Source organism: Sapajus apella, unplaced genomic scaffold (genome assembly GCF_009761245.1).
Source record: "Sapajus apella isolate SASKATOON/1434 unplaced genomic scaffold, GSC_monkey_1.0 scaffold4, whole genome shotgun sequence".
Lineage (NCBI taxonomy): Eukaryota > Metazoa > Chordata > Mammalia > Primates > Cebidae > Sapajus > Sapajus apella.
The window spans coordinates 8,845,901-8,897,773 of record NW_022436944.1 but is presented as its reverse complement, the minus strand read 5'-3'; the positions used below and the strand labels follow the sequence as shown (position 1 = coordinate 8,897,773).

Below are 51,873 nucleotides of genomic sequence, written 5' to 3'. Positions count from 1 at the left end.
AGGAAAGAAAGAAAGAAAGAAAGAAAGAAAGAAAGAAAGAAGGAAAGGAAGAGAAAGGAAGGAAGGAAGGAAGGAAGGAAGGAAGGAAGGAAGGAAGGAAGGAAGGAGGGAAGGAAGGAAGGAAAGAAAAAGAGAAAGAAAGAGAGAGAGAGGGAGGGAGGGAGGGAGGGAGGGAAGGAAGGAAGGAAGAAGGAAAAAGCAAGAAAGAAAGAAAAAAAGAAATAAAAAATGTTATTAAGAAAATCATATGGAGGCAAAGTTCAGTGGCTCACACCTGCAATCCCAGTACTTTGGGAGGCTGAGGTGAGTGAATCTCTTGAACCCAGGGGTTCTATAAAAAAAAGAAAAATCCACAAGCATGAATTACATGCATGTGCAGTCACAGCAACTCAGGAGGCTGAGGTAGGAGAATAACATGAGCCTGGGGAGGTCGAGGCTGCAGTGAGCCATGACCCCACCACTGCACTTCAGCCTGGACTGTAGACTGAGACTTTGTCTCAAAAAAAAAAAAAAAAAAAAGAATAGAAAAGAAAAAAGAAAATTAAAATAAAATCGTATGAAAGAAAAAATACATTTACAACCCTACACTCTATTTATTGACACGGTAGGTTTACATTGTCTGTATTTAAGGTGAATCATCTGTCTGAAATGGCAGGCAACCATGGCTGCAGACCTCAATGTGTGGTTCATACCAAGCAATTCAACTTTTCTTTGCAGGTCATGTATTTTCTCCACTTCTTGGGAGCACTTCCAGCAACGCTAGTGGCACATTATACGAGTTTCATGGTGTTATTCCAGGTTTACATTACTGCACTAAACACAAAAAATACAGGAGAACTGGGAGAGATCACTTTCTACGGAGAGATCGCTTTCTACTGCAACCCACAATTTACTGGAGAAACGCACTGCTCACCGGGAGATGGTTAGTGTCACAATGGCATTTTAAGCAGCTACTTGCAGCACTCGAGCTCACTGCAATAGCAACGATAGGAGGCTACAAAATTATTATAGTAATACGGTTTTACAGTATTGTTGCAGTTAATTTATGCAGGTATGATTTAATATTGCAGTTTACATTTGTTTACATTTAGCACCATATAAAGTCTGTGTTTGTGTGGGTGATTTTTTTTTTCTTTTGAGACAGGGTCTTGCTCTGTCGCCCAGGCTGGAGTGCAGTGGGGATCATGGCTCGATGCAGACTGGAACACTTGGGCTCAAGCCATCCTCCCACCTCAGCCTCCTGAGTAGCTGGGACTATGCCTGGCTAATTTTTTATGTCTTGTAGAGACAGAGTCTCACTGTGTTGAGTCATAGTCCCATTTTAACTTTTTATAATAGATTTCTGAATTTTTTATGGTAGTAAACGACAGACTAGTGTCTATATATATATTTATGCATTTATGACATACCTTTTTCTTGATTTTAAAAATAATTCTAGGCTACATAGTTTATCTGCAAGTTTTTTTAAATTGTTGCAAATCTCCAAAAAGTTTTCAAATATATTCATTTTTAAAATTTGCATACAGGTGGGCCCTTACAGTTCAAACTCATGTTGTTCGACAGTCAACTATATTTAAAAGTTCTTGGGCCAGACCGGGTGTGCTAACTCACATTTGTAATCTCAGCACTTTGGAAGGTCGAGGCAGGCAGATCATGAGGTCAGGAGTTTGAGACCAACCTGACCAATATGGTAAAACCCCGTCTCTACAAATTAGCCAGGCATGGTGGCATGCGCCTATAATCCCAGCTATTCAGGAGGCTGAGGCAGGAGAATCGCTCCAACCTGGGAGGTGGAGGTCGCTGTGAGCCGAGATCGCACCACTGCACTTCAGCCTGGGCGACAGAGTGAGACTCTGTTTCAAAAAAAAAAAAAAAAGTTCTTGTAGAAATGTATATGGGGTCTTTTACTCATTTCCTTAATTTATCATTTTTGAAGTAGGTAGCACATAATAATATGTTTGTTTAGAATAGTTACTTGTCATGTGTCAAAATGATTTTTAAAGTATAAACTTCTATATAAATATTAGTTTGGCTATTTTCAATAAAGTCATTTTTTCTTTCAATAATTCTGTGGATGCAAAGATTTAAGGCCATAGGCAGCAAAACTCATAGTCAGAAAGGGCTATCGCTCTTCAGGTAGCCTGAAGGACATGCGTATTTTCAGTGCTTAATAATAATATATCTTATCATTAACATTGTCCTTTATCTTGGCCTCTGGAGTTTTATTTGCCTTGTCTAAGAAGCTGTGCCAATTTGTGGAGATAGCTGTGCACAGTACTTGAATGTGGAAGCCATAGATGCTCAGAGTATCTTCACTGAGGACCTTACACAAATGATTGGAGGTTGACCAATTCCGCGATTGGTTAATTCAGTCGCAGGTCTCAAGGACCTAGTCTCTGCTTTCCATTCTGCCATCTTCAGTGTGTCACCATTAACCTCAGGCTGTTTGCGTTTCTAATAACTCCCATCCGAACATGAGAATGTCCAGAAAGAAGGGGTAACTGGCTTAGGTGTTCTTTTTAAATTGCCTTCCATAAGAGAAAACGATTTCACTTTCTTCTCTCCAACCCACACATAGCCCTTCTCAGCACCCTGTCTTCCCAACAGAGTCATATCACAATTCGACTAGAGAGATATTCAGTATTTACATTCTGATAGCAACTTAGACATTATTCAGAAATGAGTCAGAAGCTATACTAGGATTTATATTCCCTTTCCTGTACAACTTTGGGGAGTTTTTTAGAGTTAATAATTACTAATTTTCTTTTTAAATATGTGTTCCATTGTGTCAATCACAAAGTCTCTGTGGATCATCTTAATTCCTCTCAAGGTGTTTAGAAGCATCAGGCATTTATAAAACATAGCCCTGAAGAATTTTCTCTTGGAGACTTCTGACCTCTGATCTGAACTGGCTGCCATTTTTAGGTCTTTCTTTTTTTTTCTTTTTCTTCTTTTCTTTCTTTTCTTTTTTTTTTTTTTTTTTTTTCCAGAGGCAGAGTCTCACTCTGTTGCCCAGGCTGGAGTGCAGTGGCACGATCATAATTCACTGCAGCCTCGACATCCTGGACTCAAGTGATCCTCCCACCTCAGCCTCCTGAGTAGCTAAGGCCACATGCGCAACAATAACTTTTTATTAAACTACTCCTGCCAATTTTTTTATTTTTTGTAGAGATAGGGCTATGTTACCCAGGCTGTTTTTGAACTCCTGGGTTCAAGCCATTCTGTCTCTCACTTCAGCCTCTCAAAGTGGTAGGATTACAGATGTGAGCCACTGCACCTGGCCTCGGGTCTTTCTTTAACATCACTCTAGACATTCTTTTTCCCTGCCTTTTCTTTTAGCTCTTCTTGTTCTTGGTTTACTCCACAGTTTTGTGGACACACCCACCAATAGCCTTCCTGAGAAAGAATGAATCAGAGGTAAATTTACGGTATTTTGAAAATGCCTATCCTCATTTGATTAATAACTTGGTAGACAGAAAACTAAAGCTTGGAAATTATTCTGCTCTATATTTTGAAGACATTTCTTCATTTTCTTTTAGTTTCCAGTTTTGCTGTTGGACAATCCAGAACCATTCTGATTCATGATCCTTTTTTACATAAGTTGTTTTATTTTCTCCCTAGGATTTTATCTATGTCCCCTGTGTTGTGAAATTTTGTGAAAATATGCCTTGATATGAGTCTATTTTCATCTACATTGATGGCCACTTAGTAGACTCTCAATTTTCTTTAGTTCCAGAAAATTTTATCAAATGATTTCATCGATTATTTTGCCTCCATTTTTTTTAGTTCCACATTATAAGTCTTCTTTAAAATTAACAATGTTTGAATTTTCAATTCTCATTTATGATGTTGAATATATTTCCATGTCTTTACTATTTTTATTTCTTATGCTAGTTATCTGTTTGTACTCTGTCTATTGCATTTTCTTCTTGTCCAGTAGGACTATACTTAAACCAACATTGCTAAAAACAGCCTACTTTTAAGTAAAAATTCTTCAGCCATTATTAAAAGTGAAACAAGTAGAAACAAACATAGAAAACAGCTTGTGTAATCCCACTACTCAGCAATATTCAACTACAGTAGATGTTTTGGTGTTTTCTTCTATCCTTTTTTCTATGCACATGATTTTAGATGGTGTTATCCCACAATGTTGTGATCATCTTATTGGTACAATTATATGCCTCAGAATTCTATCTTATTTATTTGTTGATTTATTTATTTATTTATTTGAGATAGAGTCTCCTCTGTCACCCAGGCTGGAGTGCAGTGGGGGGATCTTGGCTCACTGCAACCTCTGCCTCCCAGGTTTCAAGTGATTCTCCTTCCTCAGCCTCCTGAGTAGCTGGGATTACAGGAGCCCCCCACCTCACCTGGCTAATTTATAGTAGAGATGGGGTTTTTCCATGTTGGCCAGGCTGGTCTCCAACTCCTGACCTCAAGTGATTCACCTACTTCAGACTCCCAAAGTGCTGGGATTACAGGCGTGAGCCATGGCTCTTGACCTCTATCTTTGTTTTTAAACCTCTAAAGACATATTTGAATGTGCAAGTCACCCAATTCTTTTTATACATTTTTTACCAAAAAGTTCTCTCCTATGAAATTTTAATTTTCACTATGCCTGCCTAGCACTTGTTCTGAACTCAAAGCTGGGAAAGGGGAGCACCACTGCAGACTGTGTCAGTGGAACATTTAACAATAGTCCTGTGAGCAAAGGCGGTCGATTTCAGATGAGAATTGTAAAGCTCTATGACTCCAGGCTCAGGAATTCCCTGGTCTGCCTGATGACCTCCTGACTACTCTCTCTTTCCCTAGTGAATTGTACCTCTCTCATCTCTGTTTTCTCTATCTGAGACAGGTCCTTGCCTTACCTTTCTTTCTTCACTGCCTATTCTAGATCCTAGTGGTCCAGATGATCTCACTCCTTGACATTCTCCCCCAAGATATCTTCATGACTCACTCCCTCACCTCCTGTCGGTCTTTACTGCTCAGTCGCTCTCTCTCACTCTCTCTCAATCTCACACACACACACACACTGTATACTATTCCCTATCCCCTACTCCTTAGTTTACTTTGTTCCCAAGCACTCGATTTCATTGTATTCATGATGTATTCTGTTTATTGTATATTCCTCATCCCACTTTATCTGTAAACAAAGTTTAGAGATCTTTGTTATGTTCACCGATGTATCCCCAAAATGACTAAGACAATGCCTGGTATACAGTATGTGTTCAATAGCTTTTTGTTGAATGAATAAATGATTGCTCAAACAAGCACCCTAGATGCCTTCACCACCCAAGCTTCCTCCCACTTTATTGTTTCAACTTCTCAAATTGAATTTATCCATCATCATTTTCTCAGTCTCTGATACTGTGACTTCTGCTATTTTCAGGCTGTTTTCAGGCTGGTGAGAGTTACTGTAGAAAATCATAGACATCTGCCAAGAGGATCCACTGTAAATCTGTATTGCTAAACCTCACATATGCCTCAGTCATGCCTGACAAACCTTGTATTTATCTTATGTTACGTCCCCAGCAAACTCCATGCTGTGATGTTCTAAAACACTTCTCCTTTTTGGGTTTGCCTAGAGTGAGATTTTCAACTCACTCATAGCCAATGTTCAGACTCCAGCAATTGTTTTCATTTCTGCAACAGGTTCCTGCTCTTGTTGTCTTCTCTTTTTCTCATCTACTTCTAATTTAGGCAATCTTGCTAAATTTCAAGCCTACTCATGAGCTGCTTTAAATTATTATTCTTTTTAAACAGAGAGGTTATACAATTTTATTTTTTTAATATTCTTAGGTGATTTCTAAAAGCTCTTTGTAAGCTTAATTTTAATGGCTGCCTAATATTCCATTATGTGATCATGTACTTATCCTTCACTAATGTTGGACATATATTTTTCCACTTATTTTGTTTTTACAAAAATCTTGGGACATAGCCGTTATTTTGCATTTCTGCAAATTCCTTAGGGTAGATTCCCAGATTTACTGGAGTTAAAAAGTATAAACATTTTAAGACTCATAGTGATTGTTGTCAAATTTCTTTTCAAAAATGTTGCACTGATTTGTTCCTACTCCTCACAGTGACCATTTCATTATACCTTCACCAGGTCTAGGAATTCTCATTCTATAATTTTTTTCAAACTGGATAGACAAAGAATGGTATTTCATTTTAACTGCATCTCTTTCATCTTTTGTGTATATGACTTTTTAAACATATTCATTAGCTATTTGTATTTTTCTTTTTGTGAATTCCTTCTTAATATTTTTCTATCCATCTACTGAAATGTTCATTTTCCTGGTTATTTTGTCTATGTTCTTAATAAATTTCATGTAGTAATTATGTATAATATTTATGAACAATAATTTTCCAGTTTAATAACTGCCTTTTTGTTCTGTTTTTGCATTTTTATTAATGTATATACACACTATTTTGTTTTACTTATTTTCTTGAGATAGAATTTTGTTCTGCCGTCCAGGCTGGAATGCAGTGGAGTGATCACTTCTCACTGCTGCCAGGACCTCCAGAGCCCACTGAACTTCCCACCTCAGCCTCCCAAGTAGCTGGGACTACAGGAACACACTACCATGCCAGGTTAATTTTTAAAGAGATGAGGTCTTATTATATTGTCCAGGATGACCTCAAACTCCTGGACCCAAGAATCCTCCACCCCAGCCTTCTATGTATCTTTGCTTTTAATCTTAGTCTTCCTTGATCCAAAAATTTGATCATTTATTTTAATTTTAATTTTTATTAAACATTTATAGTAACATTTTTATTAAACATTTATAACATTTTTATTTTATAAACATTTATAATAACATTTTTAATAGTTAAATATTTGTGGCCGAGGTGGGTGGATCACAAGGTCAAGAGATTGAGATTGAAATCCTGTCTCTACTAAAAATACAAAAATTAGCCAGGCATGGTGGCACGCGCCTGTGGTCCCAGCTACTCGGGAGGCTGAGGCGGAAGAATCCCTTGAACCCAGGAGGCGGAGGTTGCAGTGAGCCGAGATTGCACCACTGCACTCTAGCCTGGAGACAGAACAAGACTCCGTCTCAAAAAAAAAAAAATCTGTATACCTTCAATATTGCACGTGTTAGAACATACATTTTTCTCCAGCCAATTATTCCAGTTTTGGAGTTCTAACATGACCAACAAATAACAGTCCTTCCCCTTCATGAGTTAGAAACCAATTAAGAGATATACATATAATGTGGGTAAATGTTTTCTTTTCTTTCTCTTTTTTCTTTTTCTTTTTTTTTTTTTTTTGAGATGGAGTTTCATTCTTGTTGTCCAGACTGGAGTGCAATTGCATGGTCTCAGCTCACTGCAACCTCCACCTCCTGGGTTCAAGAGATTTTCCTGCCTCAGCCTCCCAAGTAGCTGGGATTACAGGAGCCTGCCACCACACCAGGCTAACTTTTTTTGTATGTTTAGTAGAGACGGGGTTTCATCATATTAGCCAGGCTGATCTCGAACTCCTGACCTCAGGTGATCCTCCCACCTCAGATGTTGTTTTCTCTATTCCTGATTAAAGCTGATTAGAAAATGTAATTTTAGATAAGCAGCCAAAATAGTCTGCAACCATACCTTACCCTGAATTAAGCTGCCTCATTCACAAAATCCCAGGCCATGCTTGACCCCTACTGAGTTCCCTAAGGGCAGGGGCAGAAACTACCTCTTTAAGAGCCACTGAGCTGAGGCAGACCAGCTTGAAGCTTCTCCGAAAGCAGACAGATCCTGAAAGAGAGGAGGGGCCTGAGCCACACAATCTGTTTCTTCTAAACTCATCAATCAGATATTTCCTTCTTCCTGACCCAAGAGAGAAAATGAAGACTGGGAGAGAGCCCAGGAGTGCAGCTGTAGCTGGACTACATAGAAACGCACACTCAGGAAAACTGTTTCTCTCCATTTCTTCCTCAGCCCCATGCCTACCCCAACCAATATCTAGCACTATTCATTGGAGAATCCTTCCCTTCCTCCCTGTTTTGTGATGTCTTTCTCATCATCATCATCATCATCATATATATCCTATGGCCTCTTTCTGACCTATCTATTCTGTCCTGCTGAATTATTCTAGCCGGAGAGATAAACTGATAACCTTATGCTATCTTCTGTTGCTTTTTACTTTCTTGGAAAGCTAAACCCTCTCCACCACCCTTTATTTACCCTCAAAATGTATGAGTTACTATTGCCTGTTTGTCCTCCAGATGCACTTTGGAATGATTTTGTAATATTCCAAAAATATTGTGATTTTGAGTAGAGCCATATTAAACTATAAATTAATTTAGTAGAAATTGACAACCTTATAATATTCAGTTCTCCCATCCAAGAACATAATGGCTCTATTTATTGAAGTCTTTTTTATATCTTATAGTAAAATCTTATTATATCTTCATACAAATCTCTCATATTTCTTAAGTTATTTCTAGGTATTTCATCTCTATGGAGATAACTATAACTAACTAGGAATAACCTAACAAGAAACATGCTATATTGGGAATGAAATATTTTTCCATTATGTTTCCTCTCTGGTTATAGTTAGTATCTAGAAAATCTGGTAATTTTTCTTTTTTCTTTTTTTTTTTTAAATTTTTTGTTGTTGTTTGTTTTGATACAGAGTCTTGCCCTGTTGCCAGGCTAGAGTGCAGTGGCATGATCTCGGCTCACTGCAACCTCTGCTTCCTAGGTTCAAGTGATTCTCCTGCCTCAGCCTCCCAGTAGCTGGGACCACAGGTGCACACGACCACGTTCAGCTAGTTTTTGTATTTTTAGTAGAGACCGGGTTTCACCATGTTGGCCTGGATGGTCTTGACCTCTTGACCTCGTAATCCTCCCTCCTTGAACTCCCAAAGTGCTGGGATTACAAGCGTGAGCCACCGTGCCTAGCCTCATGTGTTTTTCTTTATATGTGTGTATCTTTCATATATTAAGTCATTCTTTTTTTTTTTTGAGACAGAGTCTCGCTCTGTCACACAGGATGGAGTGCAGTGGTGCCATCTCAGCTCACCACAACCTCCACCTCCTGGGTTCAAGTGATTCTCCTGCCTTAGCCTCCTGAGTAGCTGGGATTGCAGGCATAGGCCACAATCCCTGGCTAATTTTTGTATTTTTAGTAGAGAATGTGTTTCACCATTTTGGCCAGGCTGGTCTTGAACTCCTGACCTCGTCATCCACCTGCCTCCGCCTCCGAAAGTGCTGGGATTACAGGCATGAGCCACCACACCCAGCCTATTCTGTCATTCTTTTCACTCTTTTATTAGCCAATACTTTCTCGTACAATCCCCTTGGGTTTTCTAGACCAGAGCTCTCCTATGAGTGTGCATGCAGCCTCAGATGTGGCAAGCATGGGGATCCTGGTCTTCTGTGAGATACTGACTGCTCCAGTAGGCAAGGAAAATCTGGGGCCACCACTTGTAGCTGGTCACCTGCAATCATGAACTCCTTGGAGGGCCTGGCTCTGTTGCCCAAGCTGGTGTGCAGTAGCCTGATCACAGCTCACTGCAGCCTCAACCTCCCAGGCTCATTCAATCCCCTGAGGGGAGCCCTAAGCAGAGTATTTCTGACTATGTGTTGTCACCATTAGCAATTGAGCATAGTTCCCCACACCAATTTGCAGCGCTCTCAGCTTCCTGGCCGCACCTAAACACAGCCAAAGAAGCACTCTACAGCCTGGGCAGCTCCTTCTGGCTGGCAGCAGAGCGCGTCTCTGTGCCATGTGGTCTTGGGCCTACAAGCTGCTGGAGGACTCTGGGTTCCAGGTGCCCACCATACTTGGATCACAGCCCAAGGTGCAATAGATTGTGGGATTGGGGCAGATGCTTCACCAGCTGGCAGCTTGGAGTCATTGTCCTGACACTAAGCACATACTGTCATTTATTTTGTGGCTGATGGATTTTCCTAGTGACATTCAAACTACTTGCAAGATGACTGCTCCAATAACACATGCCCTTTCTTCATATGAGTGCTTCCTCACTACTTTGAAATTCATGGTGTAATAAAATTCCTGTTTATACACGGACACATGGGAGGAACGATACACAATGGGGCCTATTGGAGGGTGGAGGGTGGGCAGAGGGAGAGGGTCAGGAAAAATAACTAATGGGTACTAGGCTTAATACCTGGGTGAAAATAATCTGTACAACAAACCCCCATCACACAAGTTTACTTGTATAACAAACCTGCACTTGTACCCCTGAACCTAAAAGTTAAAAAGAGAATCTAAAGGGGAAAAAAAATCTGTTTTAAAAAAAATCTATTTGCTTCTGAAAAAAAAAAAAGGAAAAAATCTGTTTGCATTATCACAACAGATTTCAATAACACATTTTTCTAGAATAATAAAAGAGCTGTTGCATTCTTTTGGCAACTATTGTAAATTTGATAGATAAAAAATAAAATATTTTGTCAGCAACTAATATGAACAAAGTTTCTCATTCATGTTGACTACCAAGAGATGACCATTGAAAAACTGACATCAATAAATATTTATGGCTTTTTTAGGCATATGATCTGATATGAAAGTTTTGTCCACAGAAATAAGCCTAAGTTTCTAGGTAACCAATGTGAGAATATTTTACTTGGATGTTTTATATAAATTTGATATTTAATGTATTCCCTCATACTTTACATTTTATTTTTATTACTGTAATTATAAAAAGAAAATTGCTTCTGAATCTCATATGGTTCACTCCAGTATATCTTACAGATATTATCTTTTTTTTTCACATTCTATAATGTGGAAAGGTCGGGAATTACTGTTTGAGAATAGCAAGCATATTATCTGCAAATAATGATAACCTTAAATATTCTTTGATAATAATTAGACTTTGTTTTTTGAGACAAAGTTTCACTTTTGTTGCCCAGGCTAGAGTGTAATGGTACAGTCTCATCTCACTGCAACCTCCTCCTCCCAGTTCAAGTAGTTCTCCTACCTCAGCCTCCAGAGTAGCTGGGATTACAGGCATGCGCCACCACATCCGGCTAATTTTGTAGAGTTTTAATTTCTGCTTAAACCATTGCATCAGTGAGAACTTCTGCAAATACACACACACACACACACACACACACACACACACACAACAACAACAACAACAACAACAACAAACACCCGTGGGATTGAGCGTCTCTCCTGTCTGCTGCAGGACCATGGGATATCAGCCATGCCTTTCTCTCCTGAACTGTTAACCTCTTCTCTCTACCCTTCCTCCCCTTTAGCTTATTAACAGAATCAAATTCTCCATCTTAAAAAAGAAAGGTATATTTTATCAGATTTGCATTCTCAGGCAAGTCTTACCATCAAACTTTGTCAAAAAGTTTATGTCAACCTCCTCCCTTTCCACTGCTCTTAATTACTTTTCAATTCAAGATAGTTTGGCTCCTACTCTGAAACATGCTACCAAAACAGTCTCAGAGGATCATCTTCACCTTGCAAAGCCCTAGGTTCTCTTTAGAGTCCTCATCATTCCTGACACCTTTGCTAATCTCCTTCCTTCCCGTTTAAAAGTAAGTGCCATCACTGTATTCAGCACTTACTGGGAGTCAGGAATTGTGCTAAGCGCTTAATTTAGATTACCTCATTCAATCTTCATGACATCCTTATTTTTAGACTTATACTACCCATTTTACAGATGAGAAAAGACAAGTAAAATTCTCCAAGGTCACACAATGAGGAAAGAGACACTATTGGGAATTCAGATGTCTTGAAAACTTTTTAATCCTTATTTGTTTTCTATGTCATTTATTTTTTGTGTTGTTCTTATCCTGTATCTCTGTTGCTCATTTTCAAAATTCAGGAAGTTTTCATTCATTATACTTCAAATATTTTTTCTGAAGTTTACTCCTTCTACTCTTTTTCTGGGACTCTGATAATATAAATTTAGAATTTTTGATGTTCCGCAAGAGAGAGAGTGCTTCCGCCCTTCCCACCTCTGCCAAGTCTTCTTTTCTCTTGTTCAGATTGGATAATTTCTACTGATCTTTTTTCAAATGTACTGATTCTTTTGTTATCTTCGTTCTGCTCTTCAGTCTATCTGAAAAAGTTTTTATTTTGGTTATTATATTTTTTAGTTTTAAATTTTCCATCTGGTTCTTTTTATGTTTTCTATTATTTGCTGAGATTTTTATCTTTCTGTTCATTTCAAGACTGTGCTTATTTTGTGGTGCATTTCCATAATATTTAAAGGCTATAATTTCAAAATTGTGTCACCTCAGTGTTGGCATCTGTTGCCTATCTTTTCTCATAGAAGTTGATATTTTCCCTGGTTCATTGTATACTGAGCAGTTTCGGATTGTATTCTTGACATTCTGAATGTTACATTACGAGACTCAGAGTCTTGTTTAAATCCTATGGAGAATTTTGATATTTTTGTTTTAGCAGGCAACTAACCTAGCTGGATTCAGATCAAAAGCCCAAGCAGCTTCTGTGGGTTATAGTTTTAATGATGATTCAGTTTACAAAGCCTTTGCAAGACCAATTGGATCTGTCTCATGTGTGTCACCCAATCTCATAGTTCGCTTCTCATAGTGTCTGATATTCTATCTAGGGTCAGAGGTACACAAGTGCAGGTCAAGGGTGAGTCCTGGGGTTCATAAACAACTCTACAGGGTGGATTTTCTGAGCCTTTCTCTTTCCAAGATCTCCCTGATTCTCTCCAATTCACTATGGCTTCCCTTTTCAGTCTGAGTATTCAGTTACCCCACTCTTCTGTGTGCTTCCCAACATATGTTGTATGCATCCCCAACCACAAAATATGCACTCAATATGAAAGGACCAATTTAAGTGCCTTGTCTATCCCTGGACCAAGAACGGTCAGCAGGGGGATGCCTTGAACTGACTGGCTAGCACCAATTAGGACACTCCTCAGGGGCTCAGGATGGGTTAACCATTTGACAAAATCTGCGCTCTGTGAAGAATAGTGACATGACTGTTGGGTAGACAATGAGTAAGGTCTATGCATGACTCTTTTCCCCCTTTTCTTCCCTAAACCAATAAAGGGCATCATCATTCTCCCATCACTCAGGCTGAAAGCCTGAGTTTCCTTTGTGTCTGTGCATTTCCACACCACTCACACACCTGTAAATATCCAGTCCAATGCTGGGCCTAAAGATACCTCCTGATCAAAGCTGCTCTCTTTGATCCTGGATGTCTAGCCAATGTTTTTACTTATGGCTAGTGTTCCATTATTAGAATGCTAAACCTGTGGGAGTTATTTATATCCTACTGCTCGAAATCATTGCCAAGGTCTGATTTTCACACACAAAAAAATTGCAACCTCCAGCATAAATGGGTTAAAGTCTGCTCTCTAATCCTTGCCCTCAGATTCTCCCTTCTCACAGTCAGCTTCCAAAAGCAGAAGGCAACTGGTTATCAAACAAATGGAAGTCCTTAGCATTATAATCAAGGCTTCCCCATACCTACCCTGCTTTTCCAAAAGTTGGACCTTTCAGCCCCACACAACAACCTCGAGGAAAGAAGAGGTTACTGGAGATCAAGTTCTCTAAAAACTCTTGGACAATAAGATTTGATGAGCTGTACACATGGAGGTCCTGGGAGGGTGCATGACTAGAGAGAGCATGGAAGCTCCATGCCCCACTAAACCTTACCCTATCCATCCCTTCACTTGGAAACATGATGACTACATCTGTATCCTTTGTCATATCCTTTATAATAAACCAGTAAATATAATTAAGCATATCTGCTCAGGCGCGATGGCTTACGCCTATAATCCCAGCACTTTGGGAGGCCAAGGCGGGTGGATCACCTGAGGTCATGGGTTTGAGACCAGCCTGGCCAACATGGTGAAACCTTATCTCTACTAAAAATAAAAAATTAGCCAGGTGTGGTGGCACATGCCTGTAATCCCAGCTACTTGGGAGGCTCAGGCAGGAGAATCACTTGAACCTGGGAGGCGGAGGTTGCCATGAGAGCTGAGATGGTGCCACTGTACTCCAGCCTGCGCAACAGAGCGAGACTCCGTCTAAAAAAAAAAAAAAAAAAATATATATATATATATGTATGTATGTGTGTGTGTGTGTATATATGTGTGTGTGTGTATATGTGTGTGTGTGTGTGTGTGTGTGTATTTCCCTGGGTTCTGTGAGCTGGTCTAGCAAATTATGGAACTTAAGGAGGGGGTGATGGGACTCTCAATTTGTAGCCAGTCAGTTTGAAGTAGGGGTGACTTGGACTTGTGTTTGGCACTTGGAGTGGGGGCAGTCTTATTGAGCTTAGCCCTAGATCTGTAGGATCTAACACTGTCTCCAGGTAGATAGCCTCAGAATTGAATTACAGCATACCTAGCTGGTGTCTGCTGGAGAATTGCTTGGTTTGGGGAGGGGAGTGGGGAGAATCATAAATATGGTCACAGAAGTGTTCTGTGTTGAGTGTGAGAGGAAAAAGGAAACAGTATGTTTTCTTTCCTCTATTGTAAAGTCTTGTAAATAATGTTGCAGTGAACATGCTTGTAAATAACCATTGTCTAAATCTCTGATTAATACCTTAAACTGGAGCCCTAGAAGTGGAATTAGTTGATGAAAATGTATGCTAATTTTACAGAATTTTGATAAAAACTTCAAAATTGCTTTTCAAAAATGTTTTATTAATGTATACACTCCTACCCTCAAGCATCCCTCTCAAAGTATGTACTCTAGAAAAGACCTTGTTAAAAGAATAAAAAGGCAATCCACATTATATTTTAAGAGGGCAGCAAAAATATGCTGGGTTCATATCTCAGCTTTGCTATTTTAGGAAAGTTATTTAACCTTGCTAATGTCCAGTTTCCTTGTCTATAATACAGGGGTAGTAATAATATACAGCTCACAGAGTTCCTATGAGAATTTAATAAAACAATAATGTATAATTGTCCAGTACAGTATGTGGCAAATAACATATATAGTCAATAACTGTTAGCAGCTGTTACCAGTAACCAGTAATATCACTCTTCCCCAAATCACTCCTGGCCAGAGTAATATTTGAGTGCAAAATCCCCTAAACGCAGTTGGAAAAAGTACCAAGTTTCCCTGTTTAATAAAATGGTTTAATGGCTGAAGTCACTCAACTATTATATCCACACAAGAGAACTCAGTATTTTAAAAATATTAGCCTATTTGGTTACCATTGGAAAAAAAAAGAATCTTCAGGAAGATGTTTTCTGCCTTCTATATATTATTTTGACAATCGCATATATTTCCTTATTATTCCAAGAGAAACCAATTTATTTAAGGAGGAATGGCTCCAACCTGGAAAATAAGGTTTTTTAACAGAAAAAGATGAAGTCCTCATAAATAGCTTCATAATTCACCACCACAAGCAGACCTCACAGGTATCAATCTGACACAGTCTGGTCCTCAGCCCCTCCAAAAGAGATCTATGTGATAAGCCTTTTAAAAATGTCCTTGAGCAGTTTAACTAAGAAAAGCCATTCCAATTAATTTGAAAGTTTTCTGGAATTTTGTGTAGAATTCAGTCAATTTTTTGTTTGATTGTTCCCAGAATTTCTGATTGAGATGATCCCAAGATAAAAAAAAATCACTTGTGGAAAGCTGTTTGTCAGGTGGATGCCCTGAAACAATAGCATGAAATTAGTTTAGCTCTATTTAAATACAAAATCGATTATTTTCTATTGCTTTATGAGCATACATTTGCTTAATCCTTTTACAGAACTACATATTTATTAGGCATGGGAACATTAGTATTCAACTTCTGGAAAGAAACTACTCAAAATTGTTCTGTGTCCATTGTCAAAAAGGATATTACTACCAGGGGGTAAATATACAGAATCTGTTCTTCTAAATGCTTTGGAGTTTTTTGACATTGGGTAAATTTGTGTCACTAAACACTGGGGCATTTCATGATGTAAAAACAACAGAGGAAATGAAATTGTAGGATATCATAAAAGGTCCTAGCTACTGCTTTCACCTGGAGTTTCTTCTCTGGGAATCTACTAAATAAAAAGCTTCAGTCTGACTCTGAAGGAAGCATTTGGGAACAGAAAGCTGATAAAATAGATTTGTGCCCTTTCTGAAATACAAACATGCCCAGTGTTTTCCTGTTCTATTTTCCTTCTCTTTACTCTAAGTTCAGTGTCATCAGAACCTGTAAATTTCCCATGCAGGTCACCAATTAAACTGAGATATGTAATAATAAACAGTTAGGCTTAGACTGTCAACTTTTCTGCCAACTTTTTCTGCCTGAAAAGATGGGAAACTAGTCCAGTGAGATGGATTGGGGAAAAATTCTATCTTAGAGTTGCCCAGAGTCTGACTAAGGAAAATGTACCCTCTCATTCATGCTGTAGTAAGAATCACAGTTTGACAAGCAAAGCACAGGCTAGACTTTGCCCCAAACTACCTCCCTGGGCTGTACGATGCAATCCTACATTTTATTTTCACATATGTGTTGCTTAATTCCTGTAGCAACACAAGAAAAGCACCAGGGACAAGTGGTAAAATACAACTTCTGACCTAGGCTCTAACGTGGAAATCAAAACGTTTTTATGGTGAATCTCCATGTGCCTAGTTCTATGCAAGACATGCAAGGTGTACAAATGAAGAAAACTTCTGTGAGTTCCTGAAAGATGCTATGGTATAAAGCGCTTTTGTTTGTTTTTCGTATTTCTCATTATTTGCTATACATGGAGGGACAGGGGAGAGAAAGATTGCCATCTAGCCTTCTCAACAATAAAAACCTGTTTGAAGTTCTACCTTTCTGTTAAGAAAATAGCTTCAAGAGTCACATCACATGGATTCAAATCCCAGCACTGCTATTTACTAGCTATATGACTCAGTGACTGACCTAGATTCTCTGTTCCTCAGTTTTCTCTGCCTTAAAAATGGGGATGATAATTGCAATGCCTACCCTACAGGTTTTCATTATTACTATTCTATGTCCCTCACAGCCCATCTAGTACCAAGGGCAGTATATTATGTCTGAGAGGAAGATATCATCAGTTGTCGTAATTACTCTGAGGCCTCAACTTTGCAACTGAAACTGTGGGCAGACCCAGAACAGGCCAAGAGTTAGAGAGGCAAAACAAAAATTGGCTGCTAAGAGACTGGAATAACAAGACAGAGCTGGTGACAGTCTCATAGTGCTAGGTAAATAAACATTAACTTTCAGAGCCCACCAAAGCAGACGGGCCATGGTAAACAAGTCTTGCTTCTAGCAGGAACTCATGGAATTCCATCCTAAAAATAACACTACAGAGATATAAATCAGCCTTCATAAGCATTGCAACTCAGATTCAAATCAGCTCATTTCCTGATTGGTTTAAAGTGCTCTGCTTTATTCTGACTGCCTGACAGAAACTAACATCAATGAGCACCTATACAACTTTTCCTATGGAATGTCTAGAATTCAACTTAAAATTACAGGCATACAAAGACAGGAACAAGAGATTAAATATATATACATATATACAATAGAAACAAACACACACACACAAATGCAAACAACAACAAACACACAGATTATCCAGATACTAAAATTGTCAGCTATAGAATATAAAATAACAGCGATTAACATGTTTAAGAAAACATGATAAAATGGAGAATTTCACAAGAGAATTGAAATCTATATGTTTTTTATAGAAACGGGTAAAAATTATAAAATTGTAAAATACAACAACTGAAATTTAAAATTCAATAAATTGACAACAGTTTAGACAGGTGAAGAAAGTGCTAGCGACACAGATGATTGGTTGGTAGAAAATATCCCTGTGAAAGCATCCAAATATTTTTTTTTTAAATGTAGGAAATACCATAAAAACAGGATATTTGAAAAGGTCTGACATGGGTGTAATTAGAGCTCTAGAAGGGTAGGAAAGTGAAATTGAGTTGGGAGCAATAGGTACAATATTTGAAGAGGTAATGACAAAGAATTTTCCAAAGCTGATTTAAAGGTATCAAGCCACAGATTCAACATATGCTGCAAACCTCAAGCAGGATAAATTAAAAAAAAAAAAAAAGGATATAGAAATGTAATAAGTAAATTGCTAGTGGGGAAAAACAGACAAAAAGAAAATTCTAATGGCAGTCAGATAATTATCCCAAATAAATTACCTTCAAAGAAGCAATAGTAGGACTGAGGGCTAACTTCTTGACAGAAACAATGGAAGCCAGAAGGCATCGTGATGTCATCTTTAAAGGGAGGACAGAATAGAACTGACAAGCAAAAATATATTTCAAAAATTAAGGCAAAGTAAAAATATTTTCAGACAAACGAAAGTGAAGGAATTTGTTGTCGGCAGGCTTGTGCTTTTAAAGGCATTTGCTCTTGAGGTAGAAGGAACATTATCACTGATGGAAGAGCATATACAAGTGAAATGAATAAAAAACACCGTTGGGAGGCTGAGTTGGGAAAATCATTTGAGCCCAGGAATGTGAGACCAGCCTAGGCAACATAGTGAGATCTACAAAAAATTTAAAAATTATCCAGGCATGGTGGCACACACCTGTAGATCAGGAGGCAAAAGGTGAGAGGATAGCTTGAGTCTAGGAGTTCGAGGCTACTGTGAGTTATGATCACACTACTGTACTCCAGCCTGGGCAACAGAGTGAAACCCTGTCTCTAAAAAGAAAAGGAAAAGAAAAAGAAAAAAAAAGATGAACACTGGAAGCTAAACATGAATAATGACTGCATAAAACAATATAAATGGCTATTCGGGCACTAGTGCTAGCAGCCTGCCTTTCAAGTCTCATGTTGAGAAATTTTCATTTCTTAAAGAAAAAAAAAATAAGACCTTGATTAGGAATATACTATTTCCTTCCACAGGAGCCCAAATAGCATCATAGTATTACTAATACTCACCAAAGAGGGCATGTGATGGACCCTTGAGGAATTACTTAAAGCCCTATTAGTCACTGTTTAGTGATCAATGCCATGAAAGGAAACTGGCAGACTGCTGGGGCAATGATGCTTGTGTTACAGTGCTCTACCCTCTGTCTTACTGTGTATGCAGTATCTCAATATCTCCTCCCAGCAGCCCCACCACCCAGGTGTCTTTCTCCCTATTTTTTAGAGGTTTAGAAACATTAAGGAAATGACCACGATCACACAGCCAGAAAGGGATGGGAACTGGATTTTAGCCTGAACTGCAAAGCCCATAGTCTTTCCACCCTACAAGGCCACCAGCCAGAAAAATTCTAGCCAGTTAAATTATATTAGTACATATAATAGAGTTAAAATGGTATTATAAATTTAAATTGCGCAGCAAATACTTACAAAACAGAGTGAGAAGACAAATGGGTGGGTGGGTGGATAGATGGATGAATGGATGGATGGATGAATGGATGGATGGATAGTTGGATGGATGAAAGGATGGATAAAAAGATAGATGGATATATGGAGTCAGAAACAAAGCCCCTGACTTGGGAGTAGAGGGTTAATCCACTTACGGAGTCAATGTTTGATGTTCATATGGTAAATCCTGAAAGAATGCTGCTACCTAGAGGAAATTCTCCATTCAAAAGCTGTCAGAGTGGCAACAGCAGCTATCTTAGCAGTTAAGATACAAATAAAAACAAAACAAAAATAAATCAAGCTATAATACATTTACGTGTTAAATAATTCAAAAACTACAGAGCATATTCAATAAAGGTCAGATGTCCTCCGACTTCGAAGACTCAATCTACTTCTTTAGAGGCATCTATATCTACACTACACCCATATCTATATGTGTATGTACACGAATACACTTTTTTCTCTGTACAAATAGAAGCATATTACACGCTACTCTGAACTTTGATTTTTCATTATTTTTCAAGCAATGAAGATTTTTGCTGTCACATATAAATCTACCTCAATCTTTTTAATAGCTGCATAATAGTCCCTTGAAAAGATGAGTCATGTTTTATGTAAACAGTTTCCTGTTAATGAGACATTTGAAGCATTTCAAGTTTTTTGCTACTAAAAATGATACTTTTAATAGAAATAAGAATAAGTCTTTACGCATACATGCAAGTAGTTTTATAGGATAAATTACTAGAAGTAGAATTGCTGAACAAGTGTATGTGCATATTTAATTTTTATAGCTATTGCCAACCAGCCCTCCAAATAGATTTCACTAGATTACACGTTTCCACATCCCCTTACACACTTTAGAAACCATCAAACTTTTGGCTTTGCAAACTGTAGGTTAAATGTCTTATCTATCATTTTTATTTACATTTCTTCAATTATCAGTGCAGCTGAATATTTTTCATATGTTTATAAGTAATTTGTGTATCTTTTTCTCTGACCTATCTGTTCATATCATTTCCCCTTTTTTGAATTGAATTATTGGCCTTTTTCTTATTAATATTTGCATTCATATACTGATATTAGCTCTTGGTTTGTTACATGTTTATGTAAATTTTTTTCTGGGTTGTGATTTCTCTTTAAAAGTTGTCTATACTAATTTTTCTAGCAGAAATGTTTGATTTTTACAGTCAAATTTATTTTTTTTCTTTATAATGTCTGGGCATCAGATGATCTTAATTATTCATAAGACTACAATGCCCAGCAGGTGTATCATATTCAGAGAAGTTGTTAAACTATCTCAAGATGCAGAAAAGCTTGCAAAAGTATTCATAAAATCTTTATTCTGGAGCATCAATAAGCAATAAATGGCACCTTTCTGGATTTTTTTTTCTTGAAGTCCATTGTCAAGATTTTTGAAGTCTTTCAACAACAGTATAGATAGCACATGGATGTTGCCTGTAGAAACTGCTGACTCCCCTCCACCACTATTGAGAAGTTGCCACTTAATATTTCAAAGAGAGCAACGAAGTAGTTTTTGAAGAAACTGTATGTGCATCTTTTTGTTTTTTGTTTTTTTTGAAACAGAGTATCACACTGTTACCAGGCTGGAGTGCTGTGGAGTGATCTCGGCTCACTGCAACTTCTGACTCGCTGGTTCAAATGATTCTCCTGCCTCAGCCTCCCAAGTAGCTGGGATTACAGGCACACATTACCATGCCCAGCTAATTTTTGTATTTTTAGTAGAGAAGGAGCTTCACCACGTTGGCCAGGATGGTCTCGAACTCCCGACCTCAGGTGATCCACACTCCTCAGCCTCCCAAAGTGATGGGATTACAGGCGTGAGCCACTGTGCCTGGCCTGTGTGTGTGTCTTAATCCAAAATTAATAACCATACCTCACTATCACTCACTGTAGAATAATAGCTCATAATGATGACATTCTACCACATGATGAAATTCTTAACTGTTCACTGTATAATTGATCTGCATGACAAAACTAGCACAACAAAATATTACTATCTCCATTTTTGCAGATATGAAAATTAGGAAAAGTGGTGGCTTGCCCAGGCTTACACAGGTATCAAGTAGCAGAAAGAGAATAGAGCTTAGGTCTTTTGATCGTAGGCCCAAAGTTTCTCTAGAGCTATAGCCTTTCTGGCTCAGCTCACTCACTATTTCTCCCCGTGCTGCTCAGACATATCAGCAAAGAAGAAAGAGCTCCACAGAACCAGCCTCTTCAGCATGTAACACTGGGGGCTGGTGTTCAACAAGGAACACAGAGCTCTGCCTCTTACCTTGACAAGCCACCTTTCAGGATTGAAGCTTAGGATTGGAACCCAGATTATCTGATGCCATGTGGGCACAAGCTGATTTATGCTCAAGTTGAATGACATTTATGGACTGGAACTGCAGGAAAACTGATAGCAGACACCTTGCTGTTTTATGAAGGAAACTAGCATCTACAGTGCTGACCTATACATGCAAATTTAGTTTCAACTGATCACAAGCCTCTTTGGGATCTCACTTCATCTGAGGATGAGCTGCCACTCTAAATTATGGCACCAAAGATACAGTCCCAAATCTTCTGCTTAGGGGCTTGACTCTGACCTTGTCTACTTGTCAGGAAAAATAACGATGAAGGCAGGCATACCGGGCTACCTACTCAAATCAGCCAGGGTTTCTCTTCCAGCGCTGATACTCTGAATCACAAAAGTCTTTGTTGGGGGTGGGGGTGGATGGTGGCTGAGGGACTATCCTGTGTGCTGTAGGATGCTCAGCAACATTTAGCAGCATTCTTCTACCCACTAGATGCTAGTCACAACCCCCTTCCTCCAGTTATGACAACTCAAAATGTCCCCATACATTGTCAAGTATCCCCTGGGGAGCAAGATCATCACCAACTGAGAAGGACAGAAATAGACCTTTAATATATTCTGTCGAGTTTTCAAAAAGACCCTTGTCTCTTGGTGATGAAAGATGCCTGATTGACTCATATCTCTAACTCAGTGTGAAAGGAATAACTAACATAAAAGCTATCTGAATGTACCAATCAGCAATTGAAGTTTGCAAACAGCTACCTTGAGTCATCGGCTTAGAAAGGGTGTCTATTTGTCTACCTTTTGGACAAAGGACTTCAGATGAAGAGGATGGAGTGGCCCATATTCTTTAATACATGACATTATTTGTCCCCATCAAACACATATAAATAAATGTATTAATAATAAATAAATAAATGTATTTATATACATTCATTATCACTATTCCTCATCCTCATTCCCCTCACTCCCCAGTGGGGCCTATCCTAATGTGTTTAACATATATTCTTGTGTTTTTCTCTTTGTATAATGTATGCTATTTTAAAGACATCATTCTCATTGAAGTCAACAGAGTTCCACAATCACTTACTCACTATTCTTAAACTTACACAGCTCTGGACACCAAAAGTTTTCCCTTAAATTAATTTAGCAGCAGAATCTGACCAAAGCAAAATGAGGTTACTTGAGGTTATTCTGCCACTTGATGTAACTATTCCTACATTTTGCTGCAGAGTTATTGTGCTTGATCATGTGATACCACCTCTTCCTTTTCTAAATTCCAAGTATTTTGAATTCCAAAACAAATCTGGACCCCCCCCATTTTTTTCTTTTTCTTTCTTCCTTTTTTCTTTTCTTTTTCTTTTTCTTTTTTTTTTTTTTTTAATTAAGACAGGATCTCACTCTGTTCCCCAGGTTATAGTGCAGTCGTACAATCATGGCTCACTACAGCCTTGACCCCCTGGGCTCAGGTGATCCTCCCACCTTGGCCTCCTTGGTAGCTGGGAGTACAGGCATGTGCCACCATACCCAGCTAATTTTTGTATTTTTTGTAGAAAAGGGGTCTCCCTATGTTGCCCAGGCTGTTCTCAAACTCCTGGGCTCAAGCAATCCACTTGCCTTGGCCTCCCAAAGTGCTCGGATTATAGGCGTGAGCCACTGTGCCCAGCTCTCCAAAGATTCTAATTGTCTACTTATACATTATATAGAGATATCTTATTCTGCGTTTCTGTTTTTACCCAGAATTATATTTTCAATATATATCCATATTACTGCAGGTACATCTAATCTATTACTTTTAACTGCAGTTGAATATTCCATGAGGTGGATCCCTACATTCCACCCACCCACTCCTCCAGTAATGGGCAGCGACATTGCCTCCAGCTCCCAATCACTACAAACAATTACTTAATGAACATCCTCATACATGTTCCTTTATAGACCTGTATGAAAATCTCCATGGGATATACACCCAGGGTATAACAGCTGGGTCATGGGTATGAATATACTTAATCTGGCCAAGGAATGCCAGAACACCTTTCAAAACAGCCATATCAGTCTACTGGCATTGTGCGATATAATAGATCCTGTAGTCCCTTATGCTCCCAACACTTATCAGTATCTCAGTATCCAATATTTTTTTTTTTTTGAGACAGAGTCTCACTCTGTTGCCCCAGCTGGGGTGCAGAGGCATAATCTCGGCTCACTGCAACCTCCACATCCCAAGTTCAAGCAATTCTCCTGCCTTAGCCTCCCAAGTAGCTGGGATTACAGCCATCTGCCACCACCCCTGGCTAAATTTTTTGTATTTTTAGTAGAGATGGGGTTTCGCCATCTTGGCCAGGCTGGTCTCGAACTCCTGACCTTGTGATCCGCCTGCCTTGGCCTCCCAAAGGGCTGGGATTACAGGCATGAGCCACTGCGCCCAGCCCGGTATCCAATATTCTAAACTTGTCAGTCTAAGAAGTGTAAAGAGATATCTCATTCTTGTTTTCATTTGCATTTTCTGATGTAATATAACTGAGCATCCAGTTATGCTCATTAGCCTTTGGGGTTTCTTCTCTATAAATTGCTTATTCATGAGCTTTCCCCATTTTTTCTAGTGGTTCTTTTTCTTGCTGATTTACGGGAGTTCCTTGTTTTTAGACATTGAAAATATTGGTTTTAGACACTGAAAAATATCTTCTCCCAGTCTGTTAGCCGTCTGTTCATTTGGTTCATGCATAGCAGAAATATGTACGACAGAAATCTTAATTTTTATGTAATCTAATCGATCAGTATTTTGCCTTATGGTTTGGAGTTTTAGAAGTTTTTAAAAAGTCCTTCCCACTTCTAAGTGACAAAGATAGTCCTCTATAGTTTATTCTACTACTGTAAGTCTTTAATTCACTTCCAAATGGATTCACCTCTGTTGTTTTAGATTGGAGTCCAGTTTTATTTTTCGTCATACACTGAACTTTTTTTTTTGAGATGAAGTCTTGATCTTATCCCCCAGGCTGGAGTGTAATAACGCAATCTCAGCTCACTGCAACCTCGGCCTCCCGGAGCTCAAGCCATTCTCCTGCCTCAGCCTCCTGAGGAGCTGGGATTACAGGCAGGTGCCCCCACGCCCAGCTAATTTTTGCATTTTTAGTAGAGACAGGGTTTCACCGTGTTGGCCCAGCTGGTCTCAAACTACAGACTTCAAGTGATCTGCCTACCTCGGCCTCCTAAAGTGCTGGGATTAGAGGCATGAGCCACTGTGCTGGGCCAAACACTTTTTTTTAACTTTTTTATAGGGATTTTTTGCTCAGGCTGACCTTGAACTGGCCTCAAGCATTTCTCCTGCCTTGACCTCCCAAAGTGCTGGGATTATAGGTGTGAGCCACTGTGCCCAGCCCACTGAGCATTTTCTACTAAACACCACATGTTTTCCTCATTGACCTGGGGGTCATCTGTATTATCTTATACTTAATAAATACCCAAATATACAAATCTGTCTCTAATTTCTCTTCTCTGTTTCAATGGTCCATACGCCTGATCTGTTGCCAATATCACTACTTTTATCTCCATGGCTTTACATTATGTCTATATGTGATAGGGTTAGTCCCCCTTTTCATTACTCCTTTAGCATTTTAACTTAAGGCCAGGCACAGTGGCTCATGACTGTAATCCCAGCACTATGGGAGGCCAAGGTGGGTGGATCACTTGAGCCCAGGAGTTTGAGGCTAGCCTAGGCAACAAAACTAGATTCTGCCTGTACAAAATATAAAAATAAAAATTAGCTGGACATGGTGGTATTGTCCCAGCTACTCAGGAGGCTGAAGTAGGAGGATGGCTTGATCCCAGGAGGTCAAGGATGCCGTGAGTGTGACTATGCCACCACTACACTCCAGCCTGGGTGACACAGCAAAACCATGTCTCCCAAAAAAATTTTTTAACTTAGATAGTCATAGATTTTGTTCTTACATCTGTATTTTAGAGTAGGTTTATTACTAAGTTTCTGAGAAAATTTATTTGTAACTTGTATTGGAATTACATTGAGCATGTGAATTAATCATAAAAGACAAGCTTTCTATGTAGAGAAACCTATCAGCCAAGGTTATAGAATTATTTAATTAAATCACACTATGTTCTTGACTGAACTTTAAAATTTTTCTCCAAAGACTTTTCTGTAGTTATCCCAGCTCATGTAGTAATGATAGTAACTCTATATTGTAGGTACTTTTGTTATCATCATTTAACAGATGAGGAAACCGAGCCCAGAGAGATAAATAACTCGCCTAAGAACACACAGCAAGTAAGTAGCGGAACCTGGATTCACATCGTTTAGAGACCATGCTCTTAGCCATTATACTGCCTCTGTAGCTATAATCAGTTACTTCATAGTTTGGCTGCTTCTATAAATGTCATCTTGTTTTTATTATATTTTCTGATGGCTTGCTGCAGATACAAAGAAGATAGCTTGCTTTTTTTAAAGTTGATATGTGTATTGAGTGATGTTGTTAAATTCTCTTCTTAGTTCTAATAGTCTATGAATTTTGTTTTTTTCTTTTTGTATATCAACTGCAAATAGTGACAGTTTTACCTTTTCTTTTCCAATGTTTAAATGTCTAATTTCCTTTTCTTTCCTCATATCATTGGCTGAGACCTCCACGACAATGCTGCACACTGTAAAATAGTGACTGTGGACAAAGAATGTCGCTTACGGAAAAATCACGTACTCCTCAATGAAGGTTTCCGTTTCTCCTTAGCTAGAGCACATGGAGCACATCAGGAAACTGTTTCACAAAAAAATATAGGTTAGAAAGTGTGTCTGGTGGCCAAGAATCCATTTTTAACAGTGGCCCTGTGCTCATCTAAGCAATGGAAATTACTTTTCAATAGGAGATGGCCCTTCCAGGGGAGAAACAGCTCAGATGTGATACACTTGTCTTCATCCTGACTGTAAATACATTCAACTCCACACTAAACTCCTGTGGCCACAACACAGCTCTGTAGCTGTCATTTGCTTCACACAAACCGCTAAATGCAATTGTTTCTGACAATGGATTGCTCTGTGTCCCCATGGGGGAATTCACAGACAGCATTAGAAGGAGCCTTAGAGATCAGCCATCTCTCTTATTTTACACATGCCTAATACTGCCTATGGTGGTGCTTCATCAGCTTCAAGCAGATGAGCCACCCAAAAGGCAGCTCCAGTTATTGGGTCCTGGAGCCTGGGTGTAGTCAAGCCCTTTGGAAGCTCCAAGTCAGAGACCAAACACATTTTCCCCGCTACCCACGCCCAGGGTGACTAATGCCTGAGGGAAAAATAAGTGAACTAAAAAGTCCCACAGGAACCTCAAACACAGCACATCCAGAATGGAACTTCTCACCATCTCCTCCAAACTCAGTCCTCTTATACAGTAATCCCTGCTGCGGGAGCTAGAACAACCTCCATTCCCCATTCTCAGGGCCTTCATCTCCCTTTCTTCTGAGGAGTTACCAAGTCTTGGCTCACAGGCCCCCTGAGAGTCCCTCCTGCCTACCCTGTGTTCTCCATACTGAATAAGGACTTGGCTGACCTTGTCAAGGGTTCCTCTGCTTCACTCCTGACCCCTGGATCCATCCTTCACATTGTGGCTGAAGGATCCTCCCATCATGAAAATTCCGCCACATCTCCCTGGGAAAACCAGAGAAAACCAGGCAGTGGCTCACTCCTGTAATCCCAGCACTTTGGGAGGCCAAGGCAGGCAGATTATGAGGTCAGGAGTTTGAGACCAGCCTGGTCACCATGGTGAAATCCTGTCTCTACTAAAAAAAAATACAAACATTAGCCAGGTGTGGTGGCACGTGCCTGTAATCCCAGCTACTCCGGAGGCTGAGGCAGGAGAATCGCTTGAACCTGGGAGGCAGAGGTTGCAGCGAGCTGAGACCATGCCATTGCACTCCAGCCTGGGTGGCAGAGTGAGACTCCATCTCAAAAACAAACAAAAAACCAGGACGACTCCCCACTACTCTCAGCACAGACTCTCAGCACTACTCTCATACACTCCTTAGTATGGCATTCCCTGCCCTCATGGCAGGGCCCCATCCCGCTCTCCAGCCTCACACTCTGCAAGGACACCCAGACCCCCACCTCTCTCAACCCTCCATGACTGGGCTCTGATCCCTGTTTCCCCTGACTAGACCAGGCATGCCATCCCGCTGGAAGCTGTCTAATGCCTGTTTGTTTTTAACACTCAGGTTGGGGCCCCTGGGAGCGTTTGCTGCCTCCTGGACCCCGTTGCTCCAGCTGAGCGTGGACTCTTTCTCTAGGTCTTTCCTCCCAGGACCCTGTGCATTTATCCCATCGTTCTTTCCCACACAGCCAGCTCTCATCCGTTTTCAGGTCTCAGAAAAGACCCGTGAACAAAACGCATTGAGTCTGATTTAGTGTGACAGTGCCCCTAAGGGTCCGGTTCTCCCTGGGTGTTCTGCGCCCGGCGCAACGTCGGCCTGACATCCAGTGGGCCACCTGAAGGAACGAATGATGAACGAACGATTTGTCCGCCCCTTCCAGAACTAGGCCGGAGGGAGGTCGTGGTGAGGGCCCATCCCTACGCAGGGCATGGACAGCGGGTGGCACTCCTCTCACTGCGGCAGCAGGGGGCGCTGCACGGCTGCGGGGCGGGTGGCTGGGACCAGGGGCGTCGGGCAGAGGCCGGGGCCCAGGGTGGTGGGCGGGGTGTCCCGCCCGCCTGTGGACCCCGCGCAGTAACTGCGAAAATTTCGCTTCCACTTTGGGCGGAGCTGGAGGTGGCGGGGCCGTCCCAAAACGGCTGCGGCCGGGCACCCCGGGAGTTAATCCGAAAGCGCCGCAAACCCCGCGGGCCGGCCGGGCCGCACGTGTCACCGAGAAGCTGATGTAGACAGAGAGAGAGAAAGCAAGAGACCAGAGTCCCGGGAAAGTCCTGCCGCGCCTCGAGACAGTTATAAAATTGTGGCCCCCTGGGTCAGCCTTGCAGCCACCGACCTCACCTGCCGCGGCCACAGGTCTGCATCCAGCGGCTCGCCCAGTGTCCCTGCAGTGCCGGCCCAGCATGTGCCCAGCGCGCAGTGAGTACCCAGCCGGCCCGGGCTCCCGCTCGCTCGGTGCGGAGGGGCGGCTGCCTGGGAAGAGGGGGTAGAAACTCGGGTCTGCCCAAGGAGAGACGGGAGCAGCAGCAGCCGTCTCCTGTAAAGAGGAATAAATAGGGGTCTCACCATGCGCTGAACAGGCAAGTCTCTTTTCATCTCCAAACAGCCTGATGAGCTATCATTATGCCCACTCATAGAGGAGAAACTGAGGCCCAGCGTGGGAGATTTCCTGCCTTCCTGCCTAGGGTCCCTTAGCTACAAGTAGAAGGCAGATCCTAGCCAGCCCTAAAGTCAGGCTTGGCCGGGTGAATGGCTCATGCCGGTAATCCCGGCACTTTGGGAAGCCCAGGCGGGAGCATCACCTGAGGCCAGGAGTTCAAGACTGGCCTGGCCAACATGGCAAAAACCTGTCTCTACTAAAAAAATATGAAAATTAGCAGAGTGTGGTGGTGGGTGCCTGTAATCCCATCTACTCAGGCGGCTGAGCAGGGAGAATTGCTTGAACCAGGGAAGCAGAGGTTGCAATGAGCCGAGATCATGCCACTACACTCCACCCCGGGCCACAGAGCAAGACTCCGTCTTATAAAAACAACAACAAAAAAGTCAGGCTTTCTCACCCCTCTTTTTACAACACTGGGTCCCAAGTCTGATGTAGCCACACCTGGTCTGGGTTTCCCTGATCAAAACATGGAGGCTTTCTCTGGGTGAGCACAGTGTTCAACACCCATGTCCAAGCTCATCCCCAGACCCTCACAGGGAGCTGGCTTCTAGCCCTAGAATAGAGTGGTGCTTAGTGATAACTTGAGTCCTCGAGTCATCTTTCAGGTGTTGAAGGAAAAGTATTGGAAACGGGTGGAGGGAGGATGTCTTTGGATGAGGTGGTGCCAGGCAGAAATGGATGGGCGAAGGTGGCCAGAATGGAGGAAAGGTGGTGCAGGCAGCCCATCCAAGCTGAAGCTCCTCTTCCTGCCCCGTCCCTTCCCTTCCAGGCCTCCTCCTTGTGGCCACTCTGGTCCTCCTGGACTGCCTCAGCTTGGCCAGAAATCTCCCCGTGGCCACCCCAGACCCAAGAATGTTCCCGTGCCTTCACCACTCCCAAACCCTGCTAAGGGCTGTCAGCAACATGCTCCAGAAGGTGAGCTTTTCCTGTCCTTTTCACTGTGCACCTGCACCCTCCCTGAGGAAGGAGCCTCTGGTCCTATCCTCTGGTCCTATCCTCTGGCACCTGATGGAACTGCAGAGAAATTGTGGAAGTTCATTAGTAGCTATCAACAGCAGGAGAGGGAACTTTACAAATGGCCCAAGTGTTAAAGAGTCCTGGTGAAATTGTGTCTCCAGAGAAAGTAAGAGTAGTAATAAATTATAATGATGGTGATTTTGGCTGTGTCTACACAGAGTAAAGTGGATATTTACAGTGTTCCTGTAGCCTGTCAACAGAGAAAGAATTGTGTCAGGTCCACACGGTTTCTCTGACACCACTGATCAATCCCAGAAATAGCATACTCTGTGTTGTGGGGGCAGGGAGTACGAAGATGAAATAGCCTTGTCCCTCCTGCTGCCCACCAGCTTCTACTTGGTGACACAGGTCCTCCTCAGAGCAACACGTCTCGGGGAGGACTGTGACGGCACACATGTAGCCCTCATTTTCTAGGGAAGAGTTACCTAATTTTGTTTACAGCTCTGTTCATTTTTTTTTTAGGTTTCATATTTTAATGCAAAAAACATTTCCTTTAAAAACTGCTCCAATAGTTATTGCTGCAAAGGCTAAAGGCTAGTGTTTTAAAAGATGTCCTCTGCCTGTCTGCTCACTAGGAAATTTTTCTTGAGTATTTTCTAGCTTGTTGCCTTATGAATATCTTAAAATAAGCTCAGTGCCACCAAACCTTCTTAAAGGGCTCTTTTTCCCTTTTAATCTTTCATAATGGGCTGTGCATTGCTCCTCATAATTCAATTAATCTTAATTGGACACAGGGCTTACGTGAAAACTGCTTTGTTTCCTGAAGAAAGGTTCAAAATGGGTAAACTGTACATGCTCCAATTCATATAGATGTATTGTGTGCAAAAGCTGATGCCTCTACTTCCAGATACAGTCCTAAGGGTCAAAAGATTATAGAAATCGATTTTATGTTTTGTGCATCATTTATTTATCAAATTTGCTGCAGTAGAAGACAAAGGAGGTAGATGCTTGTGATTCACAGACAGTATCCAACCCACAGACCATATCCAGGTTTGTAGAGTTTGGGCTTTACGTTTATTTTTTATTTTGATGCCATTCAAAAACCACACATTTCAATTAAGATTTCAAATTTCTAGCTTCTCTTAAAAAGACCTGAAGAACAACACTGGACTCACACCTCCAAATCTCTTTTTAACCTGCTCAGAATAGTGGGATTGTACAGGTCTGTTTAAACATCTCCAGGAATAGTGTATTCATTTCCTACTGCTGCTGTCACAAATTACTACAAATGTAGTGGGTTTAAATGAAACAAATGTATTATCTTGTAGCTCTGGGCATCAGAAGTCCAAAATGGGTCCTACTGTGCTAAAATCAATGTGTCAACAGAGCTGTAGCCCTCTTCTGGAGGCTCTTGGTGAGAATCTATTGCCTTGCTTTGTCAGGTATAGAGGCTGCCACATTCCTTCACTTGTGGCCCCTTCCATTGTCCATATCAGCAATGTCTGGTTGAGTCTTTCTCATGCTGCTCCCTCTGGACTGACCTTCTACCTGCTTCTACTTTTGAGGACACTGCTTACCATGGATTCACCCAGATAATCCAGAATCATCTCTCTACTCCTAGATCAGCTGATTAGCAAATTGAATATCATCTGCACCTTAATTCCTCTTTGGCAAGTCACATAGCACATTACTAAGTTCCAGGGATTGGGAGGTGGATGTCTTTGGAGATGGGGAATTGGTCTACCTACCACAGAAAGGGATTTTACTACTTGTGCCCAAATGTATTCTGCATTTTCAGGCCTTGCTTCTTGGCTCATGCTGTTTCATGTTTTTCATCATGTTTTACCTTTGTCTGGAATCTCCCTCCTCCATTGTCAACATTTTACTTTTTTTTGAGACAGAGCCTCACTCTGTTGCCCAGGCTGAAGTGCAATGGCACAATCTTGGCTCACTGTAACCTCCACCTTCCAGGTTCAAGCGATTCTCCTGCCTTAGCCTCCCAAGGAGCTGGGACTACAGGCAGTGCCACCACGCCCGACTAACTTTTGTATTTTTAGTAGAGACGGGGTTTTACCACATTGGCCAGGCTGGTCTTAAACTCCTGTCCTCGTGATAGCCTGCCTCAGCCTCCCAAAGTGCTGGGATTACAGGCGTGAGCCACGGCGCCTGGCCAGTTTTCCTCCTCTTAATGCAGATGTACCATCTCTAGGAAACTTCACTTCCCTTCCTGCTCCTCCTCCAAAGCTTCATGCCCTTCTCAGCATATCTCGCCTGCTTGTGCCTCCTGGTCATTTGGGCACTTGTCTGTCTCAGCAGCTAAACTTGGAATCCAGGAGGGTATACATGGTTTCCTTCTCTGTCACGTTCTTAGTACCTAATGGAGTGCCTGGCACCCATCAGGCTGTTAAATGGAAAAATGATCATAATCTTCAATCATAAAGTCCTTTATTTCCTAAGATACATTTCATGATTTTACCCAACGGTTTCTAACACACTTTTAAGATGACATCTCTGTGTATGTGTATGTGTATGTGCCTGTGTGCACTGCAAATTAAGTCTCAGCTTGTCTTAAGGGTTTGCATGTTTATTATATCCAACAAGCTGTGACCTTAACAGTTCCCCCTTTTGAAGTGATACTTTAAATAGGTATTCATAGAACAAAATCACTTTAGTAAAAGAAGAAACAGTTTTCACCAGAAGCAAGTGTCACAGTGTGGTATGGAGGCTGGTTAGCATAGGCTGTTGACATGATTTATTGTGTTTACATAATGAAAAAATATGTCATCCAGAGAAACGTCCCAAGCACAGGGAGAGGAGGGTGAGAGACAGAATGTAAGGAATCTATTTCCTTTTGTGTTATGAGGAACCTGAATTTCTTGCAGGTCAAAGAGACAGAGGTCAAGGGCAACCAGCTGGAGCCTGCCTGGCACCCTGGGGTATCAGGCTTGCAGGGTGCCAGGTGCCTTATCAATGTTATAAACTGAGTTTCTTTTTCATTTCTTATAGGCCAGACAAACTCTAAAATTTTACCCTTGCACTTCTGAAGAGACTGATCATGAAGATATCACAAAAGATAAAACCAGCACAGTGGAAGCCTGTTTACCACTGGAATTAACCAAGGTATAGGGGATTTTCCTCCCAAAGCATGTAGTGTGGTTAAAAGCCGTGCATTAAATCTCACCTGCTTCTAAAAATTCACGTTCCTGGTATCCATCATGATGAGACTTTAACTGGTCCTACTTCAGAAGTTAGGTTTGGGAGAAAAATTATAAAAACACAGTTGTGTTTTTTTTTTTTTTGCAACAATATGAATATACTTAACACTTAAAAATAGTTAAGATGGGCTGGGCGTGGTAGCTCACGCCTATAGTCCCAGCACTTTGGGAGGCCGAGGCAGGTGGATCACCATAGGTCAGGAGTTGGAGACCAGCTTGTTCAACATGGTAAAACCCTGTCTCAAAAAAAAAAAAAATAGTTAAGATGGTAAATATTATGATGTGTTTTACCATAATAAAAAAGTTTTACCTGTAAAGTCAGAAAGACTTATACTAAGAATTAACACTTTGATATATGATTTTTTTTTCTCTAGAATGAGAGTTGCCTAAATTCCAGAGAGACCTCTTTTATAACTGTAAGTCAAACAATGAAAGGTTTCAGCTCATATGATGAATTCATATCATTGATGTCTGATTATTTTTTCTTCTAGAATGGGAGTTGCCTGGCCTCCAGAAAGACCTCTTTTATGATGGTAAGACACAGCTCTTTCCTCAAATGCAATGGGGGAAATGTTTTTAGCCCATCTCAATGGATACATCCCCATCTTGTCATGTCACCCAGGCCCTGTGCCTTAGTAGTATTTATGAAGACTTGAAGATGTACCAGCTGGAGTTCAAGGCCATGAATGCAAAGCTTCTGATGGATCCTAAGAGGCAGATCTTTCTAGATCAAAACATGCTGGCAGTTATTGACAAGCTGATGCAGGTAAGACTTCATTCTATCAGTGAGAGCATCTTTTTTATGCTTTTCAGCCAGGGTCCTTGAGGAAGAGGTGGAAAATCAGCTCTTTCTGGATTAGTAGAGGCTTGGAATCACTCCCCCACCCACCTTTTTTTTTTTTTTTCCTTTTGAGACAGAGTGTTGCTGTTGTTGCCTAGCCTGGAGTGCAGTGGCACGATCTCAGCTCCCCACAACCTCCGCCTCTCAGGTTCAAGTGACTCTCTTGCCTTGGCCTTCTGAGTAGCTGGGATTGCAGGCATGCACCACCACACCTGGCTAATTTTGTATGTTTAGTAGAGACGGGTTTCTCCATGGGGTTTCTCCATGTTGGTCAGGCTGGTCTCGAACTCCCGACCTCAGGTGATACACCTGCCTTGGCCTCCCGAAGTGCTGGGATTACAGGCATGAGCCACTGCGCCCGGCCATCCCCCACTCATGTAAAGGCCTAACAGACCTACATTTTCAAGGAGACACCCTTGAGGGTGCCCTCTATAGGGAGCACAGATGTGAGCAGATCACATTAAGAGCAGACTCCAGATTACATTAACAAAAGCAAACTCTAGGCCAGGCGCAGTGGCTCACACCTGTAATCCCAGCACTTTGGGAGGCTGAAGAGGGCAGATCACAAGGTCGAGAGATAGAGACCATCCTGGACAACATGGTGAAACCTCGTCTCTACTAAAAATGCAAAAATTAGCCAGGCATGGTGGTGTGCACCTGTAGTCCCAGCTACTTAGGTGGCTGAGGTAGGAAAATCACTTGAACCCAGGAGGTGGAGGTTGCAGTAAGCTGAGACAGTGCCACTGCACTCAAGCCTGCTGACATAACAAGACTCCATCTCAAAAAAAAAAAAAGAAAACCAGACTTCAAAGTGTTGATTCTGTGGTATGCCCCACACTCTGTAAATGTTTTTGTGCATTTTCTTATGTCAGCCTCAAAACAACCACATGTGGTCTGCACAAAGGAGAGAACCAAACCTTAAGAGAGTTAAACCACTTGTCTGAGGCTCTGCCTCTTAAAATCCTTCAAGAGGATTTCACTACACTTACCTTCTCACTCACCTCTTAAGGCTCCAGGATATGCACGCAGGGGGCCAGCATGCATATCTGCAAATATTTCTGGGAAAACAAGCAGGATTGGTGCCTGATTATGACCCATTGTGAACCAAATAAAAGAATGACCTATAATCTGGGGCATCTATAATGTTTTTCATAGGCACAGCTTGCTTTGTAATGTTCTGAATCACCATAACACGGTGCGAATATAAAACAGACATATTCACATAAGAGAGGGTGATTGCCTTGGTGACTGGGACATGGAATAAAAATATAGTGGCAGAAATCATTGTCTGGAAAGTAACTGATTTATTCTTTTCTTGTGTGTGTGTGTCTGTGTGTGTGTGTCTGTGTGTGTGTGTCTGTGTGTGTGTCTGTGTGTGTGTGTGTGTGTGTGTGTGTGTGTGTGTGCCAGATTACTTGTTTGAAAGGCAATGAGCTTTATGCAAGTATCAAAGAATGTTACCATCTGGAGAGCTGTAGCGGCTCTTTTATTTTTAAGACCAAGAGTTGGGGGATTTGGGTGTTAGAATCAGTTCTACCAGCAACCAGACAACTATGCCCAAGTCACTTAACCCCTCTGTGCCTCAGTTTCCTCCTGTATAAAATGGGGTGACTTTATCTATTCTAGCTTTCTTTCAGGCTTTTTGTGAGGAACATATGAAAGTATTTATTCATCAAGGGTGCAAATATAAGGTTTTACATTGCGTTGTCAAATCAAAGTGCTAAACTTGGGAAATCCATTGCCAGGTTTATTTATCTGACGCAAATGGCATGTCTTCAGTAAACAGGCCTGTTACTGAGTTCTGATCGGTAGCAATCCATCACCTCCCTGTGCTAAACAGAAGTGGCTTTTTAATGTAACATATGTATATTTAATTAGATATTGCAACAGATGTCATTTTAAAGGAACTGTTCCTTTCTAAAACACAACTCCCACTGATGATTCTTTTCCTAAATAGTTTTCAGGGTCTTTTCAGAGCTCATTGAAGATGCATGTGTTTGTAAAGGAGTATTTATTTTCTCAAGCTCTGCCTGGCGACCTGCCTGACAATAGATTTGGGCTGGGTTTAGGAGTGGAATGAGGGACTGAGTTGCAGGCTTTGAGACATGTACTGGCTTCACACATTTTTATAAATGAATATTTTAATTTTGGAATACTATGTAGGTCACACTTACTGTTCATTCTCCTAGGCCCTGAATTTCAACAGTGAGACGACGCCACAAAAATCCTCCCTTGAAGAACCGGATTTTTATAGAACTAAAACCAAGCTCTGCATACTTCTTCATGCTTTTAGAATTCGGGCAGTGACCATTGATAGAGTGATGAGCTATCTGAACGCTTCCTAAAAAGCGACGTCCCTCCAGACCATTGCCATTTTTATAAGAATTTGAAATGAAGAAATTTTGATAAGGATGTGGATTAAGAACTAGGGAGGGGGAGTCTTGACTGGGCCCTACTTAATCTCCTATAGGAATTCTCATGCTTATATTTACAATAGTGTACCACCAAAATGTGAAGGATGGGACTATTACATTCACATGATACCTCTGATCGAGTATTTTTCACATTTACTGTGGATAAATTGTTTTTAAGTTTTCATAAACAAATTGCTAAGGAGGGAAAATGTCCATCCTGAAAATGTTTTTCATTCACTTTAATAGAAGAGCAAGGATTTATAAGCTATTTCTGTACCAAAGTGTTTGTAGAAACAAACATGTAAGCATAATTTATTATAAAATATTTATTTATATAACTTTGTGATCATGAATGTATCTGAACTAACTTATATTTATTTATGTTGTATTTATTAAATTATTTATCAAGTAGATTTGAAAAATATTAAGTGTTCTGAAAATAAAATTATTGAATTAAAGTGATTCTCCTATTTTTTAATGTACTTTTAAGTGTTAAAATACACATTGTGGGAAAACTGAAAACTCTGATGAGACTTCAACACAATTACTTTGGAAAGAACGCCACAATATTCTTATTCCTTTCCTAGTTCCTTTCATCTCATTTTTAAAGGGACCCTAGTAAGACAAGATATGCTTTACCACTAAAGCAGCCAAGTGAGTCATGGTTTTTGAGAGTTTATTATTTTTGTTCAACATGAGTCTAAAAGTATGCAGGGCATTAAACAAATACATCGTAATATTCTTCAACCAGAAAAAAAAAAAGTCACTAAGAGGTCTTCTAGCCTAATTATTCTAATGTTCATGACCCTTTGGGCTCTGAGAGAAAAATTGTCTCTGATTTACAACCAGAAAAATCCCTCCAATTACCTAAAATTATACGGAACTTTTGCCCGAACTACATGGATAATTGCTTTACTTTGGCTTAAGAGATGTGCTCTTAGTGAGCTAAATGTTAAATTCCGTCTTTTTAATTCTCTAAACGAGGGTCCCCAACTTCCAGGCCACTGACTGGTACTGGTCCATGGCCTGTTAGGGAGTGGGCCCCACAGCAGGAGGTGAGTGGCAGGTGAGCAAGCATTACTGCCTGAGGCCTCCTGTCAGATCAGCAGCAGCATTAGATTTTCATAGGAACTTGGACCCTATTGTGAACTGCACATGCAAGGGATCTAGGCTGCATGCTCCTTATAAGAATCTAAGTAGGCTAGGCACGATGGCCCATGCCTATAATCCCAACACTTTGGGAGGCTGAGGCGAGCAGATCACAAGGTCAGGAGCTCGAGAGAAGCCTGGCCAATATGGTGAAACCCCGTCTCTACTGAAAATACAAAAATTAGCTGGGTGTGGTGGTAGGCACCTGTAATGCCAGCTACTTGGGAGGCTGAGGCAGGAGAATTGCTTGAACCAGGGAGGAGGAGGTTGCAGTGAGCTGAGATTGTGCCACTGCACTCCAGCCTGGGCAACAGAGCGAGACCCTGTCTCAAAAAAAAAAAAAAAAAAAAAAAAAAAAAAAAAATCTAAGTAAAGCCTGATAATCCAAAGTGGAATAGTTTCATCCTGAAACTATCCTTGCCCCCTGCACCACCCCACCATCACCGGCTCTGTGGAAAAATTGTCTCCCACAAAACCAGCCCCTGCTGCCAAAAAGGCTGTACTGCTATAACAGAGTAGCAGAGACTGGGTCATTTGCAAAAAACAGGGATTAATTTTTTTACTACTCTAGCGGTTAGGAAGTCCAAGAACAAGGAGCTAGCATTTGATGAGGGCCTTTGTGCCACATCATCACATGGTGGAAGGTGAGAGAGAGAGCAAGGGGGTGCTGAATATGTCCCTTTCTAAGGAACCCACTCCCATAACAAGAGCATTAACCCATTCAGCAGGGCAGAGTCCTCATTGCCTAATCAACTTGTAAAGGTCCCACATCTTTATACTGTTACAATGGCAATTAAATTTCAATGTGAGGCCGGGCTCAGGGGCTCACGCCTGTAATCCCAGCACTTTGGAAGGCCGAGGCAGGTGGATCACCTGAGGTTGGGAGTTCAAGACCAGCCTGGCCAACATGGTGAAACCTCATCTCTAATAAAAATACAAAAATGCTGGGCACGGTAGCTCACGCCTGTAATCCCAGCACTTTGGGAGGCCAAGGCAGGTGGATCACAAGGTCAGGAGATCAAGACCATCTTGGCCAACATGGTGAAAGCCTGTCAAAAAAAAAATTAGCCGGACATGATGGTACATGTCTATAATCCCAGCTACTGGGGAGGCTGAGGCAGGAGAATCACTTGAACCCGGGAGGCAGAGGTTACAGTGAGCAGAGATCCCACCACCGCACTCCATCCTGGGCAACAGAGCAAGACTCAATCTCAAAAAAAAAGAAAAAATTCAATATGAGTTTGGGTGAGGACACACCATACTCAAACCATAGCAATTCACCTGACAGAATACAATGTAATGTTAAGGCTTTGATAATCCATTCCTCCTTAATAGAAAAAGGACCTAAAACACACACTATTTAGAGTGACCCCTTTCCTCAGTTACTCCTCCCAACTGAATCCCAATCTTTATCCCTGTGAATTGGGAGGAGAATGCATTATCTTTTTCCCAGGTCCTCCTGCATGACGAACTTTCTTGTTTTTCAGATTCTTGCCCTATTAGACATTCAGTAAAATAGGAATCATCAGAAGCTACATCCCATCACCTATCTCCTTTTCTTGAGTGATTCCTCCACAATCTTGAGTGCTCTGCAAGTGATTCACAGACATGGGTTTCTTTCAAATGTCAAGCCTGGGGTCTCAGCAGCTTTGACGGTGAGAAGAGACGAACGTGGCTGTAGAGTTGCCGCCAATCCTCACTGGGAATGGTGATTACTGGTTGTCTGGGCCCAGAAATAAGGAGGGATAACGAGATTGTGTCTTCCATGGACTGGATTTATACACAAGAATACATGTGTTTCTTCTGTTCTAGAAATTAACATGAGATATGCTTCAAAAACATGACTGGCCACAGAAACACCTCCATGATTAAGTCTTTTTTTTTTTTTTGAGACAGAGTCTCGCTCTGTCACCCAGGCTGCACCCAGGCTGGAGTGCAATGGTGCAATCTTGTCTCACTGCAACCTCTGCCTCCCAGGTTCAAGCGATCCTCCTGCCTCAGCCTCTCAAGTAGCTGGGACTACAGGCACGCACCATCACACCTGGCTAACTTATGTATTTTTAGTAAAGACGGGGTTTCACTGTCTTAGCCAGGATGGTCTCAATCTCTTGACCTCATGATCCGCCTGCCTTGGCCTCCCAAAGTGCTGGGATTACAGGTGGGAGCCACTGCACCCGGCCCATTCTTTATTATATGTTAATTTTCCCTTTTTTTTTCTTAAGGCTGGGTCTGCATTTTACAAGTTGTGTAGTGTGCTTGCGACCAAATTGTTCCAACGCTCCCCATTGGTTTTCTCTTCTGAAAAAGGAAGGTAGTACTATAACCTACCTCAAAGGATCAAAGAAAGGGTAAAATGGAACAACTCATGCAAAGGACTAGCATTGCACCTGGCATATAGTAACTGCACAATACATGTAAGCAAATTTTGAAATGTATGATTGGTCTTTGGGTTTGGCACCTGCACCAAATTGGTTACACCCTCTTTGCTGCTATTTCCTCACTGATGAAATTCAGAAAACTGTGGGACCTAATTAACTGTGTTATTGTGAAGACTAAATAACACAATGCAGTGCCAGCACCTAGTTATTACTTAACATAAATTTGTTAAAGCTCCCACAGTGCTTCAGAACACCTCGCTGATGTACTGTGCCCCCATGGCACACAGCATATTATGAGTGGTTGGCACAAGCATCTGCCTGGTGTGAGGTATGAGGGCAAAAGGCAGGATCCCTGTCTTCCAAGAACAAGGGATGGGGAGCAAAGGAACTTTCTTATTTTTTTTTTTGAGATGGAGTTTCACTCTTGTCACCTAGGCCAGAGCGCAACGGTGAGATCTCGGCTCACTGCAATCTCTACCCGCCAGGTTCAAGCCATTCTCCCGCCTCAGCCTCCCAAGTAGCTGGGATGACAGAAGCCCACCACCATGCCTGGATAAATTTTGTATTTTTAGAGATGGGGTTTCACCATGTTGGCCAGGCTGGCCTCAAACTCCTGACCTCAGGTGATCTGCCAGCCTTGGCCTTCCGAAGTGCTGGGATTACAGGCGTGAGCCACTAAGCCCGGCCAGGGGCAAAGTAACTTATCAAAACCAAGGACTGCCCCCATCTAAAAATACTCCCCAGTCAACTGGAGATTCACTTGATTAACAAATTACTTTTCAAAAGAAACTAAACCTTGAAAGTGTATCTCACACCTAAGAATGACTGAATTACAGAATTAACATGAAAAATATTTAGCTGTCAGCTGCCCCATTGAAAGTCCAGGATTTTGGGGAGACAGAACAGTTCTAGGACATGGTCTGGCCAGACATCCAAAGGTGGGTATTGGAAAACTCAAGAGATGTAAAAGACCCTTAGACACCCAGAGGAAGATAAGAAACTAAAGACAAGGAGAAAAGAACACCAGCTTTATCGGGGGCCAGCACCAACAGCCATCATAAGTCCTCTTCCCTGTGTCACGCTGGCCATTAGTTATTATCCTTATTTGAGGAGTAAAAACTTGGTTCTGGCTAGCATAATTTGGCTTCCTAGCTTAAAGCAAACTGCATTACAGTATGTTAAGTAAGAAAAAAGTCCAGCTGCATTTCCCAACAACTGAATTCTATGTACTCGAAATATTTTATTTAAAAAAGTGAAATAGGATGTGTATAAACTTTTTGAAATGTATTTGGTGAGAACAAGCACAAAAGCTTTAGTTACATTTATGTATCTTTCAATTTTACATTAAAAATATGAGTATGAATTAGATCTATGTAATATCAAAAACAGTATATTTATGGAATCTGTTTTAGACAAAGAAAGTAATAGCAACTGTTGAATTGTGATTCCTAAATGCCAGGCATGTTCCTAAGAGTTTACCACAAATAAATATAATCATCCTAATAACCCTTTTTATGGAGGTCGAAAGTGAAGATTATTTACGTTGGCTGGGCGTGGTGGCTCATGCCTGTAATCCCAGCACTTTGGAAGGCCAAGACGGAGGATTGCTTGAGCCCAGGAGTTCAAGACCAGCCTGACCAACATGGCAAAATCCCCATCTCTACAGAAAATAAAAAGAAAAAATAATAAGATTATGTAAGCTCACATCATTAACATCTTGAGTTGCTTGGTCTCAGCCTATGCCAGCAGTTACGCTTATGTTAAAATCACTGTAAGCAAAGGGAACGCTTTCCCCATAACCATATAAATATCATCCCAATTATTTATGTATCTCCCTTCTCTCTCTTGCTAAATTGTGAGAAGCTCAAATATAGGCAATGTAGTATTGCCCATGCATTTGTGTTCCACGATTCTCATTTCTTTTTCTAATCTAGATAGAAATAAAGAACTCTCCGCCCAGCATGGTGGCTCACACCTGTAATCCCAGTACTTTGGGAGGCCGAGGCAGGCAGATCACCTGAGGTCAGGAGTTCGAGACCAGCCTGGCTAACATGGTGAAACCCCATCTCTACTAAAAATACAAAAAAATTAGCCAGGTATGGTGGAGGACACCTGTAATCCTAGCTATTCAGAAGGCTGAGGCAGGATAATTGCTTGAACCAAGGAGGCAGAGGTTGTAGTGAGCTGAGATAGTGCCATTGCCCTCCAGCCTGGGCAAAAAGAGTGAAACTGTCTCCAAAAAAAAAAAAAAGGCAGGGTGTGGTAGCTTATGCCTGTAATCCCAGCACTTTGGGAGGCCAAGGCAGGTGGATCACCCGAGGTCAGGAGTTTGAGACCATCCTGGCCAACATGATAAAACCCCGTCTCTACTAAAAATACAAATGGCACATGCCTGTAGTCCCAGCTACTAAGGAGGCTGAGGCAGGAAAATTGCTTGAACCCAGGATAGAGGTTGCAGTGAGCCAAGATCGTGCCACTGCCCTCTAGCCTGGATGACAGAGGGCACAATTACAAAAATAAAGAATTAAGGCGGGCTTCTTGTCTAACACCTGTAATCCCAGCACTTTGGGAGTCTGAGGAGGGCGGATGACCAGGTCAGGAGATAGAGACCATCCTGGTTAACACGGTAAAACCCCATCTCTACTAAAAAAAAATACAACAACAAAAAAATATTAAGCGGGCATGGTGACATGCACCTGTAGTCCCAGCTACTCCGGAGGCTGAGGCAGGAGAATCACTTGAAACCAGGAGGCAGAGGTTGCAGTGAACCAAGATCGTGCCACTGCACTACAGTCTGGGCGACAGAGCGAATCTCTGTCTCACAAAAATAAAAAAGTTAAAAAACTGACCAGAGGCTGAGGCAGGGGAATTGCTTGAACCCAGGAGGCAGAAGTTGCAGTGAGCCGAGATCATGAACACTCCACTCCAGCCTGGCAACAGAGTAAGGCTCTGTCTCAAAAAAAAAAAAAAAAAAAAAAAATTGAAAATGCATGGCCAGGCGCGGTGGCTCAAGCCTGTAATCCCAGCACTTTGGGAGGCCGAGGCGGGTGGATCACGAGGTCAAGAGATCGAGACCATCCTGGTCAACATGGTGAAACCCTGTCTCTACTAAAAATACAAAAAATTAGCTGGGCATGGTGGCACGTGCCCGTAATCCCAGCTACTCAGGAGGCTGAGGCAGGAGAATTGCCTGAACCCAGGAGACGGAGGTTGCGGTGAGCCGAGATTGCGCCATTGCACTCCAGCCTGGGTAACAAGAGCGAGACTCCGTCTCAAAAAAAAAAAAAGAAAAAAGAAAAAAAAAGAAAATGCACATGCTTACTTGGTTCAAAATAATTATATATGTTCATAATGGGGAAAAATCCAAATTCACAAACCTTTTGATTTAGTTATCATAATTTAAATATCTATGGTCTGGGTATATGTCTATGCTTCAGAAACAATGTGCCAATAAATATATCACACCTATGGATGGGAAAGTGTTTTACTTACCATTAGGGTGCAGGTGTCTCAGAAACACACTCCTGGATCACAGCTTCAAGAAATCCAAATAATGGCCAGGCGTGGTAGCTCACGCCTGTAATCCCAGCACTTTGGGAGGCCGAGGCAGGAGGATCACCTGAGGTAGGGAGATTGAGAGCAGCCTGACCAACATGGAGAAACCCCATCTCTACTAAAAATTCAAAATTAGCCAGGTGTGGTGGTGTGTGCCTATAATCTCAGTTACTCAGGAGGCTGAGGCAGAAGAATCACTTGAACCTGGGCGGCGGAGGTTGCAGTGAGCTGAGATTGACAGAGTGAGACGCTGTCTCAAAAACAAAAACAAAAACAAAAAAAATGAAATCCAAATAATGACCTTATCTGCTGGTTTCCAAGCAGCCCTGCCAGGAGCAAGTCAGAGGCCCTGCAGGGCTCCTCAGTAAACCCTCGAAATCTCTTTCCCCTCAACGACCCATCACAGCAGCTGCACTTTTGAATAGTTTGCCAGTGCATGTTCCAGGTAAGATTTCCTTTCACAAAAGGTTTTTGTGGGTAAGGAAAAGTGAAAACATGCTGAATAACTCTAAGCCCCTCGTCGCAGTTGTTTTTAATAACAGAACCACCTGTTGATTTCCAAGCTTGCTTGAAAAGAAAACACTGCTATAAAAGCATAGAGCATCCTCCCTTCTGAAAAGGAAACTTGTGCTAGGCGGTTAGAACAAACAGCAAGAATGGGATTGCAAAGAATAAAGGTGGCTGACTCACTCCAGACTTCCTAACTGAGGACTTACACCAGGATTGGAACAAATTAGGTCTAAATCTGCAGTGGACTCCAGGGTGGAACTGGAGATCTCAACTAAGAAGCAGGAGGAACCGGCTGGGTGTGGTGGCTCACACCTGTCATCCCAGCACTTTGGGAAGCCGAGGTGGGTGGATCACGAGGCCAGGAGCTCAAGACCAGCCTGACCAACATGGTGAAAATCCATCTCTACTAAAAATTCAAAACTTAGCCAGTGCCATGGTGTCACACACCTGTAATCCCAGCTACTCGAGAGGCAGAGGCAGGAGAATTGCTTGAACCGGGAAGGCAGAGGTTACAGTGAGCCGAGATCCTGCCGCCACTGCACTCCAGCCTGGGTGATGTGTCAAAAAAAAAAAAAAGAATCAGGAGGAACCTCAAAACTCAGAAACTGGAATTCAACCCCAGGGCCTGTGTTAGCATCACTGGCTGCAGAGCCATCATCAGGACTTCTCAAACCCTGACATGTAGGCAGGAGACTGAGAACACCTGTCACCTGAAAACATGATTCCAGCAGTGAATCCCTGGTATCAAACTCTTCAGCAAGCAGCGTGCTGCTTCGCCCCAGGAAGGACTTCCAGAAAACGAGCCATGAGCTAGGCTGACTGCTGGAGACCACCATTCTCTCAGGAACACATGAAAAATTCAGCAGCTGTGGTGTTCCCTTCAGAGAATGGAGAGAAGTGTGCTTTCTCATGAAAAAGCAGGAAGAGGAAACTTTTCCCCTAAAGGAATACAGCAAAAGGACCAAATGAGAGCCATTATGTGCAGAAAAATCCCTTGTCAAGACAAATGCACAGATGAGGAGGTAATAGGAATCTCCCTGTCTTTGAATAAAAATATACCTTCTCATCCTTGGAGGGGAGAAAAACCATAATTATTCCTGTTGCAAAAGGGCTGTGGTGACAATGCAGGTTGTCCTGAAGCTGTGTGAACACCTGGTGAATACTGGCTGACACTCATTTAGTCTTGGCCCAGCAGCCAGAGAGCTGAGACCAAAACCAACTGTTGCCAAAGAGCCAAAGGAATGACAACCAAGGAAAAGGACTTGCAAGTAAATAATACAAGGAAGAACAGTGTCAAAAAGCAGATTTCATTTTCTTCCCATCATCCATGACTTAGGAATTTATGAATCAAATAATGTAAAATATATCCAGAATATTAATCACCACACTCATGATGCTGAGGTAGTGCCAATATCTGCACAGACCAAAAAAAACCATTTTACCAATTAACAAGAGCCAATGAGACCCATTATTTCCTGAAGCAAGTGTTTTTCAAGAAAAGAAGACAGTTTCCCTTGGTTCTGTGAAAGCTGTCTCTGAGTACAGCCTTCCCCCTGAAAAGTAAATGATCCCACTGTAGAAAGTACAGGAAAAGTAGTGTTTGGCCAGTTGAACTTCTCCAGTGGGATGAGGAGCTCACCTTTGAGCTTGCATCCCAGATTGCCAGGTGGGAGAGAACTGCATTTGTTTCTAATCTCTTGAGGTTTCAGCGTCCCAAGACTAGTGAGTAGAAAACCTCAGTTGTCCTCAAGGCAAAGTTGGCCCGGGGGGTTTAGAACGCTTGCCCACCATGTCTGAAAAGCATGCAGGCAGATCATAATGCTTTGACTTCCCATATAACCTTTTGGGGTGTTGATGTACTTTTACATGTCCTAAGAAACAAAAAATCTAAACAGAATTCTAAATAAAACCTCTCTCTGAATTACTGAGGATTCTTAAAAAAAAAAAAACACTACATTCGTTAACCATGGTAACAACATATAATAAAGTCTTGATTTCAGCTCACTTATAGCAATGTGCTACGTCCATACCACACACACAGAAAGAGAAGTACTTGAAAACCAGGACAAGGAACCCTGTGGTTTTCTGGTTCAAGACCAAGAACAACCCCCTCCAGCCCTCCCTGGGCTCTGCTTTCTCCCTTTCCATCTTAGCCAGCTGAACATCGCTGGCGCCACCCAGTGGCTCCCATGATCCCTGCTTCAGCGCCATGGAAGGCCCAGAAAAAGGCTCAATGCTACCAGCCCTGTCTCAAGTACCAGAGTGATGTGACCGCTCCCTTACTGAGCCAGACCACCTGCCTGGATCTTGATGTGCACGGTCTCCTTGCATTCTCACCACAGCCCAGGTCATGGGGGGTTTGCATCCATTTCACAAATAGGAACAGAGAGGCATGAAGTTAGGTTAAGGCTTTGCTTACACTCCCAAAGCTAGGGCAGCACTGGAGCTAGAGTTCAACTTTTCCTCTGACTCAGCTGCACACACCATCCTTACTAAGAGGATGGCAGCCCCATGCTTGCTGTTGCATTTGCATTAACTCTCCAAACCCAAGCTTATAAATAACCAAGCAACATGTTCTGTAACTATTCCCAAAGATATTTGATTTCAAGCAAATAATTAAGATAATTTTCTGCTCACTTTTCAGCATATCTTGGACTTCATGAGAGATGATGTCTTTCGAGCCCTTACATAAATTCTGGCTGTAGCAAGGCTCTAATCCTTTTCTTGCCATTTCTTCAGGCATCCTAAACTTGCAGATGGTAACATGCTCTGCCCTCTCCCAGATAGCATCCCTTTTGATAACCTCCAACTCCACATTGGTAGTGGCAGTTTTTATCCTCTCTTTCCTCAAGTTGCCAGCAAGGGTAATCAACTGAGTAACTGTTAAGGGGGGGTTAGTCTTTGCTTCATCTAAAAACAGACGATGAATTCAGTAGTTCCTCTGAACACTTCAATCATTAATGGATACTTACAATGAAAATATGCTTTCCTTATTTAGAAAAAGTGTAGGCCGGGCGCGGTGGCTCAAGCCTGTAATCCCAGCACTGTGGGAGGCCGAGGCGGGTGGATCACGAGGTCAAGAGATCGAGACCATCCTGGTCAGGATGGTGAAACCCCGTCTCTACTAAAAATACAAAAAATTAGCTGGACATGGTGGCGCGTGCCTGTAATCCCAGCGACTCAGGAGGCTGGGGCAGGAGAATTGCCTGAACCTGGGAGGCGGAGGTTGCGGTGAGCCGAGATCGCACCATTGCACTCCAGCCTGGGTAACAAGAGGGAAACTCCGTCTCAAAAAAAAAAAAAAAAAAAAAAAAAAACAGAGAAAGTGTAGCATTGTTATTTTAATCACTTTTAAAATACATTTAAATGCCCCCCTAAATCACTGCTTTCCAACCAATTTTAAGGACTAAACAGTACTATTTCATATAATATCACACTGTTAGAGTGTAATGTTCATTCACAGTGATAATTCCAATAATAAGACTGTTTTGAAGGCAGCACAAATTAGGTTGGAATTTTAAGAAATTCAGACACCAAAAATAATTCAAGTGGCTTAAAAAATAAAAACATACAGCTTTGGTCTTACCCACCTGTCTTTATCTAAATGTTAGGGGCACACTGAGACACTTAATGACCTCAGTAACCGCTAAAGAAAAAAGCAGGAGATTTGAACTCTCATCTCCATTACGCTGTTTCCTGGTTTTAGGGGGAAATACACTTTTCAAAAGAAAAAACCTCATGGGATGGGAATATCTGTTTCTTATCTGATTTGTAATATCTGCTCATTGCTAATTTCTTTAAAAGTGTCATACACTTAGAAGGTGTGATTTTGTGAAATATACATTTTGTCTTCCTTATCTTTTCCTGGCTTAAAACTAAAATCCTTGGAATCTAAGGAGCAGTTAGAGTGTACATGCTAATTATATGGCATAGTAATATATTAGCATACAAAGGATTATATGCTAATTATAGTACTAGATAACATATATAATATAGCATATAATTATAGATATAATTATATATTTTATAATTATATGACATAATAATATATGCTAATTAATTCTCATATACTCTGTTATATGTTAATGAAGTGACTGGTAGCTGAGGGCCCCTGGTTTGCTTCAGGATGGGAGCAGGTCACAGTAAAAACCAAGGCTGGATTAAAAGGTTAGGATTTCCAGCTCCTCCCCATAACCAGCAGAGAGGGAGGAGGGGCTGAAAATCAAGTTGATCACCAATGGCCAATGATGTAATCAATCATGTCTACAAATTAAAGCTTCTATAAAACCAAAAGGACTGGGTTCAGAGAAGTTCCAGGTTTGCAAATACATCCAACTGCTGGGAGTGTGTGCACCCTAACTCCACAGGGACAGGAGTTCCAGTGCTGGGACCGTTCCAGACAGCTCCCTGGGTATCTCGTCATCTGGCTGTTCATCTGTATCCTGTATTAAACCTCTGATTAATAAACCAGTAAATGTAAGTAAAGCGTTGCCCTGAGCTCTGTGAGCCACTCTTACAAATTAAACCCCTCGGGGAAGTCTTGGGAGCCCCAATTTGTAGCCTGTGGATCGGAAGTTCTGGCAGTTCAGTCTTACCACTGGCCCCAGAAGTGGGGGACAGTCTTATAGGACTGAGCCCTTACCCTGTGGGACCTGACACTATCTCTAGATAGCTATTGTCAGAATTGAGTTGATTTAGAGGACACCCAGCTGGCATGCACTGCAGAATCTGCAGAGAAATGGCTTGCTTGCTGGGCACGTGAGGAGCAGCGTGTGGTGAGTGAGGGCAGGAAAGAACAGTTTGCTTTGGTTTTTGCACCCTATCTCCTGTATCATGTAGGAGGGCATATATGTCTACCAATTCAAATCATTGGCCCTATAAAAATATTAGCCCTCTCATTGAGCTAGTCTTCCTACTTCCACCTTTTAAAGTGGTTGTGCTATGGCACAGCACATTTGACTAGCGCAGAGTTTCAGTTAAGGATCCTCCAGGCATTTCAAATACTGCAGGTGAAGCTAGAAGGGGACAAGAAGTGACAGGAATCCTTACCACTCACCCCCTAAGACCCAACACCTCAGCTCATCTGCACCATCCACTTATTAACATGCATTTAACATGTGTACTTGGACTCTTCCCACTCCACAGGTTTCCTCTCTGACCACTTTCTAGATTGCAGAATGGGCTCCAAGGCATGGCCCCGCCATCTAGTGGTTTCTCGATGCCTGGCAGATTGCTCCTAGCTTTCTAAACTGCCCCATGAAAGTTGCCCAGGGAGTCTGAAAAACCTAAGTTTTCAGAGCCATCTCAGGGCCATCTCAAAACCTGTATCAGACTCTAAACCCAACTTTTTAACAAGATCTCAAAGTGACTCTGTTAGGGTTGAGGCCTGACCATTTTTTTTTTAAAAGCAGTACAGTGAAACACTGAATAAGAAACTACCAGGAAAGTGACTTGATATCTCACAGAACGTTGCAAAAATATACAAAGGAAGTAAATCTATTAATTTGTTGATTTTGATAACATATTGTCATCTCCCAAAAGGCTGGAAGTCCTTCATCTTTCTAAGCTGGATGTGGCTCCAGGAAGGCTGATCCATGGGCATTGGATGAATGTCAATGGGGGGGGCCAGGGAAAATGAGAATTCATCAGAGGGAAGGAGCAGAAGAGGGCGCTCAAACTCGGTTATTGTCTGGTTGCTGGCAATCACCGCTTGTGCTTTTCGAAATGGTTCAATTCTGATCGTATTGAACTCAGTCACCTGTCAAGGTGTAAGAACCATCAATTAGAAAAAGTGGTATGAAATTTGAACTAACAAAATCAATTTGTGAGAACATGCAAAACTCTAGGGTCTTGGCAATCTTTCTAAATTTCAAATATAAGTTTGAGGCCAGGCATGGTGGCTCACACCTGTAATCTCAGCACTTTGGGAGGCCAAGGTGGGCTGATTACTTGAGATCAAGAATTCGAGAGCAGCTTGGCCAACATGGTGAAACCCTGTCTGTACTAAAATTACAAAAAAATTAGCCATGCGTGGTAGTGGGTGCCTGTAATCCCAGCTACTTGGGAGGCTGAGGCAGGAGAATCGCTTGAATCCGGGAGGCAGAGGTTGCAGTGAGCCGAGATCATGACATTGCACTCCAGCCCGGGCAATAAGAGTGAAACTCTCTCTCAAAAAAAAAAATCTATAATTACTGTAAATAAAACACTGCTATCACTGGTATGTGGAGAAGGAAGTCATAAAAAAAATTTTATTTTGAATACCAAAAAAGTAATTAGAAAATATGAATAAGATCAACTATTTCATAGCACAACAGGGTGACTATAGTCAATAATAACTTAATGGTACATGTTAAAATAACTCAAAGAGTGTAATTGGATTGTTTGTAACTCAATGGATATACACTTGAGGTGATGGATACCCCATTCTCCATGATGTGCTTATTTTACATTTCGTTTCTGTATGCCATCTCATGTATCCCCTAAATATATATGCCTACTATGTACCAAAAAAATTAAATATTAAAAAAACGCTTTTTGGCCGGGCATGGTGGCTCACACCTGTAATCCCAGCACTTTGGAATGCCAAGGCGGGCAGATCACTAAGTCAGCAGTTCAAGACCATCCTGGCCAATATGGTGAAATCCCCCTCTACTAAAAATACAAAACTTAGCTGGGTGTGGTGGCACACACCTGAAGTCCCAGCCACTTGGGAGGCTGAGGCAGGAGAATCACTTGAACCCAGGAGGCGGAGGCTGCAGTGAGCCAAGATCATGCCACTGCACTCCAGCCTGGGCAACAGAACAAGACACCATCTAAAAAAAAAAAAAAAAAAAAAAAAAAAAAACAAACAAAAAACCTTTCTATTTTGAATGTATTCATAGAAATTCCAGCTAAAAATGAATAAATAAATAAATAAACAGACTCCTACAATTTCACTCAGCACTTTGGAAAACACAGTACTGCAGAAGTTCCTTCTGGACACTTACTTACTTCATTGTGATGCAACACTACGTTCCTTGTTTGAAATTTAGCCCACTTTCTGACAGGTGTCTGCATCTCACACAGCGCTCCCACAGAGCCCTTCAGTGAAGATGCCTTACTAGTGATACATAGTCTCAATTAGCTATTGCCCTAGGCCTGACAAAAGAGCAGAGACCAGAAGCATCTTACAGTGCAAAATATTGTTAGATTCTAAACAAGTAAACCAGAAGTATTATAAAGTAGTTTTTTAAACAGCCAGGAAAATCAGTGTAGAAGAACACCTGTTATTCTGGTTGCTACCAGTTAAATATCTCTATTACTGTGGCATTTGCAGTGATGAAAAGGTAACATCATTCAGGTTCATTTATTTGAACATAGCAATGAATACCATGAAACAACCCAATTCCTGACATACAGAGTCCAAACTAGCTCTTTACAGGGCTGTAATTTTAGCTTTGAATGAACTGGCCTGTTTTAAACTGGCTACTTGAATGGGGATAATATGTAGAGTAAAAATCAGCCACATCCATAGGAGAGGCTTATGCTTAAACTGGGACTGAGAATTCCAAACATTACTGAGTTCCAAACAGTTTTTTTTTTTTTTTTGAGAGATAAAGATGTGATAGGAGACAGACATCAGTGGATGACCTGTGCACAGCACTCATTCTGTGTCAGCATTGGCTGTTACCAAATCATCTGTCCACGTATAACCTGATAGGTATAACAGAAACAACTTGAAAAACAATTCAAAAGTTATTTAAATGATAAGTATATCTATAGAATACTTAACAGATCCATGATATCCTGATGTCATTTATGTCATTTACATAAATGTAAATTTATGGAGTGAAATAAAAATTCTACAGGACAGAAGAAATATAATTTCTTGTAGGCAACATACAGTTTTTAAGAGAGAGAAAAAAGAGTGGGTTAAAATTCCTTTCATATTCAACTAGTAAAATCATTTGTATGCTTTCTTTTCTTTTTTTTTTTTTTTTTTTTTTTTTTTTTTTTTTTTT

The 51,873-nt window shown here is 41.4% G+C and overlaps 1 protein-coding gene across 1 annotated transcript; it reads left to right on the top strand.

Moving 5' to 3' along the window:
* The first annotated feature begins 9,353 nt into the window (after window positions 1-9,353).
* On the top strand, window positions 9,354-36,624 carry IL12A (interleukin 12A). Its single transcript, XM_032260026.1, has 8 exons — window positions 9,354-9,392; window positions 28,427-28,613; window positions 29,624-29,769; window positions 32,818-32,931; window positions 33,401-33,442; window positions 33,518-33,559; window positions 33,649-33,792; window positions 36,057-36,624. The coding sequence occupies exons 1-8, from the start codon at window positions 9,354-9,356 to the stop codon at window positions 36,210-36,212; spliced, it is 870 nt and encodes a 289-aa protein (XP_032115917.1). The 3' UTR covers window positions 36,213-36,624.
* The last annotated feature ends 15,249 nt before the right edge of the window (window positions 36,625-51,873 follow it).

Excerpts from the sequence above, each read along its gene's own strand:
- IL12A (XM_032260026.1), top strand. The coding sequence starts at position 9,354 with ATGGGGATCCTGGTCTTCTGTGAGATACTGACTGCTCCA. Across the intron at positions 32,932-33,400 it reads TACCACTGGAATTAACCAAG|AATGAGAGTTGCCTAAATTC; the intron begins GTATAGGGGATT and ends TTTTTTCTCTAG. Across the intron at positions 33,443-33,517 it reads GAGAGACCTCTTTTATAACT|AATGGGAGTTGCCTGGCCTC; the intron begins GTAAGTCAAACA and ends TTTTTCTTCTAG.